This window comes from Glycine soja, chromosome 19 (assembly GCF_004193775.1).
Source record: "Glycine soja cultivar W05 chromosome 19, ASM419377v2, whole genome shotgun sequence".
Taxonomy (NCBI): domain Eukaryota; kingdom Viridiplantae; phylum Streptophyta; class Magnoliopsida; order Fabales; family Fabaceae; genus Glycine; species Glycine soja.
Genome location: NC_041020.1, coordinates 9,483,030 through 9,555,118, shown reverse-complemented (window position 1 = coordinate 9,555,118; position 72,089 = coordinate 9,483,030). Strand labels below are relative to the sequence as shown.

Sequence of the window (72,089 nt, the reverse complement as noted above, 5' to 3'; positions counted from 1 at the left end):
TGTTCCTAATGCTTAATCTAGACTCTACCAAAATCTTGATGTAAACCCCAGGTCTCTATCTACCGTGAAAGGATGTTGGAAGCAACCATTGTTTCCGTGGCTCAAGTTATCTTAGCAAATTCATATTGAGATTTGGGTAAGGGATGAGCATTGTTGTATCTACTCATAACGATCCTACAAGGTTTTTACATCATTAGGAAACAAGCACCAACTAAACATAGCTAGTGAATCAATAATTATTTCTTTTTTAACATAATACACAAAATATATCACCATTTTAGCAAACAACAATAATTATTTTACATAAATAATTATACAACACACAATGTACTTATTCCTTATAAATTTGTCCTTAAAAGACTCATCCAACTATAATACCATAAATATAACAACTCAGTTTCATTACATCAAACTCACTTTCATTAATTTATTTATAAATATTAGAGTAATTTTTTTGCATTTCACCGCAATAATAATGTACACGAAGATTTGTGTAATATAATAATTCCCAAACAAAATCAATATTAGATAACACTGATCATGCATAACATGTGGTAAATAAAAATGTGATGTGCTCCACAACACTATAAACCATAATCTCAATAGTGACAAAAAATAAAAAAAGGACGGACATCTATGACAAAAGATAATATACCTGAATGTGGAATATATGATAAATCCAACTTTGATGTTGTTTTTAAGTGAGTTTGCATGCCAAAATCATGCATTTTGACATACCTTTCTTGGCAAATAGGTGGTCTGGAGTTTCTGTGTGGAAAAAGGCTGAAAAACTTGTTAATTTGGAGCAAATGCAACAGTAGAGGAGGAACCACGTTCATGGCTAACTCGAGATAGCCATGGTAATCAAGATGGCCATGGCCAGCTGACCATTGCTTGAAGATCAACACTTATGAACTTTACCACAGCCGTGGTCATTACCAAAGTTGCATTCTGCTTACCACAACTTGAAAATAAGCATCAGCAAGATTTGCCACGACTATGGCTCAAGGACCACAATTGTTGTCTACCTACGTCGCCAATCACTTAATTAGGTTCTTATAAAAAGTGGGTTTAGATAGAAATTTGATACTTTTGTTCTTTTGTGCGTTTTTGGAGTATCTTAAGAGAGAAAAAGGTCGTGAGAGAGTCTTCTGCTATAGATGAGCGTGGAGATCACAATTGGATCAATTCTTGTAAAGTCTCTTTCTCTTTTGTTATGTCTATTTTCTTTATCGAGTTTTCTAGTTTTGTCATGACAATGAATAGCTAGCTCCTCAAGTCTAGGATTTTGATTTAGCCATATCCTTGTACCCTTTTATGATTTTAATGGAATTCTCAATGCTATTCTGTCAATTAAGTTTCCTATCTAATCTTATCACTATTTTAGAATAGATCATTTTGAATCTTAATTTATTTTTTGTCAGTGATAATCTGGATGTAATTGATTGACCTCAAAAGTAATTGTTTTTATATGATTTACATGAACAAACTGATTTTATGATTTCTAGAGTAGACTAATTATTGATAACCCTTTGTTTGATGAGAACTTAATCCTTTGTACTAATTTGATAGTTCTATGATCAATTGAGTATTAAATTAGGGCAAAGAGTGTTATTAGACCATCACCAAAGACTAATAATTGAATTAAGGGATATCGGTAGTTGATTAATTGGGGTTTCATTAGGATAAGAATTGGGGGAAAATGAGGTATGCGCAAAATGACAATCCTAGACTATATACAATAATTGTTTTCTCACCAAATTTTCTGTTTTAATTCTTCTATTCTCAAAAGGATAATTGAACCTAACTCTTTCTTACATTGATAAAACTCTAATTACTCACTTTATTGGTAAATTGATTATTTCGAAACACAACTAGTCCTTTGGGTATGATATTCGGACTTAGGTCCCCTATAACTATAGGGTAGGATATGCTTATCCTTGTGCAACGTTATTTTTATGCATCAAAATATATATATATATATATATATATATATATATATATATATATATATATATATATATATAATAGGAAAAACTATGTCCCAAAGCTAGCCACACCAAACACATCGATCTACATCTAAATTTGAGAAGTAGCGAAAGGGGCCATATATGGTAAAACTCAAACTCAAGGGCCAACCATGGATAGGGTCCTATGTGTATAGGATCCATTAGTGAAATATTAATTTTCATGGTTGGAATTTAAATTATTTGAGCTTGTGCATTAGGGGTGATATTTATTATTGTTGGAAAACAATTCAAATTTCAAAATAAATGGAGCTAGTGAAAATTCAAGGAGATTTTTTTAGGAATTTGTTGTGTTTTAAATCGTAATCTAGATTGAAATATTTTATTATTTTTTTAACTTACTTTAGGGATTTTTTTTTCTTGTTTTAAATATTAGGATATGATAATATTTGAATTTTTTTTATTGTTATTTAGCTCTACATATAGAACCAAGAAATAAAAATTCTACACTGTGTTTCATCTAAGATCCCTTGAACATGTGAGTAATTCTATTGTGTCCAGAGGAATTTTTCTAACAAATAGCATCAGAACTATGACAGAGAACACAAAAAAGTTAGAAATCTCATTATTTGATGAGGAAACAAATTTTATGATATGACAGTCTACCATTCAAGACCTTTTAGTACAACAAGGTCTTGATTTTCCTTTAAAAGATGAAAAGTCGGTTGTTATGGGTGAAAGGGAATGGGCTCAATTCTAAAGGAAGGTCATGAGCATGATTCGATTAGCTCTTTCTTCCAAGATCAAGTGCAATGTGTTAAAAGAGACAACACGAAAAGTCTTGTGGGAGAAGCTTGAGTGCATTCATGCATTCAAGTCGTTGACCAATCGTTTATGCTAGAATTTGAAGTTATATCAACTCAAAATGGAGATAGGAGGAAATCTACTTGGCCACATCAAACCTATTCACTATACGAGTTATATTTCTTGAACTATCCAACACGTAACATAATTATTCTTTTACATATAAATTACATTATTAAATATAAAACACTATAATTTAATTTTTGCTAACATAGTCTATTGAATTATTAAATTAATAAACCACTAATGAGTTTTTTTCTTTTTTAGTTTTTGTTTTAATTCTTTCATGATATTTTCTCATGCTAATACAATATTTTATTTCTATCTAAAATAAAAATATTATATTAAAATTGAAACTATTAATTCTATTAATCAAATATAGTCACAATTTAGTCTCTTTGAAGATCGTTTATTCATTATATATTTACAAAGTGTTAGGGAAAAAACAAATTATTATTCTAAGAAATAAATTTTACAAAATCAAAAATATTTTTTAAATGTTCAAATGTGATTGATCCACCCAACTTAACTCGCTTATGATTACATTAGTTTGGATTGACTTTATTAATAAAATTATACAAACCTAACTCATAAAATTTTAGTCAGAATAACGAATTTAATCAAACTCATTCGATATAACCTGTATACGCCCCTATAGGCACATATCAATTGTACTTCGCAATTCTTGGGATTAATTAGTAAAAGGGAAAATTTCTATGCATGAACCAAACAAATCACGGAACCTTTTTAAGAATTAATTAATTTTTTCCGTAATTGTGCTATGGATGCATGCATGTACGTAAGTCTAGGAAAAAGGAAGATGATATTCTACAATCTTGAGTATTATTATATATATAAGCCAGAGCACTGTTTTGGTTCCGTAATTGTGCTATGGGAGGATGCATGTACATAGATATATATAAATGAAGCCTTAGAAAATGGAAGATGATATATACTATACCACCTTGTGTATTATTATTATTATTATTATTGTTATTATTATTATTACTACTATTACGTAGAGGCCAGAGCAGCATTTTATTTTTCACTTATAGTGTCTTCCGATGTTTCAAAATATGACGTATGCACTATTTCAGCCATTCAAACTGTCGGAAGATGTTAAATTTTGAACTTACCAAAGTCAACGAATAAAATTGACCTTGAAATTTAAATGCTATGACCTCATGTGATGATTGATGACCCTTTAGGGCAATATAGAGTCAAAGAGTTTTAGAATAGAACTCTAATCTGATGAGTGATGACACACAAGACCGTGCCAGGTATGTGTTTTGTGGTCGGTGGGAGTAGTTTCTGCCAGATAATGCAACACAAAGAGCAACCATGGGTTGGCCTTTAATCTAATACTAAAAGTTTTTAAACTATTAGGGCATGTTGGCCTTCAATGTGCTCCTAACAGTTTATAAGCTATTAGGACATATTTATAGGATGTTTCGGATGGCCATGAGGTGAGTAAAAATTGTGCTTTTTTATCGTAGTGAGCATCAAGCAAGTGCCTATGATTTTAAGTAATTAGTGTTATAAATCATCTAATATTATATTTAATTCGTATAAATAAATAAAAAAATCTGATTTTTAAATTTACATTATTTTAACGAAGAAACTGCATTTTTTAGGTATCCAAACACAGTACTATTAGTATTCGTTTTCTTTAGGGTCACATTCATCCACATCAACTTGGAGCAACTTATTTCTATGTTATTTACTAGATTTTAATGTGAATTTGCAGGGTTGACATGCATATTGAATGTTGATCCAAACAGGCCATATAGTGGAATGGCTTAAATAAATTTTACCAATTGGAAGTTTTAACATTAGAATAACTGATATAGATGGAGAAATACAGGTAACAGTTTCTTGATTAAGCAATTCGTGTTTATTTAATAATGAGGTCCATACTAAAATTATAAAACACATACTTAATTAAGAGACACGTTTTTTTAGTGCCGATTGATAATGATATTCTTTAAAAGGTAATGATTTTTTAACACTCACTACTTCATTAAAACTTCTCATTTTATTTTATCTCTATTATTGTTACTTCACATACATTATCAATTATACCAATCATTTATTTATTTATTTATTATTTGTTTTCAGACTAATGTTTAAGAATCGTCCTATATTATATATATATATATATATATATATATATATATATATATATATATATATGAGTTTTTAAGTTTAGATCTCGCTATTGTACGTCATTCTACACACGCACACAAAAATCTACATATAAGAAAATTTAAACTTCATGTTTGGGTGAAAAGCAAATTTTAAATATTTTGAAGCATAGACAATGCACAAACTTAATTTATGATAAAGTTTTAAAAAAATAATATTAAAAAGGAGTAATGAATGATTGTCTTCTGTGGTCAAGTACGGCAAAATTAATTGATAAATTTGTTAAAAGTGAAAATAATAATATTTTTTATATAATAACTAATTAGTTAAAAGTTGAAAATGTTAAGCTAATTCATTGAACTATAATATTTTGATAAAATTAGTTGTTAAATTAATTGATAAAAATAAAGGCCTAAATATATTTTTGATCCCTAATAAATATCTTCTTTTACATATGATCTCTAATAAATTTTTGTTCTGCGATGAGTCTCTAATAAAATAATAATTTTTTTTCTTGATATTTATTTTTAGTTCCTAATAAATTAGCAAATTTTGTGTTTGTTACATAATAAATATTTTACATTTGTTATTAATATAGACTAAAACAAAATTTACTAACTTATTAGGAAATAAATACAGAAATTTCTAATTTATCTGGGACTACAACAAAATATCAAGGATAAAAAATAAAAATGTTATTTTATCAGGGACTCAATGCAAAGCAAAAATTTATTAGGGAGCAAACACAAAAATCGGTTATTTATTAGGGGTCAAAATTATATTTAAGCCAAAAATAAAATAACATAAAAATGTGTTTATATGATTTTTATATAAAAATATATATTTTTAATTATGTGATTATATTTTTAGTTTCACTAGCTAGTTTTAATCTCTTAAAAAATTAAAGATGAAATAGTTTTTAAAAATAAAATGAATAGTGTAACATAAAACTTAATTATATATGGACGAAATTTATTCAAATATTAAGGAAAGTTATTATAGGAATGGAAAAAAGATTGATGTTAGGTGTAATAAAAAAAAGCTCAAGGGAAAATGTAATTTGCTCTAAAAAAAGTTGTGTAATAAAATAGGTGAAAATATATGAATTTTTAATATTTTTAAAAGGTAAAATTATATTTCTGAAAGTGTAATGTGGTGATAAATTAGTTACTAAATGATGAAAAATACAAATTTAGTTTCTGAATGTGAAAAAGTGTAATAAATTAGTTTTACCGTTAAATTTATGAGACTATTTTATCATTAAGTTGTAATATCTAAAAACTAATATAATAACAAGTTGTATTTTTAGAACTAATTTGACATTAAGTTACAAAGTTTAGTGATTAATTTGTCATTAATTATCTGCAAGACTAATTTGTCGCACATTTTCAATATTCATGAACTAAATTTGAACTTTTCATCTCTTAGGGATAAATTTGACAATATTTTTCACTTTCATTAACAAATTTGACTATTTATCCTATTTTTAAATCTCACAAAAGAAAATATAAACAATTAAGATGAGTGTTAGCAACATACTTTTTTCTATTGATAAAGTTTAGGTTAAATTAGTCTTTTAATACTCTAATTTATTATTTATGTTTAATTTAATTCTCAAATTTTTAAAATCAATTCATTTTTTGGAAATGCACATTTTGTTGCAGTTTAAAACCACTTAGAAACGGTTTTGAACTTAGTAGATTTTGAACTGTAACACATTTCTTGTAATTTAGATTGAAGTATCAACTTGAATCGATTTAAAAATTAGAGAATCAGATTAAACAAAAAAAAATAGAATATCAAATTAAATCTGAAAAATAAATTAGAGGACTGAAAAATTTATTTAAAATTACAAATATACTAATATAAAAATATTAAACAGGATGTGAACCAATAGAAGACAATATATTAAAAGAATGTGTTAATATCATTTCTCCGTAATTAATAATCAATGTATCTTATTTTTCATTAAAAATTGTAGTATGAGACGAAATTTTCTACAAATAAATAACAACCTTGGATAACCAAAATTTTGGTTCGTGCCCAGGGAAAATCTACGTTGGGAATTATGGGAGCAATTGTCTTCGCTAAGTAAATTTTTTACTTAAATATATAAAATTATTATTATTTTTGTTCCTAAAAAAATTAGGATTACCCTCATAAATTATTTTTTTAGGAAAAAGAATATAAACAATTATTAAAGATAAAAGAAAAAATAAATTAATACTACTTTATTCAATTTATATTTTTAAATTTATAAAAATTTAAGTATTTTGATTTTTTATCTTGAAATTGTGTATTTGTAAAAAAAATTAAAAACTTTCATCTATAAAAATATCATAGACTATTTTTGCCCTACTAAAAAGGTTTTCTTAATTCGTCACTGCCTACTGCCTATCACTCGTAAAAGATATATAGAGTGCATCTTATGGATACACCTCCGAGCAAAGTTGTCAATATAATGCACATAAAATCTGCGTGGACAAGGTAAAAGTATATGACAAGAACTCAAGTGATACAAAACAATAGCGTTTTTTTATTCATCAGCAAAAGATTATTATTCATTTATTAGTTTTTTTAATAAAAAAATCAAATCCATGACATTTATCTGTTTTCTCTTTTTTTTAATCATTGAACCACAATATTTTTTTAGTATAAACACTCATTTCTTTGTCGACAAATATTAATTATTAATTTCTTATTTTTTATTAATAAAAGAAATTAAATTTTAAATTTTTTTTCTTTCATTATTAATCATTCAATCAACCTTATATCACTTAATACAAAGACTTGTTAAAGTTTATCATGTGATGAAAATTTTACGAAATGTATGTCATCCTAATTAATGTCTCCTAGTTAGGAGAATGGTGGGTTCTGACTTCTGAATTAATTAGTTCTTTCTGCGTGGTTTTATTATTAAGGGCCCTTAGGTTTGGTTTTGGTTTTATTATTAAGGGCCCTTAGGTTTGGTTTTTTTTCCCCTCATTTTAGGGGTATTTATGCCTTTTAATCATGCTGAATCATTAGTCAAAACTCCAAAGATCTCCTAGAGAAATGCATATTAACAGTTTAGCACTTTGGCTAAATCAACCCTGTAGTTTTGACCCTTTACGTACACATGTGTGCAAAATCGTACAGCAAGTACGTTATCTCAATCTCACTCTCCATTATTGATTACTTGTTTCTAGTTTTTAACCCCGTGGAAAAAATTGCAAGTGAAACACATGGTACAGCAATAAAGATATCAGAGGAGATCGATGCACTTTTTTTACTAACCCCTTCCTTTTTTTAATGATTAAATTTAAGCATATCTAATTATATATTTGTCCTTTTTCTAATTCTAAATACACACTAGACCCCACATAAAATTTAAACTTTTTAAGACATTAGACTTTAAGACTTAAAAAACAATAATAGCCATGCATATATAGATAAAAACATATAATTAAAAAGATTATGTTAAAACTTCTTGTGATAACTTTGAATAAGGTTGATTATGAAAAAGAGGACGAAGAAGGGCTTGTCATGGTTTGTAAGTTAAGAATTCTTTTATTATTCATAAAATTTACTATAAAAAGGAGAAATGAGAGATATGAAACAATTTCTATAAACTTTTGATAAAAGGAAAATGTTTAATTGCACACGAATCTAAAGGTATTAAAAAGAGATAAAAGTTTTTTTTCTTCCTTTTTCATGGGTAAAAATCAAAGATAGATTCATCAATGTTTACAATAACTTATATACACACCTAGCTCCGTCAAGTCCACTGAATTGTATGGCAAATTGACTTAGATGGGATAGTTTTACAAACTATTTTCCAAACTAAGTCTGTTTTAGAAGTATTTACAAACGGGATCTATTTTTTACGTAAACCCAACCCTATCCCTCCAGCATGCATGACAATATAAGCCTTGTGCAAACACGTGGAGGAAATTGCTAGGAGCATTGGCGAGACACTTGCATGAGGAAATCGCCAATCAAACTAGCGATTTAAGGACTGACATGGACTGGGTCTCGCCAGTGGCAATGGCGAGACCAAGGTGGTGTAGGCTGCAGTCTAGGGCGTGCAGAGGAGCAGGTTAGGGCAGGCTAGGGCACAACTTTTTGACTGGTATCGCCAACAGGACTGGTGGATTAAGCTGGTATCACCATTACCCCTGGCGACATTAGGTTCGTGAATTATAAAAAAGGTTGTCCTAAACGAAAGAAGACACGCATTCATCTCTTCCTCGTGGCTGTTACGCTTTGGCTGATAGCGAGAAGGTTTCCTTCTATTCTTCATCTTCTTTTCTTCAATTCTCTCAAACTTGGTAAGTTAGTTAATATTTTTTGCATTTTATTTATTTAATTGTTTCTGATAATTAAATTAATTATTTTAGGTATTATAAAGTTTATATGTAATGAAATAGTCTTACGTATTAAGTTATTAATTTTAGTTATTAGTTTTGTATGCTATGTTAGTTTTAAGTCTTAGTTTTATATGTTACGTTAATTAAGTTATTAGTTTTAGTTATTAGTTTTGTATGCTATGGCAGTTTTAGTTGTTAATTTTAGTTATTAGTTTTATAAGGTACGTTAGTTTTAGTTTTAGTTATTGTAAGTTATTAGTTTAGTTTTAGTTTGAGTTTTTTATGCTACGTTAGTTTTAGTTTTAGGTATTTTAAGTTATTAATTTTGTATGCTAAATTAGTTTTAATTTTACGTATTGTAAGTTATTATTCAAATATATTAAACTTTTACTATGTTATTTAAATTTTGTATGCTACGTTAGTTATATGGTATGTTAGTTTGTATTAATTTTGTATATATGGTACGTTATTTGTATGATACATTTTGTTATTCAAAGAGTCTTATACTTTGTTATTTATTCAAATTTTAATTATATGGTATATATATTTAATTTAATTTTTGTAAATGTACTTAATTTTTTTATGTACAAAAAATGTATAATTTTTTTTGTCAATTTATTGTATTATATTTTATTTTGCAGTATCAATGGCATCTTCCTCGTCATGTTCATCGAATATACAAATTAAGTTTGTTCCAATTGATGGTGACGTTTTATGGATGCAAGCTAAGCATGTTTCAGAACATATTTGGAATGAGGAAGAAGACAGAAAATTACACATCAGACAAATTGTCCCCACGTATCAAGGTCAAGAAAAAATACCAGAGGAAATTATTCCTCTACTTCGACAATCTGGTTTTTACTAGATTATGAAGATGAGATACTTAAAAATAAATCCGGCATTAATTAGTGCCTTGATTGAAAGATGGAGGCCCGAAACACATACGTTTCACATGAGATGCGGAGAGTGTACGATTACTCTTCAAGATGTCTCTATTTTATTAGGTCTCCGTGTGGATGGATCACCATTAATTGGTCCAACAAATCTTGATTAGGCTGATTTATGTGAAGAATTGTTAGGAGTCAGACCACAAGAAGGTGAACTTCAAGGTAGTGTGGTTCAATTAAGTTGGTTGGCTCACCATTTTTCACAATTAAATAACCATGACGGTAACGTACAACAACTAGAAAGGTTTACCCATGCATGGATCCTTAGATTCATAGGAGGTGTCCTATTTGTTGACAAAAGTAGTAGCAAAGTTTCTCTAAGGTACCTGCAATTTTTATGTGACTTTAGAGAGAGTGCAGCACGTATGCATGAGGACATGTCGTGCTTGCTTATTTATATAGAGAGATGTGCAGCGCCACTGATTACAAAACTAAATCAATCGGAGGTATGTGCATCTTAATCCAAATGTGGGCATGGGAACGATGCACAACTTTGGCTCCAAAAAGGACTCCTCCCGTAATAGAAAATAAACCACTCAGACACAGGTTAGTCGTTTAAAAAATTAGATTTCATTTGAAAATAATGGTTAATGTAACGTATCGGCAATGATGATTTCATAATTTTTTGTAGGTGTCTGCGACGTGGAAATCAACATATTGACAATGATGATTTGATAATTTTTCGCACAAATTGGATATTATGAAACGACATGAGGTAAGAACATCGTAATGCATTGGTTAAATAATAAATAATATGTCATATTTCAGTGAAAATTAACAACTTTGTTGTTACATGCAGTTTCTGTGGGAACCTTACACAACAAATGTTATGTCAGCGTTGCCTCCAATTTGTTTGGTTGGAAGTGTAGCGTGGTGCGCAGTGGTGCCACTCATGTGTTTCCAAGTTGTTGAGTGGCACCAACCCGATAGAGTTTTGAGACAATTTGGATTGAAACAACCAATTCTAGGATGTCCTTCACAACCCCTGAATTTGCATGGCATAACGCTGAAAGGCAAACAAGATGAAAATTGGGGGCAACTATTCGCCCCAATGATCAGTCAATGGAACAATCGAGTTGATTTTAGGGTCAACGGTTATCCTCGACAAGAGGGCCTATTGAGCTTTAACTCCGACTACATGGTCTGGTACAGGCGAAAAATAAAGATATTTGTTTACCCAAAAAATGCAAACACAACTACATTGGTATTTTTTTTGTTTTTTGAATATTTAACTTCAAATTATTTTTTTAATCATGGCCATTAATTTACTCACCCTAATAATTGCAGGCTGAAGTTGCGGAGACATTACAGTACATGGTGTCTCCTCAAGGGAGGAATACGTGGACAGTTGATGATCTTGTGCCTTATGTGAAGAAAATAACGATTCTATCGGAAGAACAAGAGAGAATCGCTGAGCCTGTGTCACATGGTCCAGCAACAGAGCATCAATTTCCAGCACAACAGTTTCACATTCTCCACTCAAGTGTTGAAACTCAAGGCATAGGCAGACAAAGGGAGGCTGTTGAAGCGAAAGAATATTCCCAACAAATGATGAAGGATGGTCATGGAATGTATTACACGCCACCAACATTTTCTCAATATCCGACATAGATGTATTAGTATCCTTTCGAAGGTCAGCACACTAATACTTCTGCAAGCGAACATTCGTTTGGTGGTGTTGCGAAAACACATCCTAATTTTTCGTGGCCTACTATGACCCCTTAGCAGCAACATGATGCCCCAATTCCAACACCTAATGTCCCATTAGGTATGCAATGGAATGTACCCGGAGCAATACCTGATATGGGTGACTTATTAGGTGTTGATTTGCGTCACCAATTTTCTGCTGAGGCTGACCAAGTAGAAGTAGGGAGACATTGGGGCAAAACAAATCCTGATAGGCAAGCACGAAGATGGGATCGACCATGTGGCACATCCTCACGTCATCACGGACAACATAATGAATGATTTTCATGTCTCTGTTTAAATATGTTGTTGTATGTTTCTCATTTGAATTTGATATTTAATCTATCGTATGCAATTTATGAAGGATACAGTTTATGTCGCGCATCAAACTATAATAATAAATAATGTTAAAAATAAAAAAACTAAAGTACACAAACCAAAATAACTAATGTTACTAACTAACGATTTCATTGAAGGCCACAAACTAAATACATTCAAGAGAACTTCAACCAATACAAGTCACTCGTCTAACATACATAAATCAATTAAATGAACAACTCCCACGATCATATTGCATTGGACATCGACGCCTGTTGTGCCCTTCTGCTCCACATCTACTACATTTTTGTCGGTGCTCAGATGGTTCGAGCCAATCCATCTCATTCCTTATCCTTGTTGATTTTGGCCGACCTTTCGCACGAATTGTAGTTGGGTCAGGGATAAGTTTCCATGCATCATCAGAAGGAAGAATTGCCGCTTCATTCCATGAATAAGTTTTTTTAGATAAAATTGCCCTCGTATAAAAAGGGCAAGGACACTCTTCGCTTTTATTCGAGCAACAAACGATATACTTGTTTGATTTGCTTTCAACAACTTTAAAACTTTGATGCACCTTCATAACATATTGTTTCAGAGCATTTTTTACCGCATCTTTACTATTAAAATCTATGCCAACATATAATTGTTGTCCAACATTAAAACTCGATGGCATCTCCAACCCGCAAATGTCCTCCTAATCAGGATGACTCCAGTTGATATTGTTATAATGCAAAGCATCATTCCAAAATAGATTTTGAATTTTTTCTACACCTAATAGTTAAAAAAAATTCAAGTTAATATCACAATCGTACTTATTTACCATTAAATACAATTGTCATAAAATGATAAATGTATTCACCTATTTTTTATTTAATAAATTACACCTTCTGCTGGGTGAACAATTCTTATTGGTTGAATCATGTTGGTGACTTCATCGTCTATATCAGATATATCGTCAACACTATCATCTTCATCTAAAGACTCTTCAACGTATGAGTTAGACACAAGATAATCATCATCATCATCATCTTCATCACCATGTAAATTGCTTACATTTCTTGGCGGTTCCGCCTCATTATTAGATAAATTATTTCCACATGATGTAAGAGAATTTGCATAATGAAACATAGAACCACCAGCCACATTCTTTTCTATGTAAAATTCCAGAACTGACATTTGATCTTGTCGGTGAAAACTTTCGATCATAGTTTCAACATCTTTGTCATCACAAATTTGCAACGCAGCATACTTTCCTGAAACTAAAAATCTACAACTGATAGCAGAAATAATTTCATTATTTTGTAACTTTACCTTATCTCCAATTTTTTTTCAAAGCATTCAAACTAATTTCACATTTAATCTGAATCACTTTTTTACTTCCTTCAAAGATTACACCATCAGTCTCATCATATACCCCTTCCATTGAAATACAAGATTGTTATAACCGAATTCATCATATACCTACAAAAACAATATTATAAATAATTAATCATAACAATAATAAATTCAAATTACAAAAATCTAATAACAAAAGCCTCTTTACTGAAACTTCAAATTAAAACTTTATTGTAACAAAAAATTAATTACTTCAAATAAATATCATGCCACAAACTTTAAAAACTTGTACGCTTTCAAAGTAGAAATTTTAAAGGCACATCAAACCATCAACCAAGTTGCTATTATAAATAATTAATCTTAACGATAATAACTTCAAAATAAATTAATTTATTTAAAAAATTACTACACAGAAACTTCAGCTTAAAATTTTATTGTAACAAAAAATTAATTACTTCAAATAAATATGATGCCACAAACTTAAAAAACTTGTACGCTTTCAAAGTAGAAATTTTAAAGGCACATCAAACCGTCAACCAAGTTGCTATTATAAATAATTAATCTCAACAATAATAACTTCAAAATAAATTAATTTATTTAAAAAATTACTACACTGAAACTTCAGCTTAAAATTTTATTCTAACAAAAAGAACAAAAATATAGTATTATTATTTCTGCTATCAGTTGTCTGACTAGTTGTGATTCGAGAATTTCATAAGGGGAAACTCCTATAGGTGCAACTTGTTTAATGACATCCTTGAGTTTTTCGATGCTATATCCTAAAGGTATTTGAAATCTTATTGGGTTTGTTCCAGTGAAGGAGTAACCCAAAAAATCGTCTTGCTATTGTAATACAACATTGCATCATGCGTAGGAGTGATGGAGGATCAAAGTAGGTTGAGTATACCATCGGGTGTTCTATTGATGGTACATAATAATTCTATAGGGTCAACACATGAGTATTGCTCATTGCATATTAACGTTGTGCGAACGTCATCATCATTTTTCAATTCTATGGATAGTTGTCAGTAATAGATTTCATCCACAAATTAGTCATTGGTTAGTCGATGGGTGTTGTGAATTCTATTGTTCAGTGTCTCAAAAGAACAATTTTCAGGAACTCGCATTGATATTGAAGTAAGACATTAAAAACAAACACTAGTTTGGTTGGGAATGATTGATCCATTTGGAAAAATGAATGCTAATCTCAAGTTAGAAAAGGTTTGGGTGTTTGTTTCTCCTAAGAATGTCATAGTATTGAGATTGAATATCGTTTGTGAATGTAAGTTGTGCGGAAGTGTGTGACTATATTGAGGGTGTTTTGTATTATTTATAGTTGTTTGAAACTTCACCCCGTTGATGTTTATTGACACGTGTCATTATTGTAATTTCATTTTTATCGATATAGTGCATAGTTTTCGACTATGATTTTACCTTACTACTTGACGCACCAGACCGTCCATTATCACTTTGAGAATTGAATGCAAATTATGAGTTGTCAAATTAATGTCAGTTTTGTTAGTGAAACATCTATTATTTTTTCAGAGACTTGGGTAAATTGTAAAGTGTTGTCGATTTCGACTGTGATATTACCCTACTACTTGGTGCACTAGACCACCCATTATCACTTTGAGACTTGGATTTAAATTTTGAGTTGTCAAATCAGTGTTAGTTTTGTTTGTGAAACATAAATTGTTTTTTCAGAGACTTGGTTAAATTAGAAAATGTTTTCAATTTCGATTGTGATTTTACCATACTACTTGGTGCACCAGACCGCCCATTATTACTTTGAAACTTGAATTTAAATTTTGAGTTATCAAATCAATGTCAGTTTTGTTGGTGAAACATATATTGTTTTTTCAAAGACTTGGGTAAATTGCAAAGTGTTGTCAATTTCAATTGTGATTTTACCCTGTTGTCTAGTGCACCAGACGCTCATTATTATTACTTTCATACTTAAATTTCAATTGTGAGTTGACAATTCAATGTCAGTTTTGTTGGTGAAGCATATATTATTTTTTCAGAGATGTGTGTAAATTGTAAAGTGTTGTCAATTTTGACTGTGATTTTACCCTATTGTCTAGTGCACGAGACATCCATTATTATTACTTTCATACTTAAATTTAAATTGTGAGTTGGCAATTCAATGTCATTTTTGTTGGTGAAGCATATATTATTTTCTTAGAAATGTGTGTAAATTGTAAAGGGTTGTCGATTTTGAATTTGATTTTACTCTACTACGTTGTGCTCCAAATGTCCATTATTATTATTTTTAGACTTGAATTTAAATTGTGAGTTGTCAATTCAATGTCACTTTTTTTTTGTAAATGATAGATAGTTGATTAATTTGCACAAACTTATAAAAAAACAAGTGGATGTGTTTTAGTGAGTTGTCATTTTATCTTTTACCAAATTGTCAACATAAACTGAAACAAATGATTTATTTCATTAGCTAAATTAAGTGCTACGAATAACAAACACAAAACGATGTAGGCAATGTAAACTCACAATGACTCAATGTTAAAGCATTGAACACCGATATGACGCACATTTGATAACCTCAAAGCAGAAATAACACACGTCCCATCCCTAGATTACCAACTTCGTTTAAATATTGGTTTGTGGGAAGGAGACGTGTTGCATTCTTCCGGCTCGGAAGAGAAGTCACTATCACTACCATGGTCTTTGACCTAACAACTCTTGTATTCATATAACAGGTCGTCAACATTGAAGGTTGAGTCATTTTGGTTGTTTCGTGGGTTATTGTTGTCACAAATTGTGGCAAATAACTCCACGAATGGTAGTGTTCGGTTGTTGTCAAAATGTTGAACATTTGTCGAACGTCAGCATCATCTCCCAGAATAAAACATGTGTACATATATAGTTGTCCTGGCTCAAATATGGGGAATCGAAAGTGAAGTTTTTCAATATGTTGGTGTGGCTCAATGTTTATTTTTTGGTGAACAAGTTTAAGCAATTGTGTAAGGTTTATGGCCTTGTTGACCATGAAATTTTTTGTGTTGTTACTAATGAAGGTGATGCCCTCATTAGTGTTGCAGATTTCACCATTGTAGTAAACACAAATATATGCAGTTAGGTGACACATTATTGTAGGGGTTGAGGTGAATATTTGAAAGTTCTACAAATGTCTTCAGCTGGTATTGGTATTTATAGAATTTCTCGATTACAAGCAGGTATTCACTGTTTAGTCACATGCACTAGTAAATGGCATGTGAGTATGTGGGAAACATACTTTTTATTTTTTACTCTTATTTTGAGGTCCTTTTTACGAAAATGTTACACGATATATTTTTTTTATTCTTTGACGTGAGAACTATGAAATAAACTTCCAACGGAAGTTTTTAATGTATTGGACAAATTTAAAACATTGCATAAGATGATCACTTAAACATTGTTTTAAGGGTGGGAAACATCTTTTTTTTTTATTTTTCTCTTAATTTAAGGTCTTTTTTTATGAAACTATTACACAATATTTCTTTTAGATTCTTTGCATAAGATGACCACTTAAACAGTTTTAAGGGTGAGAAACATTTTTTTTTATTTTTTACTCTTAAGTTGAGGTCTTTTTTTATGAAATTGTTACATGGTATATATTATTTTGGATTCTTTGACCTGAGGACTATGAAATAAACTTCCCACGGATGTTTTTAATGTATTGGACATGAATTTAAAAAATTGCATAAAATAACCACTTAAACATTGTTTTAAGTGTGTGAAACATACTTTTTTTAATTTTTTTTTACTCTTAATTTGAGGTCTTTTTTGATGAAATTGTTATACAATATTTTTTTTGGATTCTTTGACTTGAGGACTATAAATAAACTTCCCACTGAATTTTTTAAGGTATTGGACATAAATTTAAAAAATTGCATGAGATGACCACTTAAATATTGTTTTAAGGGTGGAAAACATACTTTTTATTTTATTTTTTACTCTTAGTTTGAGGTCTTTTTTTATGAAACCATTACAGGGGTAGTTAAATACAGTTGATCCCACTATCACAACATTTTATACTCCAATGACCAAGACGATGATCAGTCCCACAAGGTGATGGATGTCAATGACATCACATATTTCTTCTTTCATGTATGATTGGTTCTCCCTCATGATGATGATGTTGTTGTTCTGTGTTAGTGTATTCAAGTGGATTGTTGCAGCTGAAGAATTTTGTCCTTACTCTCCAAACGAATATGGTGCATCAAATTATTGTAAAGAAGCTAAATATTATGTCGCGGAATTTGGTGTATTCAAATCGACACCAAATAAATTGGTCATTCATTAATGGCTAGTTGCGTTGACTGACTCGCCAGTTTGGCTAAAAGTTTGATGAACAGGTGAAGGAGTACAATACATTGACTGAGGATGTGGAATTTTGGAATGTGTTTGTTCAACACTTGTCCCTAAAGCATTAAGGGTAATTGTTGTGCGTGGATCATTTAGTTGTTGTGCAACAGACAAGAACAAAATAGTGTTTTTTCTATACCATTCCATGTACTCTGGTGTATGTGTCACTATTCCTTCAACCCATTGTCTAGTTAAAACATTATTGCATTTGTTTTTCCAGATATTAATCCACTCTGCATGATATTCCATCCAGTCACTGTAATGATTGTCTCGCATGTCAATTTGGTGAAGCCGATCAAGATTCATGGGATCATTAGGGATATCTTGTTGTAGTCCAAATTGTAGTCTGATCCGGTTTGTTCGATGTCACTCAATAATTGGAAAATAAATAATTGAAGTACATGCAGTCCAAATCTCCATGTCTCTATATGCATGTCTCAGTAGGTGTTGTTGAAATACATTAGATGAAATCATGTAATAGGTTCAAATACATTAGATGAACTCTATTTCCAGATTTATCAAGAATTAAATCACCATCAATCATGTACATTATGTAAGCTCTACACCTATATTGTAGTTGGTGTATTGTTGGTTCTTTAGGAAATGGTGCGCGCAAGATGCTATGCAACCATGTCAGCTTCAGTGCAGCTCCTTTACGTGCATTTTTTGAAGGGACTTCCCCTAGTAACTTGTCGCATAACTCATCCAATGTAAGAAGCTAGGTTCAGTCACAACATGACCATCGACTCTAATGCCTAGATGCAATGCAACATCTTTGAGTGTGATGGTGCACTCACCCCATGGCAGGTGAAAGGTGTGTGTTTCAGGCCTTCATTATTCAACCAATGCAATGATCAATGCAGGATCAATTTTGCACTGTTTGATTAGGGCAATATGTTGGAACCTGATAAACGATAATAATGGTATAATTTGTGGTTCTGTTCAAGTATTGTTTGGTAATATGAAGTGATTAAATCATTAATCGTGATACGTGAATAGTGTGAATGTGTTGATGACGCAATAGAGGTTTATGATCCATGAAAACAATGTTAAATGGTAAACCGAGTACAAATGATATAAAATTTGAAGTTGGGTGATGAAAATGTGGTATTGACATGCACCTCCCATCTATTTATAATATAAACTATGTCGAGATTTCAAAGCACATTTATACTTTATCTCATTGTAAGGCCTCGAGATTCAAAAGCACATTTACACTTTATCTCATTGTAAGGCCTCAAGATTTCAAAGCACATTTACAATTTGTCTCATTGTAAGGCCTCGAGATTCGAAGGCACGTTAACACAATTGTGCTAGTGTCACACATCGAGATTTCAATTCATGTGAACCATGGACCCGTGATTGATTGTATATATAAATGCACCATATCACCAAAGACTTTGCACAATTGCATCAAATCAAATTGTGAGAGTAAACAGATAGAGCAAGCAAAATGAGGTCAAAGCCAATTTGGGTATACATTTATATCAATGGTGAAATCATTCAAAGTTTAACTGCAAAAGCAATTTTCAAAGGTGACAAGACAAAATCGTTACTGTTGAATCCAACAATGACGTTGTCAAACATAATCACCACAATACAGTCATCAATTAGAGATAATGATGTTACGCCTATAATAACTGCACTTTGGTATCGGTGTCCTGTATATGAATTCAATGGTCAAGTTTAATATAGGGCAATTCAAATTATTGACGAAGAAGATGTTTTGTGCATGTTTCATACATTTGTGATTATGGCAAGTGTAATATATATGGAACTTAAAGTTGATGTTCATAATTCATTATCACCTACTTAAGTTAATGACCTAAGTTGGACCGAGATGGAGGAGAAGCTACACAATTCCCTGAAATTAGAATGAATAATTTAACATATTTTGTTGTTGTATTGTGTTTAAGTTTTTCTCAATCTTTATTATGTATTTGTAGTTGTTCCATGCTTTGAAGTTGTTTTTTTCAATTTACTTCAATAATAATAGCCTACACATGCATGATTTCAGATATGCGAAACAGTGTTGTACCTAACCCTCACATGCACCGAGAACCCCATTAATGTGTGGTATTCACATTGTTCACTAACATGCATATGTTTACCTCATTAATGTGGTTTTCAACAATCCGCATGGGCTTGTCGTGCGATACAAAACACTGCGGTCAACACTCATGATGCAATGGAGCCTATAATGTGCGTTGTTGCACACTGTTCACTCACATACGTTTGTTCAGCAACAAGATAATGTACAACCACCAACTGGTGCACTCCAGGTTGGCATGTCCTTATGTAAATGCACAATGTATTCAAGCACTCAAAGAATACATCAGAAATCAATTTGATTGCAAAACAATATATTCTGACCAGAGAAGGCTAAACTTCGTGTGTAAATCACATGAAAATGGTTGTACATGGAGCTTAGGTGCATGCAATTCAAAGAGACATAAGAAATGGATTATCAAGAGTATCAGAGGATCTAACCATATCCTCTTATCGCCTACGCCATCATTGTAGAAGGGGAGACAACTTTCAGCTTGGGGTTTTTGGGTTTTTCCTAAATAATTTGAGAAGGCATGTTACTCCACAAATTAATATTTCTCTCATTTTAGATAGGCACCCCTTGATTATAAGTGTGTGCAATAACCCAACTAACTGATGGGTTCAGGACACATCACATTCCTTCTGCCTGCACCACATTGCACAAAATTTTCTTCCTGGTAACTTAATCGGCAAACATTTGAAGAAACCATTCATGTTGGTTGGTAAGAATCTATTTTATTTCTTTGTTAAACTTTACTTTGAATCAAATTTTATAATGTAATAGATTGATTGAATATTCACAAGATATGCATACACAGAGAAGATGCATTGGTAGCATCTTGGGGATATCCGTGCGAATAAGCCAAGTGCAGTTGAATGGCTTGATCTGTTACCCAAAAAATATGGGTACAATGCTTCCATGCAGGGAAACGTTAGGAACATATGACTACAAATTTGCCTGAGTCGGTTAATTCCATGTTCAAAAAACACAAGACATTTGTCGGTGTCATGGTTGAGGAGACGTACTTCAAGATCGCAAAACTCTTTGCTATTAGAGGCCAACAAACTCAGGCAATGATCAACTCTAGCTCGCACGTCATGGCCGCCTGTAAATCTATCAATGTTGATCCTATGAACTATGTGTCCTCGCGATTCACCTTACAAAACATTTTGCACGTCTACGACAACTCCTTTGTTTTAGAGTCACACGAATTAATGTGGCAAGAATATGAAGTAGTTCAGTGGGGTCCTGATCCAAAGAGAAGGAGGAATGCAAAGGATCTTTGGGTTTCAACTCTCATTCCTATTAAGATGGACGAAGAAGAAATTGATAGAAAAAAAAATGTGAAATTTTTCGAAGGTCATAACAGAAACAATTGTCCCAACATGCTTTCATCTTCAGTTTTCCCTTAAACAAATATTATTTATAATGTATATTTATAATGTAATGTAACGTTCTTCTATAAATAAATTGTTAAAGAAAAAATATTATCATTTTAAAAAAAAGTTAATGACAAACAAAAAAAATTATATTTAGTAAAGTAATAATATTAAAATTTTTAATTTTTTATTAATACAAAAATATTAAAAAATCAGATTTTTTTGAAAAAAATAAAATAAAATGTTAACTAAAAAAATGTCTTGTATAAATTAAATATTATCAAATAAAGTCTATTATCAAATAATTCTTGTATAATTAAATAATATAAGAAAAAAAATTATATTTAATAACATTATTTTCTTAAACAAATAAAAATTATTTTACCAAAAAATTATTTTTAAAATCAATTAAAAATATTTTTATATAATATAATATTTAAAATAAAAGTATGGAAGCTTACATTTAAAATATTTTTAATAATTTAAATTAAAACATAAATTTAAAATTTAAAATAAAATTTAATTTAAAAAAACACCGCTTAAAAGTCGGGATAATCCCAAATTCTCAATGAAACCTAAAACTGATGCATTTTAGGATATAACCCGCAAAGTGGTATAATTTAGGAATGATATGAAGAGAGAAAGTTTAGATCGGTACAAAAATCAAGTTTTTATGTTCAATAAAAAAATTATCATATATAATAATTTTGTGGTCTTTTATATATCTAAGTTATAATTACCTTCTAATTGATTTACAAGGCATAGAAATTAAATTCTATGAATAAATATATTTTGATTGTCTTGCATATGTTATTATTGTCTTATTCATCACCAATTTATTACTTAATGTTCAAGGTTCCGGATCCAAGTGAATCCATGGAAGAATTTCATGACATAATAATAGTGAAGGCATCTCAATAGTGTAGCCTACAACGACAAAGCGTGCCAGCCATTTTGGGACCAAGGAATCCCATCAAACTCAATATTTTACAAGGAATGCTATCAACAAGAGAAGATTTTGGCACCAAATAATGAAGTTTTTCCAACAAGGTGGACTCAATGTGGTGTTGGTGGTGGTGACCATCATTTTATAATGACAACCCCTTCTTGCTTTCATAGCTTTCAACTAAAGTGCTTTCTATCCAATCATTTATCACCCTTATCATAGGACACCTTGCTTTTTTTAAATGTCTGAATGAACTGGCAGCATCTTTGCTTCAACCTTAAATAGCTCCTTTTTTATGTTGTCACACTTTGTTAACTCTCAAGGGATAATAATTTCTTGATTTGGCAAATTAAGGTGAAAGTTCCAAAATGGGAAGACAGCCTTGTTGTGATAAGGTTGGTTTGAAGAGAGGTCCATGGACTATTGAGGAAGATCACAAGCTTATGAATTTCATCCTCAATAATGGTATTCACTGCTGGAGAACAGTTCCTAAGCTAGCAGGTATTTTTTTATTTTGTGAAAAATTTGTTCACATTTTGACTTTGCCTTAAAGTTGTGTATTTATTTGAATTGGTGCATTTTTATTTTTGTGGCATGCTTGTGAAGGCTTGCTAAGATGTGGAAAGAGCTGCAGATTGAGATGGATTAATTATCTGAGGCCAGACCTCAAGAGAGGTGGATTTACTGAAATGGAAGAGGATCAAATTATACAGCTACATTCATGTCTAGGTAACAGGTATATATGTTATATGTTCTGAATTGTCTTTGCACCCAAAACAAAAAAAGATGGTAGATTTTTGGACATTATGTGAAGAAGCCTTTGAAATCAAGGTTTTAAATTGTGGTCGTGGTTTCATCACGATCCTTAACACTACAGGAAATTGCAAATATATGTGACTGCAATTACGATTGCAATGCATTCTCAGAGAGTGCAAAAACCTTGATTGGGCCGAAATCAGCCTTTGAAATGACGGTTTTAAATTGTGGTTATGTTTTCGTCACAATCTTTGATATTTTAGGAAATTACAGACATATCAATCGTAATTGTTGCTGCAATGAATTTGCAGAGAGTTCAAAAACCTTGATGTTGCCGAAATCACCGTCGCGGACAGTTTTTAGAACTTTGTTTGTAATTATCTCAGGGGTATTGTAGTTTTAGAAGGATATCAATATATGGATACTAATTTCTTCTAACGGAATGAAGTACATTTTCAGGTGGTCTAAGATTGCTTCACATTTTCCTGGGAGGACAGACAATGAAATCAAGAACCATTGGAACACAAAAATCAAGAAGAGGTTGAAGCTCCTAGGTTTGGACCCTTTAACCCTGAAGCCATCTGAGCAAAAGGAAAAGTCTGTTGATGACAAAAAAAATATAGAATTACAACCAAACACTTCAAAAGGGTCTGAACAAGGTGTAGAGAACAAGTCCTTAGATATGCATAGCACAAGCGAAGTGCCAAAAACAGAAGGGAAAATAGAAGAAAACAAGGTGACTTGGGATGATACCACTGGATTTTTCAACAATTATGAAATGTTGTGCTCACAGTTGGACTTGGGATCATGGATGAGCCAAGAAACCAAAACCAGCACTAGTTCTTATTGTAGTTCTTCTTTCTCACTTGATGATTCTAGCAACCTTTCTGTGGGTGAATCCTCTTACCTTCAGGAAAATTCCTTACAACAATGGGTTGATGGTTTGGATTCCATTTTGTCATGGGATAGCTTCAATCCTCTTGAGAAAGATTTTCTCTTCTTGGATAATAGTCAATGAGCACAACCACCTCATGAAACTGCACAATTTTTACAATCTCTCAATCAATAAAATGTTACAACATTTCTTGTGTAGAATACTGCCACTGCTTTTCTTAATGTGATTCCATATTGTTGAATGTGAATTGGATATTTTGTTATTGCTTGTTCATCCATATTATATGAATTAACCAAGTTGAATGATGTTCTGTGTCTCATGTAGTCGATCTCATTTAGTGAAATAAGATTTATATTGTTGTGTTCCTTAACCAAAGCTTGAATTGAACTCCTCCACAACACACCATGACTTGTACCACATGGGGGGCTGAAGAATGCAAATTTGATAAGATCACCACTTTTTCCTGTCTCCTCTGTACTGACGGTTTTATTGAAGTTGTCACACACATCATCATGAAATGTCCAAGGTTTACCTTGCTTGGTCGCTTTCTGCTGCTTGTTATGATCAATCACTTTTGTTGTTCTTCCTATCTTTATGCTTTTAAATTTCCTTAATTATTAAAAATAAAAATTTGTTGAGATAGTTTGATGACCAGTACAACTTTACAATAATATATCCACACCGCGCCTTACTCTATGGAATATATGTCATCTTTAATCTTTAATAATTAACATTCGAATATAAAGATTTTATATCCTTATCATCATTGCCATAAAATTAAAAATTATATTTTTATACTAATAATTATAGAAATATACTAATGAGGATATTCTTATTTTTAGTACAAGTGTATTAATAAAATATAATTAGATATTATCTTAAAATATATTAATTATGTAACTTACTCATACTAAAAAATAAAAATAATGTAATTTGCTAACATACATGTGCTTATTTTTAAGCACCAATAAGTTATAACTAAATATTATGTTAAAATGTATCAATAATATAGTACGCTAACGCACTCATACAAAAAAAAGTGTATATATTAGCAAATTTCATAATTAAAATGATTTTTAATTTATTGATGGGTTAAATTTTAACAAATTATCAAAATTAACTATTCCCTTTGTACCGTATTATATAAGGTTGAATTAACTAATTCACAGATTAAAAAAATTTAATTAATTTAGTTAAGAATATTAAATTTATTTTAAATTAATTTTTTTTTTCAAAATAATTCTTATAAATAAAATTATTAATAAAGATTATTTTAAAAAATAATTAATAGATAAAAATATTATAAATTAAATCTTATAAAAAAAACATTAAACTACACTTTTATTTTCGACAATTTCGACATTGTAATAAGGACACAAGGAAATATTAAATTAATGGGAATGGTAGTGGTCGACTGGTCTTGCTAAGCACAGAAACATTATTAATGTGGAAGAAGCCTCGGAACTCTTCCATTACATGCGTACCAATTTGTGTCAGCCGTTGACAAGGAACATGAGATCCACTATGAAATGATGATTCATTTGGCGTTGTATATGCCAATATGGGATTGGATTGGATTTGGACCCATGGTCAATGGTTTCTTGTAATATTTTGTGAAATACGTGTGTCATACATTCTTATTTGATAAAATTATAAATTTGATTTCCTATTTATTTCAGATATTAATTTTGGTTCTCCTATAATTTAATTTATTAATTAAGTCTTTCATTATGATAAATCCTGTTGCTTTAATCCTTAAACCCATAATTGGATGTTGACTATTACTTATGAACGTTGACCACTACATGTCATGTTTTGATTGAATGATATTTTTCTCTCGCTAAAATGGTCGGAAAATGCAATATCGCCATAGCGAAGATCGGAAAACACCACATGTCCCCCCATTTGGTCGTTTAGCTAGTAACATCCATCCAATGGTGAGGGATGAGCGTGTGTCTAGAGTCATTGGATGTAGGGCATTGAAACAAAACCTCTGCACGACAATTGCCCTTTTATAGCTCCTTGCGACACATCTTCTTGCTTCCTCCGAAAACCCTAACAACATAGGTGCAGACGCAAACACAAAGTGTGGTCCATTGACGAAGATGGTGCAGCGTCTCACCTACTGCAAGCGGCACAACTATGCCACCAAGTCCAACCAACACAGGGTCATCAAAACCTTGGTAATCAAATCCCTCCCTCACTGATTATGCTTCGGATCGAAACAATTTTTGCTTTTGTTTTTGTTTTGTTTTGTTTTGCTTTTTTTTAAGTTTTTGGTATTAATTGGTTCTGTCGAGTACGTCATGTTTGGTTCTGTGGGAATAATGCAAGTGGAAAGCTCATTTATCAGACTACCAAGAAGAGGGCCAACGGATCTGAGTGCCCTATCATTGGCAAAAGTTCAGGGGGTGCACTTTTTGTTACTCTTTCAATTTTTTCTTCTTTTTTGTTGTGTAATTTTTAGTGTTCTATTATTCATTTTTTTTTAATATTACTTTGGTTTGGACTAGTTATGAACATTGTTAAGGATAGTATTAGCTTAAAACCAGCTAGTGTGTATAATTCAAACTTCCTAAGACTACAATATTGGGACACTGTTCTGGTAGTTTCAATGTGAGAATGGGAGAGAGAAAGAGAACAAGAGAAAAATACCATGCAAAATATCATTCAATCAAAACGTGGTGGTTAACGTTCGTAGGTAACAGTCAACGTCTAATTTTGGGCTTGGAGACTAAAATAACGAGATTAAACATAAATGAGAGACTTAATTGGTGAATTAAATTATAGGGAGACCAAAATCAAAATTTGAGACAAATAGGAGGGACAAATTTTACAATTTTTCCTTCTTATTTCAAAGTTATGAAATTTAGTATTTATATTGAAGGATTGTTCCATTAAAAAGAAAAAATTATTGAAGGAGTGTGGCTAAAAATTATCATCATCACATTATTTTTGTTAGATTAAAGTATCTCTATTCTCAAACTTATGAAATTGAGTATTTATTTGTATTTTTTATTTATTTTTTTCTCTCTTTAAGAATCAAAGACTGAGTTAGACTCTCTTAACAAATTTTTTATTCATCTTAAATATTATTAATTAAATTTAGTTAAAATAAATTTAAATTTTAATATTTCTTGATGCACCATATCAATTTTTTAAATAAATAAGATTTTAATATATTTTTTGTTCATCACAACATTAGAGCATAGTATCTATTAGCTTTGTGAATAAAAAAAATGAGTTGGAAAATCTAGTTTGTCACCTTTAATAATTTTTTTCCTCTTAATAACATTTTTTCATCCATAATACTTAGAAGAGAGGCACCGAGTTTAATTTGATTCCAATTTTAATTTGATTTTGACACACTATCAAATTAATGTCGTAATTCAAATAACTTCCTTTCAAAAAAAATTCAAATAACTTGTTTTATTTTTCTTAATTTGGAAAATCTCATCTCTTATTCACATATAATAAAATACAATATTCATTAACTTTAAATAATAATAATAAATTATTATATATTTTTATTTTTACATTTATTTATACGATGCATGAAAAGTTTCTAATAATAGCTATTAATCTCACCATTTTACTAAAAATAAAATAGTCGATTATATTTTATTTTCTATTTTTTCAAATAATTCTCATTTTTTTTATCATGTAGCTCTGATTTTTATCTAAGATTTTTTTTTATCAACTTATATAAAAATCAGAGTTACATCTAAGTTGAAACTATTAAGTTGGATTGGGTTTATAGGAAAATGAGTCCAAGCCGATTGCAATACGTAATACAGATTGTTGTTGGGTTTTGCTTTGGGCACCAGCCCAACTGCTGGTACACTCAGCAAATTAGGTAAAGTGGCAAAAATGCCCTTCACCTATTTTTTAAAAGTATTTTTCTTTTTCTTTTTTTCCCGCTACAGTACTCTTCTTCTCCCTCTGTTTGCGTTCGTTCTTCATCGTGCCGTTGACGCCACCGTTCGTGTTGTCGTCGCGCCACTAGTGACCACCACCACAGCCGCCTTGCCGTTGTCCATCGCCGTCGTAAGTGCCCTTGCTTTTCTTTGTCATTTTTTTGCACATTCACGGTAGGGGGATTGGGGATCCCTATAAGGCATATGGATTGGCAATCCGTACACCTTATACGAATTGGTAATCCGTATGCCAAAATTGTAGTTTTACTTTGGTCATTACTTTAAGTTTTTATTAGAATTAGTGTTGTCAACTCTATATATTTGAAAAAAGAATTTGTATATGAATTTATGAATATATTAAAGTAATAAAAAAGTTAATGAACAAATAATAAAAATTTTATTTATGAATTATTAAATTGAGATTGATTGAAGTATTATTTGAAACGCTTACATAAATTATTATAACTATTTTAATGTGCAGATTATGGTTAGAATCATATGTTTGGGTTGGACAAAAATATCAAATTACAGACATTGGTTAATTTGACTACATCAGGATGACTCTAAAATATGTCACGCACAACATCTTCATACTTTAATATATGTCAATGAATATACTGATCCCGTCCAAGAAGCTTCATTAGTTGTTGCATTTCATTATTACTACCTCTTATGGAAGAACGGTAAGCATTTCTTGCATTGTATATTTGCTTGATTGTTGTATAACTATTGATATTATGCTCCTTCAATGTTAGAAGAATATTTCTTGGTTTCACCATTGACTTTGTCATATCAGCAACAATGATTTTCTCATCCTTAGTCAGTCGACTAGCATATGGATGTTATACTAAAGACTTTGCCAATTCATGATTGTGACTCCCACAAATTAAATTCATCATCCATCATTTGCCTTCCATAATTGGTTTTTCACGCAGCTTAAAGAGATACTCATATTTTCTAACACCAGTACATGTTCTTACCGAATCCTTCTTCTTGGCCCTATACTGACCACTCCTTTCACAACCAATTAAAACAAATGAGGTCCTTCCTCTAATACCATTATTTGTGTTTGACCTCATAATCACCATCACAAATCCAATTTCATAAGCAACGAATCGAACCCATTACAGAACATCATCACAAGTAGCAAACACCTACAATGCAATCCATACAAGTTTAGTCTTCAACAAACATTCATTTAATTACTTTAATAACAATAAATCATATTAATACCTGAGAAATATTGAAAGCATCAGAATAATCAACATGTTCTTCATTCACACCACCTTCATCTTCATTTAGGTCATTCATATAAACTTCTTCACACATTACACTATTTTACATCCACTGATCTTCGTCCATCTTAACAAAGCATTCAAAAATTTCAATGACAAACAAAAACCCTTAACCACATCATAAATATACTATCATATAATTTTCGCACTTTTTACTGCAATTATTAATATAATGCATTAAATTAAATTAAAAATGAAAAAGAAAATTCGGTATAAATTTTTTAGCCCTAAATATCACTTTCTTACCATACAAACTATAACTATCAAATGATCATTCTAATTATATCTATTTAAAAGTTTTATAATTTTCAATTCTAATTTTTTCTAATTAAATAAATTTTAAAGAACAACTTATAAATTAAAAACATGAATATGGATTGGTAATGCGTATAAAGCATACAGATTGTCAATTTGTATGTTTCGTATGAATCATATGGATTCTCAATCCGTAAGTTAAATTAAATTTACGGATTATCAATCCATAAATTTAATTTAACTTACGGATTACCAATCCGTAAGTATTACGCAAAAAAAAAAGACCATCTTACCTCTTCCATTAATGACCAAACCAACAACCGACACAACCACCACTTGTTGATGAACCATTGTAAACAATGTAGCTCGACCAAAGAGGACACCAAAACAAACGACAAACTCTCATGGAACAAACGAAACGAACGACGGTGAAGGAAAAATGAAAACAAGCTCAGACGAAAAATGAAGAAGGAAAGCACTACTTATAACAGGGGTATAATGGGCATTTTTAAAATTTTGTTGGGTGTACCAGCAAATCTGCTGGTGCCCAAAGCAAAATCCATTGTTTTGTGCACTCTTATTATTGTGTTTTTTTTTTACTTATTATTACATTCCAGAAAATTGATTTCACAAGTAATTTGTAGTTTGGAATATGTTTTTTGAAAAGCAATGGGAAGTGTAGGAGGCAATAGTGAGAGTAGAGCAATTACGTCCTCTCAGAATACAACACGATCAGGTCGGGATTTGTGAAATGGGCGGTTGCATCCTGCACCCCCAAGTTTCTTCTTGCAGACTTTCTGAAATGTTTTTTTTTTTTTACCTTTCGGATTGGTCATTCCGAAAGAAAAAAAGAGATGCATTCCAAAATTTAATTTTACATTGGTTATTTTAGAAGTTGAAAAAAATAACAGGAAGCAACTAGAAAGTGCAAGAAACAACTTAGAGGTGCAGGAGGCAACTGCCTGTGAAATGATAGTGAAATGATACAACCTCAAACTAAACCAACCCCATCAAATTTGGTTTGGGTTAGATAGCTGGAAAAAAATAAATGTTTAAAAAAATCAATAACATTACCTTAAAAATTTAAAAAAAATGAAGTCAACATCAAGACTAAGACCCACGAAAACCCTCGTCTCGCATTACTGATCAATGATCACTCCATCATCATCTATATCTAGCCAAACCTCAACACCACGATCACTTTTGCCCCGACCAATTTCTATATAGCACATATTTTAGTCTTTAAAATTAAGAAAAGAAAAAAACAATTAAAATAGCTATCATCAACTTGAGAAATACATAAACGAGTAATATTCAATTAAACAAAATAAGGCCTTCTCTTACATGTAATTCTAAAATGAAAAATGCATCAAACATCTAGCACACTTATGCCTATTCCCCAAATAAATAACAATTTCTTTTAAGGAATAATAAATTGTGCATGGCCAAGATGATTCTGGTAGTAATTATCAAGCTGATAATGGATAAAAAATAGAAGTCTGCAATCTATCAGGTATCTACATGTAAACTTTGCAACATACTAAGGAAAAAAAAATCTGCTGCAATAGAGAACTAACAACCACATCACTAATGAAAAAAAATTGTGCAAGATCATCAAGTATAAAGATGATTCCGATTGTAGTAAATGTGGCAATGTAAAATTGGTGCATACTATGAGGCTATGGTAAAACTAATTGAGTTATGTTGCATGTTTTACCCATCCAGGTGTTAAGATTGGTTGCCATAAAGAAAGTTCTTGCTAAGAGAATCTTGAATCTACAATCTACAATTTAAAATAAAATAAAAACTTTATGAACAAACATAGCCTTTGAGCAATTAACCTTATAAATAAGCATGAAAATGTTAATTTATGTGGCATCCTCTATCCTGATATACATATTTATATAATAAAATACATGAAAATATGAAATTACATAAAATGAGATTTTATTCAATGAACATAAAAGAATTCACATGGTAAAAGGTTCACATTCACTTCACTATTACCAAATAAAACTTGTCAAAAACATTTTTGGTTCAAAACATCATGTAATAAAACAAAAAGCCATGCCCCAATGTTACATCTTATTAGAGTATTGTGTCCCAATGTCCTTCAGCACAAGGTTCCTTAAAGCAATCCACTCAGTCATCTGCTCCCATGAACACAAAGTTCGAGATTGATGTAAGCTCCATTGGAGCTTGTAGGCCTAAGATCTTCTTCCTCAATGGATTCCTTTGCTTCTTGGAAGATGAATAGCAGCGGAATGGAGCAGGAAGAGAGAGAAGAGACGCCACTTCAAGGAGAAGATGAGTCTAGAAGAAGCTCACCACCATAGGAGGCCATGGATAAGAGCTTAGGAGAAGAATGAGATGAATGAAGGGAGAGGGAGAGAAGAGCACGAAATTTTATGCTCTAAAAGAGCTCTGAAATCTGAAGTTTAATTTTCAAATGATCAAAGTTCAAAAAAATGCACACACATGACCTCTATTTATAGCCTAAGTGTCACACAAAATTGGAGGGAAATTTGAATTTCTATTCAAATTTCACTTGAATTTGAAATTGAATTTGTGGAGCCAAATTTTGGAGCCAAAATTTCACTAATTATGATTAGTGAATTTTAACTATGGTTCAACCCACTAATCCAAGATCAACTTCAAGATTTTCCACTAAGTGTGCTTAGGTGTCATGAGGCATGTAAAGCATGAAGAACATGCACAAAGTGTGACTATATGATGTGGCAATGGGGTGTAGCAAGCAAATGTTCACCTCCCCCTCTAAAATTTAATTGGATTGGGCTTCTCCCAATTCAATTAAATTTATTTCTCAACACACACATCAAATATTCACTTAATGCATGTGAAATTACAAAACTACCCCTAATACAAAAACTAGTCTAGGTGTCCTAAAATACAAGGGCTGGAAAATCCTACATTTCTATGATACCCTACCTACATTATAGAGCCCTAAATACAAGGCCCAAAATTAAAGAAACCTTAATCTAATATGTACAAAGATAAGTGGGCTCATACTTAACCCATGGACCCGAAATCTACCCTAAGGCTCATGAGAACCCTAGGACCTTCTCTTGCATCTTTGGCCCAATCTTCTTAGAATATTCTATCCAATGCCCTTGAAGGGGTAGGATTGCATCATTCCCTCCCCCTTGAAAAGGATTTGACCTCAAATCCAGAGGTTCTTGAAACTCATGGATTCTTTCCTCAACACATGTAAAAAGAATAAAAACATATGTATTAGTGATGTTGGGTGTGTTAGAGTACGATAAGGACTGAAAACCCCTTTCTTGGCCATCTTCCCGTGAGAGAATATAGTTCCTTCCCAACTCAATGAGTGGTGCTACAAGTATAGAAAAATATGGGACAAACCTTTTGTAAAAGTTTGTTAAGATATTGAAGCCCCAAATTTCCCTTATACTTGGTGGAGTAGGCCACTCAAGAATGACCTTTATTCTCTTAGGGTCCATGGGAAGCCCTTGATCACTATTTAAAAAGTTAAGGAAAGTAATGGAATAAAATATACCTTTTTCTTTAGTTTCATGTTGATTATTCCTACAAAAAATTACGACAAACCTAAGATGTCCCACATGAGCACCTAGGTTTGCATTGAAACAAAAAATAAGAACAAACCTACCTAATGAGTCCCTATGTACACAAATCATGAAAATGTTGGGTGCATGAGTGATTTTACAAAAGAGAGTTGCACCACTCAACAAATTCATCATACCACCTATCATAGGGATTTGGTGCCTAATAATACCTATTTTAGGCACATACAAAGCACAAGGATTTAAGCTCTTGCGAACCAAACCCTCATCCAACAACTCCTTTACTTGAGGAATAACCTCAAGCTCAAGAGGTATGGCGGTGCTAAGAGATGTTTCCCTTGATAGGAGAAGGTAGAAAGATTGTTTAAGAAGGAGTGCCCTTTTAATATCACCTTTTGTTGCAAAATGATTTTCCTTCTCAACAATCTTCTTAGAGGAATCCTTTTCCTCCTTTTCCTTCCCCTTGGCCTTTGAAGACAAGGCCTTACTATCCTTCTTTTTCTTTTGTTTTTCTAGTTTTTTCTCCTCATCCCTCTTATCTTTCATAGTTAGTTGATCTTTGGCCACCTGTGAAGGTGTTTGAGGATGCAACACAAATTTAGTGCCAATATGGGTGAGGGTAATTTCATTAGTTAGGCCATTGTAAATGATTTTCCTATCAAATTTCCATGGCCTTCCTAAAAGAATATGTCCTGCCTCCATGGGAACTATATCACAATTAACTTCATCCTTATATGTCCCAATGGAGAAAGGTACCTTCACTTGTTGGTTAACTATCATTTTCCCTTGCTCATTGAGCCATTGAAGTTTATAAGGTTTTGGGTGGGGAATGATAGTGAGGTTTAACTTGGAAACTAATTTTGTGCTACAACAATTGCAACAAGATCCATTATCCACAATGAGAGAACAAGTTTTATCTAAAATTTTGCATCTTGTATGAAAGATGTTCTCTCTTTGGGATTGAGATAGATCACAAGATTGACCTCCAAGGAGCCTTCTAACCATTAAGAGGTCACCTTCTTCATGGGGGTAGACTTCCTCACTAGATTCTTCACCCCTTACTTCATCTTCACTTCCACTAGAGGAAGGGTCAGAAGTAGTCTCCTCTTGACTACTATAAATGTCTTGACCCCTCATGATCATGGTTTTCTTTGTGGGGCATTAAGAGGCAATGTGACCTCTCCCAAGACATTTGAAGCATTTAATGTTGCTAGTCCCTTCTTGTGAACTAGTCTTAGGGGTGTATTTCCCTATGGTCTTACCCTTATCTTCCTTGGATTTTGAAGGTACAGCCCCTAAAATTCTATGGGCTTGGTCCTTCCTTGGATAAGAGTGAGAGCCATAAGATTTTGAAGAAGGCTTTCTTTTAAGTTGTTGCTCCACTCTTATACAAAGTTGGACTAGCTCATCTAGGTCCCTATATGGAAGGAATTCAACCTTATCCCTCACTTCCATATTAAGCCCACTAAGGAACCTAGCTATGCTTGTTCTTTCCTCCTCCCTAAGTCCAGCTCTTAAAAAGAGTAGTTCCATTTGTTGTCTATATTCTTCAACACTCATACTCCCTTGTCTAAGCCTTTGGAGCTTGTCCATAAGCTCTCTTTCATAGTAGAAGGGAATGTGCCTCTTCCTAATGGCATTCTTAAGATCATTAGAATACTCTACTGGAGGATCCCCATGAATCCTTCGTTCCCTAACAAGGGAAGTACACCAATAGAGGGCATACCCTTGAAAGCTAAGGGTAGCCAATGAAACTTTTCTCTCTTCGCTAATATGATGGCAAGCAAAGAGTTGTTCAACCTTCATTTCCCAATCTAAGTAGGCCTCAACATTATCTTTTCCATGGAAATATGGGAGGCTAATGTTAACCTCTTGAGGCCTTCTATCTTTTTCTCTTCTTTGGGAGTGATGTTTAGTATGTGAACTATGGCGCCCTCTATAATAGTCGCTAAGTTCTTCACTTAAACTTTTGCAAGAGTCATGACTACTATAGGAGACATGTTTTTCTCTTTTCATTTCTTTCATTATTTTTCTTCTTTCTTCCTCTCTTATTTTCTCTCTTTCATCTTGACTTATTTCTTCCACTCTTTTTTTACCTTTTTCTTTACTCTCTTATTTTTCTTTCCACAACTTAAGGGATCTCAACTCATCTAATATCTTATACAAGGGGTCCTTAGGAGTAGAACCCTCACCATTAACACTAGATGAAGAATGAAGACTCATGTTGGTTCCTAAGTTATGGTTCATTCTTGTTGGGGGTTTGAAAACAAAAGGTAAAAGAAACTATGGTTGAAACTAGCCAAAATAAACACTAAAAGAGGTGTGAAAAATAAGGTAAAAACTAATTGGTAAAAGGAAAGCTACCTAGGCGGTTTGACAATGGAGAATAAAGGAAATAAGCTATGAAAGTAAGCAAGAAATTAAAGTGCAAGAAATGCAAACTAGGCGGATCCTAAGAGTGTTTGGATGACCTCATTTAAGGCTCCCAACAAAACACTCACTATCCTAAGGGAAAATTGCCTAAAATTATTACACACAAATGGAATTAGGGTGACCTATTGGAGGCTCCCAACTTACTTCCAATGAAAGGCCTTTTTGTTACAAAATTTGAAAGCAAAGCAAATTACCAATTACAAAATTACAAAAAAAAATTCCTTAATTGTGGTGGCTATTCTCTCTTTGGTGTTTCACTCAATTTGGAGTGCTTCTTAATCCAATAGCTCTTAAGGTGGTTGGCCCCTTGCTTCTTGACTCAAATTCTTCAAGGTATGGCACCAATCCTCCTTTCCAATTCCCTATATAGCAACTCACAAGCAAGGAAACAAAGAGACAAGCAATAACCAAAGACAAAAAAAAAATGAAATGAAAGCTAAACCAATATAGTTTTAACAAGACAAATTTTCAAGGATTATTCAACAATTAAAGCAATGAAAAGCACACAAAAGCAAGCTAGGACTCAAAGAGAAACCTAGAATGGCTCTAGTATAGTAGAAAAACTAAAAAGAAAAAAAGACTCAAGAAACCTCTAGTTTTGGCACTTGTTTTCATAATAATTTTCAATTGAAGTTTCAGAATTAGGATTGGTATAAAATAGGCACCAATTATAGAACAAATTTTGAGCCATAACAACAAGCACACTTCCCTTTCACTTTTTTTTTTCCTGGACACTGATTTTTCTGCCAACTTGTGTGATTTTTATTATTTTTTACTTTAATCCAAATCGCTTGATTCTTTTTTTATAATTTTGGTCCAGATGTCTAGAAAATTCAGTAAATATTTCAGCTCAAAACATGTAGTGACCGATTCCAAGTAATTTATACAAGTTTGTATATTCAAGCTGCCAGCACCAGCGATTTCAACCTAAAAATCAAGAGTAGTGTTTATGTTGCTTAAGGCTTGGATAGTTACAATTTGTGTTTGCTTATGCTCAATTATCTTGAATAACACAATTCAAGAGAGCTTAAGACTTATTTGATTCACAAATCCAGCCACAAATCAGCACCACAACTCAACTTCATCATAGGCATTATGTAGGAAACTTAGAAAACAAAAAAAAAAGTTCAACAACAAGACTACTTCTAGGAATTGATTTAGAACATGTTATAAACTAAATAACATGCATGAATTAGACTCAAAATTCAAAAGATAGGCTAAGAATAACAAGAATATATGAAAAAATGTATCTAGAATTCGATCAACAAAATAAAAATTCAACACAAACTTAGAACATAATGTGACAATTACTATGACTAAACATGACTCTAAGACAACATGGATTAAGTGATTTACACTTAGATTTTTGTGTTTTTTTTCTAATCAATATTTTGGAAGAAAAATTTAGATCTAAGGTTCAGCACAAGAATATTATGAATAAAAAATGATAGAACCTAAAATCAACACAAAAACATGATTCAAGAGTAGATCTACAAATTTTGAACCATAGAAATGCAAGAACAAGTGTAGATCTAAGATTTAATCGGTTTATTTTTTTTTTAATCTACTCTAAACAGCACCAAACCACAAGACAATAGAGGATATACATGGAGAATAAGATGAAGAACAAGGAATTAAAGAGAATTCACCAACAAAAAGATAGAGGAAGCAAAAGAACATCACCTAGATGAAGATGCTCTTGATACCACATGATGTAAGCTCCATTGGAGCTTGTAAGCCTAGGATCTTCTTCATCAATGGATTCCTTTGCTTCTTGGAAGATGAATGGCAGCGGAATGGAGCAGGAAGAGAGAGAAGAGACGCCACTTCAAGGAGAAGATGAGTCTAGAAGAAGTTCACCACCATAGGAGGCCATGGATAAGAGCTTGGAGGAAGAATGAGATGAATGAAGGGAGAGGGAGAGAAGAGCACGAAATTTTGTGCTCTAAAAGAGCTCTAAAATCTGAAGTTTAATTTTCAAATCATCAAAGTTCAAAAAAATGCACACACATGACCTCTATTTATAGCCTAAGTGTCACACAAAATTGGAGGGAAATTTGAATTTCTATTCAAATTTCACTTGAATTTGAAATTGAATTTGTGGAGCCAAATTTTGGAGCCAAATTTTCGAGCCAAAATTTCACTAATTATGATTAGTGAATTTTAACTATGGTTCAGCCCACTAATCCAAGATCAAGTCCAAGATTTTCCACTAAGTGTGCTTAGATGTCATGAGGCATGTAAAGCATGAAGAACATGCACAAAGTGTGACTATATGATGTGGCAATGGGGTGTAGCAAGCAAATGCTCACCCCCCCCCCCTCTAAAATTTAATTGGATTGGGCTTCTCCCAAATCAATTAAATTTATTTCTCAACACACACATCAAATATTCACTTAATGCATGTGAAATTACAAAACTACCCCTAATACAAAAACTAGTCTAGGTGTCCTAAAATACAAGGGTTGGAAAATCCTACATTTCTAGGGTACCCTACCTACATTATGAAGCCCTAAATACAAGGCCCAAAATTAAAGAAACCTTAATCTAATATGTACAAAGATAAGTGGGCTCATACTTAGCCCATGGGCCCGAAATCTACCCTAAGGCTCAGTGAAAAACCTCATCGGACGCCTAGAAGTACATGACAAGACAGACCACATACCAGTAAGTCATGTCACTCTCACTAGGTAAAATCATAGGAAGGCTAGTCAGGGTCACGCTATTTTACGAGAATTCTCCAACCATGTGGGATCGGCACAGGCTTAAAGGAGCACTCAAACCGGGTGTATTTACCCCCAAGGCTTAGACTTCAAAGAGTCCGTCAGGGCTTTTCCCTCCTGATTCAGGTTCAACCGAGAAAATATTTTAGCACATAGACTCTATCTATGAACTGTACAAAACACACGACTCCTTGTTCTCAAAATAATTTTATCTCGTCGCGCTTATGATTAAACTTGTCAGGTCCCCACAGTGGTTCCCATCATAATACTCATCGCACATTAACTCATCGCCCTTAAAGGGTCTTATAGTCATGTGATTGTACAATTCATATCCCACACTTAATGCACACAACATCTCAATGCACATATGTATTACAAGTCAATGCATACTCAATTTATCACATACACCCGGTCTTAATCGCGATGGTATAATCCCAAAGTAACATATTATCACACCTCATATATCATATACACTTTACCTATGAATTATACAATACACATAACTACTCAATTGTTTTCAAAATCATTTTAACTCGTCGTGCCTTAAAGTGATTCAACTCGTCGGGTTCCCACAATGGATCTCATCACAATACTCATCGCGCAAAAATTCGTCGCCTTTAAAGGGTCTTACAATTGTGTGATTGCATAATTTATAGCTCACAACTCAATACATATAACATCTCAATACACATGTATCTCACCATTCATCATAGGTTTAATTTGTCACTTACTCTCAATTTGAATCACCATTTCATAATCTCAATATAACAATTTATCATGTCAATCTAGCAAATCTTGTCCAAAGCACAAAAAATTTATACAAAAATGTTTCTCACAACATGTGGAGTAAAACCTCTCAAACAATTTCACACAATCATATCAAAATCATAGGTCAAAAACACGAAAATACTAAGAGCACTCAATTTTATCAACCAATTTGTATCAGGACATCCATTGGTCCGTCAAACACAACAATATCATATTCATAATCGTAAAGGAAAATTATAATTCAATAAACATCTCAAATAAACCTCAATTTAATCCTCTAAGGATCCCTACACATGTTCATTCTAACCTCAATTGCGATAAACTCATTCCTTATCTCTAAGTTGGCTCACGGGTGTAGTCCAATAGTAATAACAGTATCTTTAGTGGTTCCATGAGACTCCTCAAGTTTTTCCTCTGATTGTTTTGCTAGGATTTCCAAATGTCACAAAGAAGGATAAGAGATTGTAGCCTTCACTTCACTGTCAACATGAGAGACTAATTTCTCTCTGCAAAAACATTATTTCGCAAATCCCAACAGTGAGACTATGTGAAAATGGATTCCGAAGGTGGTGTCCAAATTTCACAACGATCCAATGGTTAACAAGTCCTGGATAGTAGTTTTATAGGGACAGGTTTAAGTGTATGCGAGAAAAAGAAAAAGCTCAGTGCAAGGGACATTTCTTCCACCACAGACATTATCTTGAAAATCCCAACGGTGGGTGTGTGCCAAAATACGTTTCAAGTATCTTGTTTAAATTTCATGACGATCCAACGGTTAACGAGACTGGGATTATCATTTTACTTAAACAGGTTTGAGTGTATGCGAGAAAAAGAGAAAGTTTTGAGGGGGAGAGAAGGGGAAACGAATGAGGGCAAGAGAAAGCGTAGAGACGTATCGTCAGTCTAAAAACAGACCTCATATGTCTCTATTTATAGCTGGGTACTCTCAACCTATTATTTACTCTATTTTTATTTATTTTTATTATCTTATAAACAAGAACTCTATTTTATTTCATATCAAATGAATAAATAAAATATTTTTTTATTTTCCTTCAAACCATTATTTTAATTAATAAAGTTATTTCTTCTTATTTATTTAATTATAAAAACCTCTTCATTTTTCTAAAATTCTATTTATTTTTAAATAAAATTCCTTTTTAATTTATTTTACGAAAAATGGGGTGTTACAATTTCCAATTAGACAAAGCACAATGAAAACATGACAAGTTCAATGAAAGTATCAAATGACTTGATCCTAAAGGCCTTGTTGAGATACACCTTTTTAAAGTAGGAAGATAAATGAAATACAGAACCAATACTCCTTTCCAATTCATAAAACAATTTGTTAATGATCTGATTTTATTTATTGTAAGAGAAAAATGTTTGTACATTGTACAATGTAAAACAGCTTTACACAGGCAACCAATATATTTTTCCACCTCACTTTTTATTGCTTTAAGTATATCAAATAAAAAATAATTGAAAAAAAGGAAACAAATCCCATCCGTATTATGCTGTTTGCACCTTCTCTACTTATCTCGACTCACGCTATTGCCGCTACTTTTGCCTTTGAGTTCCGCATATGCATGAATACATTGTTACCTCTTTGGAGTTTCACATCATCAACCAGTAGAGATCAAATAAGATTGCACCACCTTTCATTGCATCTTCCCCTTCTCTATGTAGCATTGTCTTGTCTCCCCTAAACATACATATACATTGTTGCACTTCCATCAACCAGTTTTGCTTTCAAAAAGAGTTAATGATTATGCTCTCTCAAGAATCTATAAATAATCCATCTATCTTCACTTTTATTTATATTAAAAATTGTCTTTCACCCTACCCTTGTTTTGCCCTATGTTGCAAGTGCTATTTTTCACAATTTTTTGACTGAAACCCCTCCTTTGAACAAAGCATCTCTTTACTAGTTAACATACCATTGGTTCTTGATTTACTACTACAACCCACACGTCGTCCACACATGCAGCCAACTCAAAACACTGCCACATGTGATCCCATGCAGGGTCTTGCGCATGAAGTTCATGCACACGACGTGTGATGCATCTCCCGTGAGCATCCCACCGGTCTCCATCGTCATTACATGCCTTCATTGGTTGACCACAATCTTGGTTCATATTACATATATGCTCACGGAATATTATTTAGAATCTCGGTTCATATCCCATTTGTAACATATTATATTTATTATTAGAATATTTTATTTTCTATTAATTAATAATTGATTAATCTTATAATCAATATTGATTCTCTTTTTTATATTATAAATAACATGAGGTATGGTATATATTGACACACAACATTCAGTAAATAACACTTTTATAATAATAATAATAATAATAATAATAATAATAATAATAATAATAATAATAATAATAATAATAACTGCACATAAAAATATGTAGAAGAATCAAATTGAGAATAATGACATTCAAAGTGGTTAAATTAAAGTGAACATAAAAGAGTAAGTGGTTAAATCAAATTGTGAAACAAACCCATATATAAGAGAACGTAGAACAACAGATAATGAAAAAAAAAAAAAAAAAAAAAGCAACGTAAGAGAGTAAAACAATGAAATTATTGTTCAAACCCGTAATGAAGGCAAAACTAGGGCATGAGGTCAGAAGGCAACTCAAGGTACGTGAATTGGAAGTGCAACAACATATTCGACAGGAGAAGAGATATAAAGAACGGGCTGATGCAATAAAAGTGGTGTAATTTTATTTGATCTCAACGGGTTGATGTTGCATAACTCCAGAAAGGTAATAACTTCTTCACACATATGCAAAACTCCAAAGGCAAAAGCAGCCGCACCGACGTGAGTCTATACGGTTGAAGACACGGGCATGAGTCAAGACAAATGGAGAAGGTGCGAATATCATAACAGTGTAAAAGAGATGTGATTTGTTTCCTTTTTTCAATTATTTTTTATTTGATTTAATTAAAGCAATAAAAGTAAGGTGGCAAAAACACTATTAGTTGTTTGTGTAAAGGTGCTTTACACTGACTATGTACATGATTTTTTATTTTTTTTTTTCTTAAAATAGGAAAAGTTGGGAACTACTGTATAGCTAATTTGTAGGGATTCTTATCCTCTGTAAACTTTATTATTTCTCTTATTATAAATAAACCAGTATGTGTGTGGTACTGTACACACAGGTTGACACGAGATGTTTATATCCCATTGATATCTCTCACAAACCTATCGTCTTTCTTAATGTTGTGATTGAAACTGGAAAAATAACAAACACCATACATTAATCAGAAAAGAACCCAGTAATTTATCAAGCAAACATGATCAACTTGCAAGTTGCAATTGCAACCAATAATAACAAGGAAAGTAGATCAACAGAGTCCATGTTGTCTAGAATACTACCTGATCCTAGTTGAATCAAATATCAACGCAGTGTATTTCAAAGAAAAACAAGAGCAATACGTTAGTTTGGGTATGATATCTCTGTACCCTTATTTATAAATTATATCAGCGCATATCAATTTATCTGCAAAACATCCAACCATGCAAGTGGAACTCTGTAAACATTGCGTGAAAATTGAATGTCAACACTAAAGAATCCCATTAAATTCTGCAGGGGTAAAGGCTTTAGAATGCAAGAACCAAAAAGCTTTTTTGAATAATTCAGGCCATTGACAAATCCCAGAATATGTAATTAAAATTGCCAAAGCACCAAACCTGACTAGTTTCAAACGTCCACTGAAAGTATCTTTTGATGTGCTTATGGTTTAGGCATAATCATGGTCACTAAAACTAGATTAAAATGTTATATTTGTACTTTTTTTATTCTCAATTTCTTATAGGTTGTCAAACACATGAACTCGAGTAAAAAAGTATATGTTGGATACGTTGGATTTTAATCCTTAATTTAACAATATTAATTCTGTAAGCAGGAGCCACAAAAATACATAAGACATATATCATAGAACCATAAAGTTGTAAGATCTACAATATGCTTGATTATTAAGAATTAGAATAAATACCTAGATTCATAGTGACATAGCAATCAAATCACGAAACATGAGTCGGACATGGAAATATTGCACAACTAGAGTCATCGTCCAACTGCTAGTACTTTTTTTGTGCAAAGAATCCCACAAACTAAAAGACAACATAAATGTTATATCCTTTTGCGTCCTGCAGCAGCTAAAGTATACGCGAGAATTGAAGCAAATCAGGACACAATATTTAACATTTGGTTAAGCCATACTTGTTTTCCGCCAGAACCCTGGGTAGCTGGACATAACACAAGCCTGTATCATCAAGCCAGAACCTTTTGATTCTTCTTGCAGCCTCAACCAGTATTCAAGCACCCAGGAAAAAAAAAAAAAAAACAACAAACAACCAAACCAAACCAAAATTTAACTACTGTAGATGACTGAGAAATGACAACATACATAATTAAGACATTGACCAAGCCTCATCAAATTGATAATAAAGAATGGCTATGAAAGCATCCACTCTTTACACAAGAAAACAATAAAGAGCTAGTTTGGAGTCTCAAATTTAGAAGGAATAATATTTTATTTTCTCATGTCGAATTATGAGGTCATTGGACCTATATGTACATGAGTCTGCTGGCTATTTTAGGAAATATGGACAACAAATTCTAGGGAGACAAATCCCTATAATAATGGGATTTATTCTAAATACATAATCCTAGTATTAATAGCAATATACAGCTGTGATAAAGAATAAAAATACAATCAGGGATAAAATATAAACTTCCCTAAAATACACACTAAGTAACACGATTTTGACACTCTCCCTCAAGCTGGTGAATAAATGTTCTCCATTCCTAGCTTGGATATAATTCTTTTAAAGTTGATATAGCTCAGCCCCTTGGTGAGTATATATGCAAGTTGATTTTGAGTGGACACATATGGAGTGCAAATCAAGCCATTGTCTAGCTTTTCTTTGATAAAATGTGTGTCCACCTCAATATGTTTGGTTCTATCATGTTGCACTAGATTGTGGGCTAGACTAATTGCAGATTTATTGTGACAATATAACCTCATAGGTTCATCCCACTTTATCTTTAAGTCTTCCAATATAACTTCAGCCATAGAAGTTCACATATTCCTTGGGCCATTGCTCGAAATTTTGCTTTAGCACTTGATCTAGCTACTACACTTTGTTTTTTGCTCTTCCAAGTCACCAAGTTTCCACCAAGGAAAGTGCAGTATCCAGTAGTTGATCTCCTGTCCACAACTGACCCAACATAATCTGCATCCGTATATGCTTCAAGACTTACCCTCTTGTTTCGTTTGAACAAAATCCCTTTTCCTGGAGTCCCTTTTAAATATTGAACAATTCTAAGGGCAACTTGTAAATGTACTTCCTTAGGTTGGTGCATAAATTGGCTGACTAAGCTTACAGCAAAAGCAATGTCTGGCCTAGTATGGGATAAGTAAATAAGTAAGCCTACAAGTCTCTGATACATTTCCTTGTCCACAGTAATATCCTCCTCTGCACTTCCTAACTTTATGTTTGGATCAACTGGAGTACTTGCTGGTCTGCAAGCTGTTTTACCTGTTTCTTTAAGCAAGTCAATGATGTATTTTTGTTGAGATATGAAGATTCCTTTGTTAGAATGGGCCACTTCAACAACAACAACAACAACAACGCCTTATCCCACTAGGTGGGGTCGGCTACATGGATCAACTTCCGCCATAATGTTCTATCAAGTACCATACTTCTATCCAAATCATTAAGTTCGAGATCTTTTTTGATAACCTCTCTTATAGTCTTTTTGGGTCTTCCTCTGCCTCGAATTGTTTGCCTTCTCTCCATCTGGTCTACGCTCCTCACTACAGAGTCTACCGGTCTTCTCTCTACATGCCCAAATCACCTAAGTCTATTTTCCACCATCTTCTCTACAATAGGCGCTACTCCAACCCTCTCTCTAATAGCTTCGTTTCTAATTTTATCCTGTCGAGTCTTACCACACATCCACCGCAACATCCTCATCTCCGCTACACCTACTTTATTCTCATGTTGGCTCTTGACCGCCCAACATTCTGTTCCGTACAAAATCGCCGGTCTTACCGCAGTCCGATAAAACTTTCCCTTTAGCTTGATCGGTACCTTTGCATCACATAACACCCCCGATGCTTTTCTCCATTTCATCCATCCTGCTTGAATGCAATGATTCACATCCCCTTCAATTTCTCCATCATCCTGTATTACAGACCCAAGATATTTAAACCGTGTGACTTGAGGGATAATATGGTCTCCTATTTTCACCTCTGAGTTAGAAACCCTCCTTCTTTTGTTGAACTTACATTCCATATACTCCGATTTGCTTCTGCTTAGGCGAAAACCATGTGTTTCTAGAGCTCGTCTCCAAGTTTCCAACCTCTCATTCAACTCCTCCCTCGACTCTCCAAGGAGGACTATGTCATCTGCAAAAAGCATGCATCTCGGCGCTATCTCTTGGATTTGTTCCGTGAGGACATCCAGAATTAAGGTAAAAAGGTAGGGGCTAAGGGTTGACCCTTGATGCAAACCAATTGTGATGGGAAAATCGTCTGACTCTCCACCCTGTGTCCTAACACTAGTCGATACCCTATCATACATATCTTGGATAGCTTGAATATATGTAACCCTAACCCCTTTCTTCTCTAGAGCTTTCCACAAAATCTCTCTAGGCACTCTATCATACGCTTTCTCCAAGTCAATAAAAATCAAGTGCAAGTCTTGTTGGTCCATGCGATATTGCTCCATCACTCGCCGTAATAAATAGATCGCTTCCATGGTCGACCTTCCCGGCATGAAACCAAATTGATTCTCAGTAACTTGAGTCTCCTTTCTTAATCTCCGTTCGATCACTCTTTCCCATAATTTTATGGTATGACTCATGAGCTTGATTCCCCTATAATTTGCACAATTTTGTATATCCCCCTTGTTCTTATAGATTGGCACTAACGTGCTTCTCCTCCATTCCTCCGGCATGCGTTTTGACCTCATAATTTCATTAAAGAGTTTGGTGAGTCACTCAAGACCTCTATCTCCAAGAGTTTTCCACACTTCAATAGGTATGTTGTCTGGCCCCACCGCCTTACCGTTACTCATTCTTTTCAACGCTTCCTTTACTTCCTGTTTCTGAATCCGACGATAGTACTTATAGTTCCGGTCCTCTTCTCTTGTGTCTAGACTGCTAGAGTCATATCCATATCCATCATTAAATAAGTTGTGGAAAGACGCCTTCCACCTTTCCTTGATATCTTTTTCATGCACTAAGACTTTGCCTTCTTCATCCTTAACACACTTTACTTGATCCAAATCTCTAGTCTTCCTCTCTCGACCCTTAGCAAGCCTATATATAGATCTTTCTCCGTCCCTGGTTCCTAGAGCTTGGTATAGTCCGTCAAAAGCTTGGGCTCTTGCCTCACTCACCGCCTTTTTGGTTTCATTTCTAGCTATCTTATACTTATCCCAAGTTTCAGAATTTCTACACCTAGACCACTCCTTGAAACACTCCTTTTTTACTCTAACTTTGCTCTGAACACTTTCATTCCACCACCACGATTCTTTACCCCGAGGTCCAAAACCTCTAGATTTACCCAACGTCTCTTTAGCCACTTTAATAATCTCTTGGGACATCTTGTTCCACATATCATTTGCACTTCCTTATGATTGTCCACACCATCCCTCCCATATCTTTTGTTGGAAAATTCCTTGTTTCTCACCATTCAAGTGCCACCATTTGATCCTTGGTGCTACCATAGGACTTCTTCTCTTTGCCCTATCTCTAATTCTTACATCCATGACCAAAACTCTATGTTGGGTAGTCAAGCTCTCTCCCGGGATAACTTTACAGTTCAAGCAATACTTCCTATCAGACTTCCTGATAAGGAAGAAATCTATCTGAGAACATGTCCCTCCACTTTTGTAAGTGATAAGATGTTCCGCTCTTTTCTTAAACCATGTATTGGCTATAAAAAGATCCAAAGCCTCCGAAAACTCCAAGATGGTTAAGAATGGGCCACTTCAATTCCCAAAAAATATTTAAGTCTCCCTAATGTCTTAATCTCAAATTCTGTGGCAAGGCATTGACTTAACTCTTGTTGCTCCCTTTTGTCATCCCCAGTTACTATATTATCATCTACATACACCAGTAATACTGTTACTTCCCCTGAAACTGAATGTTTGATAAATAAAGCGTGATCACCTTGGCTATGTTTATAGCCCAAACTTGTCATAACTTTGGTGAATCTTCCAAACCATGCTCTCGGGGATTGTTTCAGCCCATATAGAGCCTTTTTTAGCTTGCAAACAGTTCCAGTAGCAACCTATCCATCATAACCAAAGGATAACTCCATGTATATTTCTTCTTCAAGATCTCCATGTAGGAATGCATTCTTCACATCAAACTGCTACATGTCCCAATCATGGTTTACTGCTAATGACAATATTACTCTAACCGTGTTCATCAAAACAATTGGGGCAAATGTTTCCAAGTAATCCACTCCATATGTCCGAGTGAATCCTTTGGCCACTAACCTTGTCTTGTAATGTTCAATGGTCCCATCAGCTATGTTTATGGTGTATACCCATTTGCACCTAACTGGTTTTTTTCCAGTTGGCAAAGTGGCAAGTTCCCAGGTCTTGTTCTTGTTTAACGCCTCCATTTCCACATCCATGGCTTGTTTCCATTTCCTGTCAGATAATGCTTTAGATACAGAGGAGGGTGTGGGTGTAGTGTTTAGGTTTGTGAGAAAAGTTTTATGGGTAGGAGAGAATTTTTTAAAGAATAGGAAACTTGATAGAGAGTAAAGTGATTGTTGGGTGCATGTTCTAGTTCCTTTTCTAAGGGCAATAGGAAGGTGAAGGTTTTGGTTCATCTGTACTTCTGAAATTTCAGCAACAAACTCATTAGAATTATTTATAGGATTAGAAGATGTTACCTCGTGTAATGATGGTGGATCAGATTCTTGACCATGGATAGAATCCGGAATGGCCTTTTCTCTCCTTGAATATATCAGATTTTTCCCAAATTTCCCACCATTAGTCTCAGGTTGAGGTGCAGGTCCTGCTTTTGGATCAGGGGATTGTTCTGCTAAATCTAGACTTCTTTTAGTTTCAGGTACAGCAGTGCTAGTTGTCCCAATTTCAGGTCCAAATGTCATATTCGGAAGCATTAGAGGCTCATCTTCCTCTATTACATTCTCCCCCTGAAGATGAGGTTGCTTGAAGTAGTTGTCTTGTCCGTTGAAGGTGACATCCCTTGACACATAGAATCTTCTTGATGGAGGGTGAAAGCATTTGTATCCATTTTGTGTGGTTGAGTACCCCAAGAATACACACTTGACAGCCCTAGGATCCAGTTTTCCCCTTTCATTACTTTGAACATGTACAAAGGATACACACTCAAATATTCTAGGTTGGAGTTTATTTGTAGGGTCCAAGTGTGGGTAGAATGAGGATAGGGCTTGCATGGGACTTTTTGATTCTAAGATTTTTTAGGGTAACCTATTGATTAGGTAGGTGGTAGTAAGGAGGGCTTCCCCCCAAAAAATTTTAAGGACATGATTTTGAAAAAGCAAAGCTCTGATTTGGTTTAATAAGTGTCCATTTTTCCTTTCTGCAATCCCATTCTGTTGAGGTGTGTTAACACATGAAGACTCATGGGTTATCCCTTCCTTTTGACAAAAAGAGTTGAGCACAAGATTAATGTAGTCCCTGACATTGTCAAACCTAATTCTCTTAATGTTGACTCCAAATTGGTTTTTAATCATTGAGACAAACTGAATAAAATCAGAGCTAACTTCGGATTTCTGTTTTAATAAGAAAACCCAAGTCACGCGAGTACAATTATCTATGAAGGTTAAAAACCATTTAGCACCAGAGATATTAGGGACATTAGCAGGACCACATACATCAGTATGAACAAGAGAAAAAGGGAAAGAACTCATCTTATTACTAATGGAAAAGATACACGCTTGTGTTTAGCAAGCTCACACACCTCACAATGCAGACTCCCCACATTTAAATTCTTAAACAAGGAAGGAAATATCGCTTTTACAACTTGAAATGAAGGATGTCCCATCCGGCAATGGTATAGTTGAATTTTCTCTTTGCTGGTCATGGTGGATTCAGAGATGAGAGAGTGGCTCCTGGTAGGCATATTAGGATCCTTTATATAGTACAGGCCATTCCATTCTCTAGCATGTCCAATCATCCTCCCCGAGTTCTTGTTTTGTAATATACAAGAATTGCTATAAAAAAACAACATTACATGAGATATCTTTTGTGAGTTTTTGTATAGAAATCAGATTGGTTGACAGCTTAGGAACATGAAGGACATTTTTTAATGTTATGGGCTTATTTGGACCTCTCCTTGTCCTGCTGCAGTTATAAGGGTTTCATCTGCTGTGGAAATTTTCTTGTTACTAGGACATGGAGAATATGTGGAGAAGTATTTGGGTAAAGGGGTCATGTGGTCTGTGGCTCTAGAATCTAATATCCAGTAGTGAGTAAATGGTGTATCTGAAACATTAAGTCCAAAAGAAAATGAAAACTTACCAGAATATGTTAAGGAGCACGTACATATAGGCTTCTCCAGTTTACTAAGGAAGGATCTTACCCTTTCTATCTCTTCATGATTTAGCTGAACAACCTCTTCGCTATGTCCAGCATTAGCAGTGTGTGCTTGCCCTTGTCCTCCCCCTTTTTTAGGACCTCCTTGCTGCCCCCATTCTTGACTTGGGGGTTTTCATGTAATTTCCAGCACTTCTCCCTTGTGTGACGTGGCTTGTTGCAGTAGGTACACCAGACTTCCTCATGTTTTTTCTCCATATTGGGAAATCCGTTTTTCTTCTGGTTAACAACTATGGTTGTTCCTCCTTCAGCTATCATTGCTGAGCTTTCAGCAGTTGGGATTTCCAGCATCAGTTCTCGCCTGCTTTCTTCACTCTGGATGATGGCTATCACTTCATTAAGTCTTGGGACTTTCTCTTTTCCCAGAATTTGGATTTGGACCTGGTCATATTCAGAATTCAAGCCTACCAAAAAATCGTAAACTCTATCTTGTTCAATGTACTCCTTAAGGATTACTGAGTCTTCTGAACACCTTGCTTTTATGACTCGATAGTGATCCAATTTCATCCATAGGGATTTGAGTTGATTGGCATATTCTGTGACTGATTTGTTCCCCTGTTTGGCACCCAAGGTTTTCACCTTTACATCATATATTTGTACAGCATCCTTGGCCTTAGAATAGGTTTGTTCTACTGCCTCCCAAATTTCCTTTGCTAATTTAAGGAACATACAGGTATCACTGATTTCTAGGACCATTGAATTCCACAGCCATGCCATGATCATGGAGTCTTCTTCATCCCATGATTTGAACTTGACATCCTTTTCATCAGGGGCATTATCAGTCAGGTGACTGCCCTTTCCTTTTCCCTTCAATATGGTCCTAATGAGTTGAGACCATTTAAGATAATTCTCTCCTATTAACCGATAAGCAGAATGAATATTCTGCAATTCTCCAGCAATCTGGAATTTGTCTCCTATTTCAGGAACAAGATTCACAATTTCAGCCATGGGTGAGATCAAGGCTGCGATGAGTAATGAAGGCTGCGATAAGTTTCAAGGTTGCGCAACAATGAGGGCTGCGACTTAGGGTTTCAGGCACGGTCAGAGGCTCCTAAAGATCAGGAGCTCTGATACCATCTCAAATTTAGAAGGAATAATATTTTATTTTCTCATGTCGAATTATGAGGTCATTGGACATATATGTACATGAGTTTGCTGGCTATTTTAGGATATATGGACAACTAATTCTAGGGAGACAAATCCCTATAATTATGGGATTTATTCTAAATACATAATCCTAGTATTAATAGCAATATAGCTGTGATAAAGAATAAAAATACAATTAGGGATAAAATTTCAACTTCCCTAAAATACACACTAAGTAACACGGTTTTGACATGGAGAAACTTCTCTAAAAGCACCTGTAGGACAGTATCAGAAGAAAATTAAATAGGGAACGGAGTAGGCAGGAAATTGTTGTGAATAACTAAAATAGATATCACGAGTATATAGTCACTATTATATCCCTGTCCTGTTGATATCTCTCTCACAAACCCATCATCTTTCTTAATGTTGTGATTGAAACACAAATAATAAATACAATACATAAATAAAAGATGAACTAATTACTTCATCAAGTAAACATGATCAACTTGCAAGTTGCAGCCAATAATAGCAACAGAATCCATGCTGTCTAGCATATGACTTGATCTTATTTGAATCATATATTAACTCAGCGTACCAACAGTCAACATGGCAATATTTTTGTACCCTGTATTATATCATCAGCACATACCAATTTATCTGCAAAACATCCAACCATGCAAGCGCAACTCTATAAACATTACATGAAAATTGAATGTTAACAGTTAACACTAAAGAATCCTACTAAATTCTCGTCAAGGCTTGAGAATGCAAGAACGAAAAAGCTTTATTTAAGTTTGCAAATCCCACAATATTTATTTAAGATTGCAAAAGCACCAAAACAGATTTCTTTTAAAGGTTCTACTGAAATTAGTATTTTAGATGTGTTTATGACTTTATGGTATAGGTACAAGTACAACCATGGTCAATCAAATTTGTTTAAAATGGCATATATTAGTAGTACTTTTTGTTATTCACATAGGTTGCCAAACATATGAACTCAGTAAAAGTGTATACTTAATGAAGTCACGAAGCATAAACTAAAATAATATCACTTATGGAATATGGGATATAAAATACAGGTATATCAATTTTAAAGAGTTTTTTATAAGGAGAACCATGCCAGCCTAGGAATCCACTTTGAGATTAATTCAGAATAAGGAGGCACATGGAAGTAATCCACAGCTAGAGTGATCGTCCAACAGCTAGTACTCTTTTTTACCAAAGGATCCCACAAGCTAAAAGAAGGCATAAATGTAACTCAGAAGCATAGATTGTTTATTAACAATCATTATTCCTTCTTTGGTATGATCATTTTAAAGTCTAGGGAAACATGTCTAAGAATTAAATCCAGAACAATTATCTATAACTTTTGGGGCAATAATGTGCTGCTCTATTTACTAGCGAAATCATTCTATGACGTTTTATTACATACTGGCTAGCAAGTAGCCATCCTGTCTATTTGAAAACATTTGTGTAGTATTATTTTACGAAATTATATCAAGATGCAACTTTAGTATAACAGTTAATTCTAAAAATATTTATAAACTAGTGGTAACTAGATTCAGTATGACATTCATAACTGGATTAATTGCCAAAATGGGATATTGTCAAAGGACTCATTTATAAACTAGTGGGAACTAGATTCAGTATGACATTCATAACTAGATTAATTGCTAAAATGGGATATTGTCAAAGGACTCATGCAAAATGCCTTTGCTTAGTCTGACAAATATATCTTTCCAATTTCCATGTAACAGACATCATAATAATGTCTTACATTGTAGCCTGACCCTGATTTCCAGCTTCCAATTTTTCAGCTGTTATTCAATATCAGCATGTAATTTCCAATTCAGTGATTTCTTCTGCTAAATGCCTTTTTTTTCTTTTTCACAGGAGCCCATCCTGAAACTGAAAGGAAAAGCCACTGCCTGAAGCAGAGTCTGTCTTACCACAGGGAAAAGAGGAAAAAGAATGAAGGAAAATTTAGAGAAAGAGAATAGAATGGGAGAAGTCAAAAGAGGGCTAAGGCAAATAATTCCTCAATATTAACAATTAATTAAAACCTGAGAAATAAGAACATAATAATCCTCTAGCATGTGAACTAAACCAATTCTTATTTCACCAAGATCGAAAACCCTAATTTGACATATTGAATACCTAATCATGAAAAAGCATACTCTATGCATCTACTTCAAAAAATTTGGGGGGAAAAGAATATAAATCTTCATAGATTATATTCGAAATTCTTGAATAGTACATATCTGTTTGTAGCATCAGCTTTCAGAACATGAAGAGTGTGCGCCACTCCATGACATTGGACAAACAATAACATCTCAAACACCAGTTACTAACCGTAGATAGCAAAACTGATTACATTGCCCTGCTTGCAATGAGAGGTTTAGGAGGAGATAGAGATCTAAGTTCAGGTGCAGAACTGGGGAAAAGTATGTTTAGCTTATGCATCAGAATATCAGACCTAGATGGAATTTCATTCAGAAGAAACTGCTGAACGATTGGTTTCTTAAACCACTCCATGACAGAATCTCCTGATGCCCTAAGAACCACTTTACTCACCTCAAATGGAGACTCTACTGAGCTCAACATCTGTGCAATCACAATCTTCAGAGTTGCTCCTGTAACCAATTTTATCCGTCTTGGTACAATGCCATAATATAGCATGCGCTTTCTGAATCTATGAAGAGTATGCACTACTGCAATAAGAGCCGCTCCAACTGACAAGTTTCGAACATCAAGGGACCATGCAATATGCTGATCAAAGACTATAGCCTTAGGGAAAAGTTTATTCTCATAAGCAACCTTCCAAACACATCGAGCTCGATTTATCTGCCCCATTAGAACTAGATAATTGAGAAGAACATTGACAAAGTACTTAGCAGCTCCCTCCTCCAATTCATAATCAATACCTTGAAAGAATTCCCGGACAAAAGTTAACACTGGCTGTCCCCTATGTTCTGGGCCTGTGAAAAGTCCACACATAAAAGAGTGTGCCTTATGCTTTGTAGCACTAAGGATAGACATCAAATGCCTCTCATTTTTCTCTTCCTGACACCTAACAAGATGAGCTAAAATGGAGGTGTAAAGTATCAAATCAACTTTTGCAGCAGAGTTAACATATGTTTCCAGAAGAGGCTTGGCGGATTCAAATAACCCACTCTTCATGCATGACTCAAACAACTGCCTGATAATAAAATTATTGGTTCTGATCCCTGATGAACCCATGAAACGCAGCCACCTCAAAGCTAGATCAACCGAACCTTCCTTAATATAAACCATCAAAATATCACTAGCTGTGACATCCACAGAATATCCCATGGCCTTCATTTCAAGTAGAATTTTGGCAGCCACATCAACCAGCTTCTTATTAGCCAGAAGAGTTAAAAGGACAGTATAAGTACTTAGGCCAGGCCTCAAACCTGCATTAGTCATTGAATTGTACAGTTTCATGGCAGGATCAATTTGTCCAGATGCAGCATGCATTTCCAAGAGACAAGCATACGTAGATGGGGTGGGTAGAAATCCCGCCTTCTCCATATCTAAAAATGTAGACATAGCAATTTCAAGCTTCCCTGATTTCGCATGGGATTCAATGATCAAAGTATACAAGCCAAAGTTGGGCCTGAACCCTGCCATCCTCATTTCATCCCAAAGCCTTAGAGCAGTTTCTAACTTTCCAGACTTAACATAAGATTCAATCAAAGAAACATATATAGTAGGGGGAGGCTTGTACCCATAACCTCGCATCTCCATGTAAACTTTCATTGCACTGTCCAACCTCCCCGCCTTCCCCATTGAATCAACAAGCGATGCAAACACGTTCAAACCCGGCCGAAAACCTCTCACTTTCATCTCTTGGAAGAGTTTGAAAGCAGCATCAAGACGCCCTGACTTTGCCAAGTTCGGTATCATCAATTCATACGTGGAACCATCCAACGAACAACCGGCTTTCTCCATGCTCTCATACATCTCAAACGCCTTATAAGGCAAACCCTTATTCAAAAACAAAGTAATGAGCGAATTATACGTCTCGGTATCAACTTTGCAACCAGCATTCAGTATCTTCTTAAAGCAGCAAAACGACACCTCCAACTTCTCCGCCTTAGCCAAGTACCGAATCACCCGATTACATGCCGCAAACAACGAAACCCCATCAGCCGAATCGCCAACCATCTCATCAAACAACAACTGAATCCCCTCGAAATCCCTCTTCTGGTTCAACCCATCAAACAACATGACATAACAATCATCACTAGGTACATACCAAGCCTGCCTCTTGGCCCACCTAAACAAACTCAAACAAGCATCAACATCACCAACAACCTTCAATGCTTGAGCAATGTGAGTCATGTTAGGCACAAACTGCAGTTTGTCCAACTGGGTATCCAATTCTGGACCCCACTTCCACCTCTTCACAACCTCAACAATTTTGGCCACAGCCAAGGCATTCACAAAGGGCTTCTTCACCTCACCAACCATCACATGATCATCAACACCAGGCTCAACAGACCTAACACCCTTACCCTTGTAAATAACCCCACCAGATTCATCCAAGTACTCAATTTCCTCAGTCCACTCCTTAGCCCCACCACTGTCATGGCAGTAACATCTCATGATTCTCATCCCCACAAGGTTTGAACCATTGCACAAACGTGGGGTGGAGGGGAATCTCCATGGAGGGGACAAAAACGTAAACTTTTGGGTAAAGGGTGGTGGGGAAACGAAGGAATAAGCGCGAGAGAGAAGAGAAAATTGATGGGTGAGTTTGTAGAGATTGGTAGCAGAAGAAAGCAAATGGCGATTATAAATCATTGAACAATGTGAAGAAGGGAGAAATAACAGAGCGAAATGAATTTGCTTACACCGTTTGTGTTCCTATGTTGTAGTCGCAGGTTCTAGTGTTCTACAACGCTTAAACCCTGAGATTGGTTTCGGAGGGTGCCAGCGAGACTTCAATTCAATTTCTTCGCCTCTTTCTCTCTCTCTCTCCTCTCTCAGTTTTATTTTTATTTGTTTGTTTTTTAGGTGTATTTGACATTTTTTAAGGCACTCAGGAAAAAAAAAATTGTTGAAGGAAAGAATTCTTTATTTTCGTAAACAATAGTATTTTGGTTCTTGTAGTTTAACTTTTTTTTCATTTTTCGTTACTATATATTTTTTTCTTTCTGTAATTTTAATCCTTATATTTTACTCAAATTATGTTCATAATTTATGTTCTCTATAAAAAAAAATAGAAATATTTGATGTCTTATTTTTCAAAATTAAAGATTTTGGTTCAACCCAAAATTTTAGGACATTCACGAATAATAAGAAAATATTTACAACTAAATTTGTACCTGACACTATAGTATTAGGTTTTTTTTTAATTACTAATTTGATTAGTAAATCACTTAATTTAATAAGAATTTGATTAAAATTATTAATTATTAAAAAAACTCCTTAAATAAGTTAAGAATTTAATGGAAAAAAAAATAAATATTAGGGTATCATGTCAATGATTTAGTGGTCAACATTTTTTTATTAATGGCCAACCCCACAAATTTGATGATTGAATAAAAATCCTTGACCAAATATCTCTATTTTTATAGGAGGCAAAATTGCAGATTGAGTAAAATAAAATAACAAAAATTTTATTTTAACCAAATTGTAGGCTATGGTGTACCTGACTTGGGACAAGGGCTCTTTCAAGTTTACTTATTTGAGGAGATGGTTGTTGAGGAGTACGAGATAACATAGGTTTATTAGCTTTTCCACTCACATGAAAAAGGTCATCAGCACATCTATGCATGCCCTAGAGCAATATTAATACACAAAAATCACAAGTGCACAATGTCGCCAAGTAAAAAAATCATTATTTCCACCTAGGATGTGTATTAGGATATGTGAAATTGTAATTTAAATAGAATTAAAATGAATGAAATTAGATTTAAAATTGAGAATTGATTGTAGAAAAAATGCGAAATTTAGAAATTAGTTATAGAAATAGGAAAACAATTTATAGGATTAAAATTCAATAATCAAAACCTTGTAGGATTGGATTTCATGCTATGACAATTAATAAAATAATTTAACTATTCTTGTGTTCTTATAAGTTCTTATTGAAGGCAAATCAATCTAAGGTAATCTTGTGTCCTCTTTCAAGATATGAAAAGTGTGTCTAATCAAATTTACCTCTACTCTCATGGTGATTTTGCTTAATTAGACATTTTAAGTTATGTGTTAATTGTTTATTCCCCTTAGGGTTTAACCTACTGTCGTGGTTTTACAGTCAAGTTTCTCCAAATAGTTATGATGTATTTGGTTCTCTTTTTAGTACTTCCCCAAATCCCTAAAACATATATATGTCAAACATAGGCCAAATTTGCCTAACAAGATAATTGCAATAGGAGGAAATCAACGAGAAAAAAATTCACATAAAGGTAAAATTAAAATTACTTAATTTAATAAATCATAGGGCTAATGCCCAATCCCCCAAAACAAAAAATAAGACTACTTGTAGGTAGCCATGAAAGTAAAACAAACAAACAAAAGAGAAGATTCAAACCATAAGGGGGAGAGTGATCAAGAGCACGCAATTCATTGTCCTCCAAGCTATCTCTAAACAAAGTTGGAAACCCTAAAACAGTATCTAAAAAACATATTTAAAGAATGAACAAAAAAGAGTTCAAGCCCAAATAAAGTAAAAAAAACACATACAAGTTTTTTTCGTAGAGTTTGTTGCACAATTGTTCATTTTTTTCACATGATCATGTGAATTGTTGTCCACCAAAAAACCATATAATTTTTTTTGGCATGGTAGTGCAATTCTTCCTAGGCTTCCAATGAGTTTCTTTTTGCCTCCATAAGACCTCCAAAGCTCCAAAAGTCAAACTGCACGATTCGTAATGCATCAAATAACCCTTAGGGCACCTCTAATCATGGGAAAATCCTCTCCTGAAACACAAAACACCAAGAGTGTAACAAGTTCAAGAAAATGGAGAAAAAGACATATAAATCGGCAAACACTAAGTTCTAAATGACAAACAAAGCAGAAAAATCTATGACCATGAGATGTTGGAAACTTGACAATCAACTACTCTTGATATAATTTTTCTTCCTATCTATTTATGAATATTATATATGCATCTTCTTTTCTCATGCTTAATATTATTACTCATGGTTTGATCACCCATTTGCATGGTAAGTTTTAAGGGCAACATTATGAAACATTATTTTCTAATAGATCTGGAAAATGATATCTAAATAAAGTCGTCATTAGGGATATGTTGATATTTGTTTAGCCTGTTATACATCTCTATTTTTAGGAGTTGAGAGAGAAAATAGATAAATTAAGCTCTTTCATGCGGGGAATCAAAGTTAGAATATATGCAAATGTAAATTAAAATAATTATAAATAGAGAAAAATCATTAACATTACATCAAAGAGTAGTTCTAGTAGACTAAGTTTTTAATATTCTCATATTCTAATTTTACTTTTACAATATTATTGGACTCTCTAATTTCTTCTGTCTTTAATTAATTAATTTAAATTCTTGTTTAATTTTTTTCTCTTACTTGATTAATTTTCTGTCAATTTAAATTATCATTTTTCTCATAATCTTTTCAAGTCAATTTTACTTAACTTTTTTTATTAATAAAATATTCATCTACTTAAGTACAAACAAAGTTATTGTGAATTCGACACTCAAACTTTTATTTTAACTTTGGACAAATTGATGCACTTGTCAATCCATCAACAATCATCCTATTTGATGGATTTGTTAACTTTACAATAGTTACCTAAAATATTACATCAACGAAGAATTTTGATTAGTTGACAAAATATTTCTTTTACACCCACAATATATAGAGATTAAACCTTTTCTATTATCTAAATTTATCACATTTTACATTACATATAAATAATTATTTTCATCTCTCATATTTATGTTTTTTATATAGTTATGCCAAAATATTTTCCTAAAATTAAAGAAAATGCAACGCTATCTTAATAAAAGTTAAAAGGAATAAATTTTCCTTCTAAATTAGGGAAAAAGTAAAGTGCAAGTTATCACGTACAATAATAATGGATTTAATGAATAGGCAAACGAACTATAAATGACGACGCCTCATTCATTAGGCTAAGAGAATATTTTTTATCTTCCTCTTCCTAACCAGGTGACAGTCGAGACCAAGATATACGAAAAAAATGAAAAATCCTTTCTTTTTGCCCAACAAAACAAGAAAAAAACTTCAACGCATTGAAGATTCAACAAACACACAACATATTTCACATGCGTGTATAGTAATAGTAGGGCAAACACTATTTTTTTTTCAAATTTACTAAATGGGTTAAAATTTAAATTTAAAGAGATAAATTATATTATAAGTTAAGATTTTTGAATTGAAAGTCATAAATTATTTTAATTTTTTTTATTTTCATCATTAGAACCATAAAGAATTTTATGACTTCAATTTTTATTTTATTTTAAACATGACTTTAAAGTTATAATGAAATTTTTTTCATTGAAGTTGTAAATTATTCTACGAGTTCAATTTTTTTGGCATGTAAGTTAATTTTTTAAAAATAGTAAATACTTTTTATTTTAATTATTTAATGAATTAATGTATGTTTCTTTAGTTTTATTTAATATATTTTTATACTTTTTTCTAATGTTAAGGATTATTTTTTTTTATAAATTAAAAAAATGATACAAAAGACTTAAATTTAATTAAAAACATTAAAATGTACTACATATTTTTTTTAATAAAAATATTAAATAGACATAAAAGAATGTTGATTGTGTAAAATGGAATGACATAATTGTAATAATTATCATAAGTTTATGACTAATATTGTTTCTATCTTTTAATTTTATGCTTATGTGTAATTTGTATTGTTGATTTTTATATTAATATATTATATATTTTTATTTTAATAAGTACTTTTATTAGTAAGTTATTTTCTGTTATCAATATTAAAATAATTCATAAAATAAAAAAAATTAATTATGAAATTATTAATTATAAAAATTAATTAATTTTTTAAAAAACTTATATTATTTGATAAATTAAATGTTAATATTAGTAACAAAATATTTTAATATTTTAATATTTTTGTTAAACAAAATACATTTTTAATATTTTTATTTAAATTTAAGTTTTTTAAATACTTTTTAATTTATAAAAAAATAATAATCCTTAACATTAATAAAAAATATAAAACTATATTAAGTAAAATAATATAAAAATATTAAATATTTTTTTAAAAAAATATAGAAAATATTAAATAAAACTTAATAAAATATAGATTAACTCATTAAATAATTAAAATAAAAAATTATTTTCAATTTTTTTAAAAAAAGATCTTAGGTTAAAAAATTTGAAATGATAAAATAATTTACGAGAAGAAAATAAATTTATTACGACTTTAATATTGTGTGAAAAAACTCTTATAATTTTAAAGTTGTGTTAAAAAAATAAAAAATAAAAAATGTAATTTTTTTTTATAACTTTACTAAAAAAATAATAATAATAATTGTAAAACAGTTTAGGACTTTTGGTTTAAAAGTCATAAATTATCTTATAAATTATCCCTTTCAAAACATTAATTTAAATTTTATTTCCATTTACTAAATTTGAAAAAAAAAATTCCCCTTTTGATCGTTTGCCTTAATGGTATGCACTAAGTACCAACTGCACTTAACACTCGCACTTTCCAGATTCGTTCCCACATTAATTATTACTTAATTTTATTATTGATCTGTTATCATATTAAAATCACAAATTAGTATTAAATTAAAATCACACAATATACTACAAAACAACACCTTCCCTTCCTCCAATCCCATCCCATAACATCCCATCTCAAATTATTATAATTGTTTATCAAAACTTCGAATTTTGACTCCAGCTTTGCGAGCTCAGCGTGGGGTGAGTGAGATCAGAGTCATGAGATGAAATTCGGATCTTTGAGGGAATACCCATTTGGTTTCTGACCCTGAAATCGAGTTTGGATGGGGAAAGTTTGGATTTTGATGGTGTTTATGTTGGTGCGTATGGTTAGCAATGTTGAAGGGGCAAGGAAGCACCCATCATCAGCGAAGAGGATCCACACTCTGTTCTCTGTGGAATGTCAGAACTATTTCGACTGGCAAACGGTGGGGCTGATGAACAGTTACAGGAAGGCCAAGCAGCCTGGACCAATCACAAGGCTCCTCAGTTGCACTGATGAGGAGAAGAACAATTACAAAGGGATGCATTTGGCACCAACCTTTGAGGTGCCCTCTATGAGTAGACACCCCAAAACTGGTGACTGGTAACAAAAACTAATAATAGTTATAGTTTGTTAGTTTTTTTTTTTTGTTAGTGGAGAGATTTAAACCCACGTCTCCCCTGTTCGGTTCTCCTTTTATCACCAAGCCAACCTTAAAACTCATAAAATAGTAATAGTTGTAGTAATCAGTGTTGCAAAGTTAATTTTTTTCTTGGGGGGTGGCGGGATAGTTGGAAGGAGAAATGTTAGCTGCAGTTTCATTGGTGTTTTTGCCTTTTTTGGTGGTGTTCTCTAATTGGAATTGGAGTTTTACTTTGGTAATTCGTGTAATGAAGGTTTGTATTAAAGGTCAACACAGATTACTGAGGCAAAGGTTCGATTTTGATTAGAAAACAACACCAAAAACACCTATGGGACTTCATTTAAGTTTTGTCCTTCTTGGAATTTGGAGTGTGGATTGTGGATTGGTTTGTGTGGTCTGTTGTGGAGTGAGGTCAATGGCACTAGCTTTGGTTCTTGTTGTCCAATGTATGTTGATTAGTTACTAGGACAGTTTTTAACTCTGCGTGATGTGTTGCTGTGTGTAGTTGTGTAGCACTTGCTGCTGTTGATCTTTTCTTAGGCATGTCCAGGGGCTGGATCTGTGAATTCTTGAAACTTTGTCTTTGTGTAGATAATGGGGGTAGGTGTGGTGGCTGGATTTTTCTGTGAATTTAGCTGTGGATTTGTGTGTTACTATAGTTGTGATTGCTATTTTGACTTGTGAGGCTGGCAAGAAGTTTTCTGATGTCAACAATATTCACTTGATGCTCTTGCTTCATTATGAAAATATTTCTGCCAGTATTTTGGCATTGTGTAAGGGGCCATTGGATTTGAGAAAATGTTTTTTGTTTTCATTTTCTGTTTTCACTTTGTATCATGATTTCAAAAGTTTATGCAGAAAAAAGTGAGAACAAAAACCATTAAAAAAAATTTATTCAGTGTTTCCTAGACAAAGATTTGAAAAATGGAAACAAAGTAAAAACAAAAGTTGAAAACAGAAAATGTTTTTTCAAACCACCAAAGCTGCTAGATGTTTGTTCTTTCCCATATCATATCACCCCTTTTAGAGTGTTTTGAATTTTAAAATGTCCCTTTGACAAATACAACATGTGCCTATCTTATTACAAAAGCAGAACCATTTGCTGAAGATATCAGGACGAAAAATAAATCTTCTATCCACTATGCAGGTACCCTGCAATAAACAAACCTGCTGGGGTTGTACACTGGCTTAAACATAGTAAGGAGGCAAAAAATGTTGATTGGGTTGTCATTCTGGATGCAGACATGATAATCCGAGGGCCAATTATACCTTGGGAACTTGGTGCAGAGAAAGGAAGACCTGTTGCAGCATATTATGGGTATTCACTAATTTTTTACTTGTTTCTTTTTCACACCTTTTCTTTTAGTGATGTAGTGTAAGCCGCTAGACATTTACCCATCACTTCCATTTCAGATATTTTGGAAGGAGGCTAATGGACTAATACAGCTTACATTTAGCTATTAACAATTTATAACAATATGGAAATTCTGGATGCCTTAGCCTTTTTCTACATTTACGTTGGTCATAATGCATTCACTCGACGATATGAATCAGGGAATAGGTTTTTTCTAATGCACAAGCTAGAGAGCTTTTCTTGAAGTTATGAAACTTGATTAAATCTCTTAAAGGAGTACTTATATCTTGTATTTCATATTGGTGTTTCTTTCCTTGGCTCACCATTGAAACTTGCTATATATTCTATATTATTTCTCCAGGTACTTAATAGGTTGTGACAACAGTTTGGCTAAATTGCACACGAAACACCCAGAACTATGTGACAAAGTTGGTGGGCTTTTGGCCTTTCATATAGATGACCTGCGAGTTTTTGCCCCCTTGTGGCTTTCAAAAACCGAAGAAGTACGGGAAGATAGGGCTCACTGGGCGACAAACATAACTGGTGACATCTATGGGAAAGGATGGATCAGTGAGATGTATGGATATTCTTTTGGTGCTGCAGAAGTGAGTTCAATGCCTTAACACGATTTTTTGTTTCAGGAATTATAAACTATATACCTACTGTAACTCTGTGCCAACTGTCTAGCACTTCATTTTAGTGTTTAACTATTCAGTTTTCACTAATTATTTTGCATGTTTTCTTCTGTCCTCCCCTTTGGGTTCTCCCTTCACAGGTTGGACTTCGGCATAAAATCAATGATAACTTAATGATCTACCCAGGTTATGTTCCTCGCGAGGGAATTGAGCCGATTCTTCTTCACTATGGGTTGCCATTTAGTGTTGGGAATTGGTCATTCAATAAACTGGCTCACCATGATGACGGAATTGTATATGAATGTAACCAGCTCTTTCCAGAACCTCCTTACCCAAAAGAGGTATGTAAACAATTATACTTGTTTAAGGAAACTCACAGTGGTAGAAAAAACAGGTTTTTTCCCCTCATGGTGTGATCGTCTTGTGGGAGAATAAATTCCTGTGTTATAGAAAAGCATGTGTGTTGCATTAATACTTTGTCATTTGTTAATAAGCAAGCATATATTCCCATGACCTATGCATTTATAATACTCAGCATTTTAACTTCATCTTTTAGTCCAAATATACTGAATTTATGCAAATAAATATGGCATCAGGTTTTTCCAGTTTTGCTGAAATTGGAAAGTATTTATTGCAGGTAAGACAGTTGGAACTTGATCCTAATCGAAGGCGAGGACTATTTCTAAGCTTAGAGTGCATAAACATTATAAATGAAGGTCTTTTATTACAACATGCAGCAAATGGTTGCCCTAAACCAACATGGTCTAAATACTTGAGCTTTTTGAAAAGCAAAGCTTATGCAGAACTAACTCAGCCAAAATATGTGAATCCTGCTACTTTACAAATGATGGAGGATATCAAAGAAGAACATATCGATGATGGTGCTGGAAAGCCACATCCCAAAATCCATACCATTTTTTCCACAGAATGCACCACGTACTTTGATTGGCAGACTGTAGGACTTATGCACAGTTTCCGTAGAAGTGGACAGCCTGGAAATATCACTAGACTTCTCAGCTGCTCTGATGAGGACTTACAGCAGTATAAAGGCCATGATCTGGCTCCCACACATTATGTCCCTTCTATGAGTCGACATCCATTAACAGGAGATTGGTAAAAGAAAATTTTCTGTTTCTTTCAATTTTCAATTCCATTATGTGAACTATTCAGTTATTGCCTGTTATTTCTGCACTGACATTTACTGCATGATTAGGATAACTTTATGTGATGATCATAAATTGTGCTTGATTTGATGTCTTAAAATTAAGGTTCTGGTTCTGGGTGTAGTCTATGAGTGTTATGATTTAAAAGTTAAATTGTGAAACTTAAATTTAACTTATTTTTTTTAATACTGTAAAACTTCTGCCTTATGTTTGCTATAATATACAAGATACCTCATGCTTCAACCTGTATCCTGCAGTTATTAAGAGCCTACAACTTTTCAATGCTTTGTGTGGTCTACTGATTTATACTATAGGTTAAAAAACGTGATAGTGTGTCTGTTTTATTTTAGGTACCCAGCAATTAATAAACCAGCTGCAGTCCTTCACTGGCTTAATCATGTAAATATTGATGCTGAATTCATAGTGATTCTTGATGCGGATATGATCTTGAGAGGCCCAATAACACCATGGGAGTTCAAAGCTGCTCATGGTCGTCCTGTTTCAACTCCCTATGAGTAAGCTTAGTGAATTTGATTTATTTTTATGTTATCTGTTATTGTTGATATTAATGCAATGTTGTTGACTGCAATTGGCATGTACAGTACATACATGTTTCTGCTGATGTCTGTTTTATCTTGTGTATTCAGCATGATGACTCATTTATATGTTTTAATCTTTATATGCTAGCTACCTTATCGGCTGTGATAATGAGCTTGCAAAATTGCATACTAGCCATCCTGAGGCTTGTGACAAGGTTGGTGGTGTAATCATTATGCATATTGATGATCTCCGGAAATTCGCTATGCTATGGCTGCATAAAACTGAGGAGGTCCGAGCTGATAGAGCTCATTATGCAAGAAATATAACAGGAGACATATATGAATCTGGGTGGATTAGTGAGATGTATGGTTACTCATTTGGTGCAGCAGAGGTATTTTCTTTTTACATTCTTATCATGCATACTGAGCTTACATGTTTATATGATTATGGGTGGCATAGTATTAGAGTTTAGAGATATAACCTCTTTCAGTTCTAGACCCTTTGCAGCCTTTTCAATTAATGCTGACCTTTGGCTCTTTGACGGGAGATGGTGTCCTATTGTCATTTGCTAGCTACTTGCTCTGTAACTTGTTCTACCCTTCAAGGAAGCCAGGACAAATATGAGCATCAACCCTTTGGCTTTCAGTCGAGTGGCCATCACATCTATTCTAGGAACAAATCAAATCCCAATTTTCAGTTATAGCTATTTAAGTGATTTCGCTTTTATGATTATGAATTTTTTTTGTTTTTTCCACACACAAGTGAATCAGACTCATGTAATAAGACAAACACACAAATTGAACATAGATTAGTTTTTTTGGATGTCAAAAACTCTAATCATCATCATCATATATATATATATATATATATATATATATTGTAGAAATTAGTTAACATGATATGTTCAAACACATAAAAAATAATCTTCTTTGGATATATTAGAAGGATATGAGTAGATTTCCCACAAATAAAGCCTTAAATTAAACATAAACTGTTGTGGGGTAAATGGACCTTTATTTTCATCTTGTAGGAAGAGCTAAACTTCATGAATTTAGGGTATGGCTTGCTATAGCATCTTAAACAATAAGCCCCTCCCTAAAGGAGGAGGGAACTCCTTATAAATCACAAATGTCTTTCATGATTTGGTGAACGGCTGAAGCCATGATCACTAGGTTGATAGGAGACATGTGCTCCCAAAAAGACTACCAGGGTTCTGTGATGGTGTGCCTGCTTGCTATCAATGTTTTAAATTCCTTAAACAAATTGATCGTCTTTCAATGGTAGCTGGATCTATCTCTGCCAAATAAAGAAAGAAGCATAGCTAAAATATGTTTTAGGTCTCTAATAAATTAAAAAATTGTGTTTGCTTTTGCATTGAGTCTCTAACAAAACAATTTTAATTTTGGTCCTTGACACCTTTTTTTAATCCCTAATAAATTAACAAACTTTGTGTTTGCTCCCTGATAAAAAAAATTCATTTGTTATTAGTCCTTTTGAAGAAGACTAATAACAAATGAAAAAGTTTATCAGGGAGCAAACACAAAATTCTCTAATTTATAGGGACTAAAAAAAAGTGCCAAGAACCGAAAACAAATTTTTTGTTTTATCAAGGAGCAAAAAGCGAAGAAATTATTAGGGAGAAAACACAAAATTTGGATATTTATTAGGGATCGAAAACATATTTTAGCCTAAAATTATTAATAAATATTTTTGTGGAACTTTTTATTTATTAAATAATTATTTATTAGAAGTTAGATATTTAAATATTGTATAAAAAAAAATTTCGGCCCCCCCTTGATGCATTCCTGAATCTGTCCCTGATCCTAGCATAGGCAATTGAAGTAAAAGCTTTGCTGCTATTCCTTAAGAAAGGGTCAGACACTTTTCCCTACTTCTGGGAGCAGAACAAAATAATTTTTGTTTTAAGAGTTTTTCTGACAATATTGAATCTTGATGTTCTGACTGAAGATTAAGGTTAGATCTGCCTGAATTTCAAGTAGTCAAGTTCCCTTGAGCATTTTAGATGTTTCATCTTTTCTCTAGTTTCTTGTAGGTATACCAATGTGTGTCTGAATTTTGTCTTGCCACCAGGAATTGCAATTAAGTAAGTTTTTGTTTTTAGTTTGTAATTTCTCATGCATTGTAGAGTGGCTACTGTAATTGAGAAGTTTGCAGGGCTCATCTCGAGTTTAGATTATAACTTGATGATGCTTGGACATTATAACTTGTAGAATAATATAACATGAATTCTTCCAGGATACGACTTTGAGAATAATAATTCTGTTGTTCTATGATATGCAAACAGGAAGCTTTTCCAAGCAGCACCAGTTTCTTCATTCATTAAAAAATAAACTAATAAATAGATAATAAATGCTTAGATGTAAAGGTATACAGTGTGAATGATTACAATTTTAAAGGCCTTGATCTAAATAAAATTAATGAAGCAAAGAAAATATCATCTTATCACTAGCTTGAAAATGCCATCTTTTCATGGCTTTCTATTTCTAAACAAAGCCAATTGTTCAGCCCATCTAAACAAGTGTAATTGGCAAAACCTAGTTTACCTTGAAAATTTTCTTTCATTCGAGCATCTAGGGGAAGTGTTTGATCCTCTTAAGCATGCATACCATTTTGGTGCCTTGTTTTTGTGTTGATTTCATGTCTGATGTGTCTTCATGCTGATTTCAATTTATGTATGTTTTGGGTTCCAAGTTCCAACATAGCAGGACACAACATAGAAATGGCTTGGTCCCATGACTATTTAAAAGAAAAAGAAAAACAGAGGTTGTGTCTGTTCTAAACAATTTTGCAATTTTCAATAATAAAAAGGAGAATGCCTTCAAAAAAATAATAAAAAGGAGAATAAGACAGGATTGCTTGAGTAATGCTTGTATGAGCACAATGTCTATAGGCATCGACGCATTGTCAATCGAAAGTTTAAGATGTACTAAAATAATATCAAAATCTGATGAAGTTAGGTTGAATTCATTTTATTATCCTGATTATTGATTGATTGTACCAGTTGGCACTTACACAAGAATTGTTTGAATTGCTTTTGTCATGTACCAATTCCATTTTCTCCTATATGAAAATATATTAAGATATCGTAAATCTTGAAGCTTATACACACACATACACACTGTATGTTGCGTTGCATGTCAATGTTCACGCTCCATAGGTTTGATGCTTTCAGTTACACAAAAGTGTTATAGGCTGTACTTCAGTTAACTACATTTGGACGAAGGCGAAGCTAATGTTAACTGTTGAATGATGACTGAACAGGGAGAGTTCTAGCTGATTACAAATAAAATAATGAAAGACTAGTAGAAACCATAGTCAGGATATGAAAAAGCATGTCTAATATATAAGTAAATACAAACCATATGTGGTTGTATTGATCTGTTATCTAGTGATAATGTTTCCTCTATTATGAAAGGACATTGAGGGCCTTATCTATTTGTAAGGGAAGTGCTTTCTTCATTATGCACATTCTATTATTGGCTCTTATTCTCAAGGGAGTGAACAAAATTAAGTCTTATGGTGTCCACTTTCGGGTGAGTTGTTCAGGACACAGTTGTGGGCTTGAATGAACATCAATTTTCATTCCCTAATCCCTTTCATGCTGCTACGTGTGTTTCTCTTTCATGGTGTATCGCACTACATTGTTTCTTACTTCCTCTTTAATGTTTGAAAAATATTTCACTGCTGTAACGGTGTAACCAGTTCTTTTATTGATGCAGTTGAAATTAAGGCATACTGTAAACAATGAGATACTGATATACCCGGGATATGTTCCTGTACCGGGTGTCAAGTATAGAGTCTTTCATTACGGATTGCGATTCAGTGTTGGGAATTGGAGCTTTGACAAAGCAGACTGGCGCAACGTTGATGTAGTCAACAAATGCTGGGCCAAGTTCCCAGACCCACCAGATTCCTCACCAGTTGATCCGGCAAACAATGAGGATTTACAGCGAGATCTGCTCAGCATTGAATGCGCTAAGATGTTGAACGAGGCACTGAATCTGCACCACCAGAAAAGGTGTTCTAGTGATAATTCCTTGTCAACATCAAAAGAGGAGGAGAAAAAGGAGGAAGGTGGAGTCTCAAGGGTCAGCAACATAGATGCAAATGATGATTCAATAAGCAATAATATCTCAACAAACCGATTGGAGGAATCAACGGATGTTCGGAAAGATGAGGTGCCTAGTTCTTTCAGGTTTTGGGTGATATGCTTGTGGGCATTTTCTGGAGTAGGTTTCTTGGTTGTCATTTTTGTGGTGTATTCAGGTCATAGAAGAAGAGGAACAAGGTTAAAACATGGTAGAAGGAGAAGAAGCTTGCATACAGGATTCATGGAAACAAATGGCCGTGACCGGCATAGTCGCGGTGTCGAGGTTCCTCTGTAGACAGTGCTCCTTTTCTTTTTTAATGGTGTAAAGCTGATGGTCAGAATTTTAAGATTTTCAAGCAAGGATCGCAAATTGAAGGTTAAAAGGCATGAAAACTTGAGTGATTCTGTGTGACATCATTTATGCAAAGCAAGTTATTCTGACCCTCAAAGAGGCTTCCCATTTTTTGATATTGTCAATGAACATTAATGATTGAGAAATTTGCAAAGGGAAAATAATCTTCTGTTCTTTAATTTGAGATTGTTTGTACTATTTTGTACCCAGAGAACATAAGATCTTAGCAATGTATAACAAGGGATTGGATTATCCTGCAGCATAGGTGAGGGAAGTGTATACTTCTCTTTCTCATTTTTATACCTTGTGATAGCAAAGACAATTTATGAGTGCTGACATATTTAGTCTTTGATGTAACTTTTTTTTATGGATCTTATCCCTCTCAACACTTGCTGTAAAGACTCACTTATATAATAAAATCAGGTTATGTAACTTATGTTGAATTTAGACTTTGCCAACCAACTATTCTAGATTAATTTGTCAAAAAAAAAAAAAAAAACTATTCTAGATTAATTGTTGTATGCATATGCATGCATGGGTTGCTAGTCCATCCCAGCATACTAGATAATCCGTCACAATCTGATTTTGATCTTGGAGAAAAATAATTAACGGATATTTTTATTAATTATTTCAAAATTTAGGTAAATATCATATGGAGCTCATTATTTATTTTTTTAACATGGCTGAGACTTTGTGTCATCTCAGGTTTGCTTTGATTATCATTTTTATTATCCGTTGGAATTGAAAATAATATCGAAGGATTTACAATACCAACACACACTCTGCTTCGATTATCTTTTTACAACAAAATTTTACAAACTAACCTTTGGTGAATTATTTTATGGTATGTTTAAAGAAGTTTTTTCTCGTAGTACCTTTGTGGTCCTTTATATAGGAATCCTTTAAAAAAAGTTAGTTTTGATTTATTTTGTAAGATTCTCTTTAACATATGTTTTATTATTCTCTTCACCACCCTGGTTCGATTATCTTCCTACAACGAATTTTTATAAACTAACCTTTCGTGAATTATTTTACGGTATGTTTGGAGAATTTTTTTCTCGTACTACCTTTGTGGTCCTTTATATAGGAACCCTTTAAGAAGTTAGTTTTGAGTCATTTTGCAAGATTCTCTTCAACATGTATGCTTCATCAACTTTTTTTTTTTATAAAAGTATTTCTAAGTGGAGATATATTAATTAATTAAGTATAGAAAGATAAAATGAATGGAATTTCAATAGTTTTAAAAGTAATTTTAGAAAAATTATACAACTACATTAATTAAATATATCTTAATTTTTTTGAGTGGTCAAAAAGGATTTTAAACCTAAAAATAGAGTTTTTAATGTTTATTAAAAGGAATTCATATTTTTTTTCTCCTCATTGTTTGCCGACATTGAGGTAAATTTTAAACAAATAGATTACTCACCAAACACTTTTAAAATTATATTAGTAACATATCAATCCATATATAATGATATATTTGATAGATAATCATGTCCTTTAAATATATGATCAAAGGTTTAATCTTCATATTCATGTGTATGAAATAACATGAGTTAAGATATTATCTTCTTAAATAAATCTTAATACATTCCAAGATTATTTTTTAACTCTTGAGACTACCCTAGATTCTCCCGAAAAACATAACTCAACATAACTGATAAGTCACTTTCTAGATCAATTGTAGCAAAAATTAATGTAGAAAATATACTTTTTTTTTTTAAGTTGTGGCTAGAACCAATCTAAAAGTTTTACTTTTTTACATTTTATTTATAATCAATCTAGAAAATAAACTTTCTATATCCATTCTCATTATATGTAAAAAATAATTTATACATTAATTATAGTGATAATCATAATATATATATATATATATATATATATATATATATATATTAATTAAAAAAAATTATACTAGAATAGACTGTTTCCCTTATATATAACAGATAGCATAATTACACTTTTACGACAAATTTCACAACTAATTCAAACACAATAAACACATCACGAAACTACACTTTGAATGACCAATTCACATAATTCAATAATTAATCATTGTTGAAGGCAATTGCCTTAAACTTCAAATAAGCAAGTTAATGCATATCAGAGAAGATTTCTTTAAGCGGAAAGCCCTTATGAAAAGAGAGAGAGAGTGGCGAGATAAACTTTTATGGAATGTATTTGTTACTAATCTGAAAACAAAACTAAATGTTATACTTGTAAAAGTAAATAGCAAAATGTTGTAGCATCTTAAAAGAATATTAACTTCTGTGGATGAGAATTGAAACAATGTATAAGTGCATTATATGTATAAACTTAATATTCAATAGAAAATGAAATCTCTAACCAAATAATTTATTAACAATGGACCTACCCTAAACATACATTCCTTTATTCATTAAGAGCTCGGAAATCTATTTACAACATTTGGTCACATTCTTCGCATTTATTGAGCTATCTTTATAAAACTTTAACATATATATAACATTAAATTTTCCTTTTGAGGATTTTTTAAATAATTCTAGGAGTGTGAAGTTCAAGTCGTGACAATGGTCTATTTTTAAGGCATTTTAGTCTTTCATCATACCTCTCTTTGTCTTGCTTTTTGAAAAATTGTTTTTTGAATTTCAAATTTTAAAATCTCTCATATGTTCCTTTTTTCCCACATGTTTCTTCTTTCCAAAGAAAAAAAAAAAACCAGACTGCCTCACACCTCTCTCTGGTCAATCTCACTCTACCACACCACCACCACTACTCCGCTGCGTCACCACCGCCACACCACCATTCTCGGTTGGCGACCTCTTGGTGAGATTTGTTTCATCTCCCCCCCCCCCCCCCAAATATTCTTTCTCTCAAACTCATTTTGATTTTTTGGAGGATCCTTTGAGCCCATTAATGAGTTTTAGA

At 33.0% G+C, this 72,089-nt stretch overlaps 3 protein-coding genes across 3 annotated transcripts; 2 read left to right on the top strand and 1 right to left on the bottom strand.

The window, feature by feature from the left end:
- Positions 1 to 22,660: 22,660 nt before the first annotated feature.
- Positions 22,661 to 24,570, top strand: LOC114399790 (myb-related protein 315-like). Its single transcript, XM_028362004.1, has 3 exons — positions 22,661 to 22,852; positions 22,958 to 23,087; positions 23,567 to 24,570. Exons 1-3 carry the CDS (start codon positions 22,720 to 22,722, stop codon positions 24,123 to 24,125), a joined length of 822 nt encoding a protein of 273 aa, XP_028217805.1. The 5' UTR covers positions 22,661 to 22,719; the 3' UTR covers positions 24,126 to 24,570.
- Positions 24,571 to 52,874: 28,304 nt separating this feature from the next.
- LOC114400809 (pentatricopeptide repeat-containing protein At1g79490, mitochondrial-like) lies at positions 52,875 to 55,555 on the bottom strand. Its single transcript, XM_028363446.1, has one exon. It carries the CDS (start codon positions 55,500 to 55,502, stop codon positions 53,046 to 53,048), a length of 2,457 nt encoding a protein of 818 aa, XP_028219247.1. The 5' UTR covers positions 55,503 to 55,555; the 3' UTR covers positions 52,875 to 53,045.
- A 4,938-nt stretch (positions 55,556 to 60,493) lies between these two features.
- On the top strand, positions 60,494 to 69,625 carry LOC114399210 (peptidyl serine alpha-galactosyltransferase-like). The gene is made up of 8 exons (XM_028361346.1): positions 60,494 to 60,987; positions 62,175 to 62,345; positions 62,743 to 62,986; positions 63,157 to 63,357; positions 63,654 to 64,129; positions 64,530 to 64,694; positions 64,867 to 65,110; positions 68,460 to 69,625. The coding sequence occupies exons 1-8, from the start codon at positions 60,686 to 60,688 to the stop codon at positions 69,123 to 69,125; spliced, it is 2,469 nt and encodes an 822-aa protein (XP_028217147.1). The 5' UTR covers positions 60,494 to 60,685; the 3' UTR covers positions 69,126 to 69,625.
- The last annotated feature ends 2,464 nt before the right edge of the window (positions 69,626 to 72,089 follow it).

Coding starts and splice junctions, on each gene's coding strand:
- LOC114399210 (XM_028361346.1), top strand. CDS start 60,686: ATGGGGAAAGTTTGGATTTTGATGGTGTTTATGTTGGTGCGTATGGTT. Junction 60,988..62,174: donor CACCCCAAAACTGGTGACTG/GTAACAAAAACT, acceptor TCCACTATGCAG/GTACCCTGCAATAAACAAAC. Junction 62,987..63,156: donor ATTCTTTTGGTGCTGCAGAA/GTGAGTTCAATG, acceptor CTCCCTTCACAG/GTTGGACTTCGGCATAAAAT.
- LOC114400809 (XM_028363446.1), bottom strand. CDS start 55,502: ATGATTTATAATCGCCATTTGCTTTCTTCTGCTACCAATCTCTACAAA.
- LOC114399790 (XM_028362004.1), top strand. CDS start 22,720: ATGGGAAGACAGCCTTGTTGTGATAAGGTTGGTTTGAAGAGAGGTCCA. Junction 22,853..22,957: donor AACAGTTCCTAAGCTAGCAG/GTATTTTTTTAT, acceptor ATGCTTGTGAAG/GCTTGCTAAGATGTGGAAAG. Junction 23,088..23,566: donor CATTCATGTCTAGGTAACAG/GTATATATGTTA, acceptor GTACATTTTCAG/GTGGTCTAAGATTGCTTCAC.